General features: G+C 38.6%; 2 protein-coding genes across 4 annotated transcripts; one reads left to right on the top strand and one right to left on the bottom strand.

Moving 5' to 3' along the window:
* Positions 1–2,703: 2,703 nt before the first annotated feature.
* Positions 2,704–21,776, top strand: pip4p2 (phosphatidylinositol-4,5-bisphosphate 4-phosphatase 2). 3 transcript variants are annotated; one of them, XM_035944808.2, is made up of 8 exons: positions 2,704–2,959; positions 10,158–10,282; positions 11,355–11,461; positions 11,674–11,797; positions 12,375–12,449; positions 12,993–13,045; positions 18,782–18,872; positions 20,303–21,776. In XM_035944808.2, exons 1-8 carry the CDS (start codon positions 2,854–2,856, stop codon positions 20,444–20,446), a joined length of 825 nt encoding a protein of 274 aa, XP_035800701.1. In that variant the 5' UTR covers positions 2,704–2,853; the 3' UTR covers positions 20,447–21,776. The 3 variants fall into 3 exon arrangements, with proteins under 3 accessions (XP_035800701.1, XP_035800700.1, XP_023118776.1); XM_035944807.2 differs by having other exon boundaries at positions 2,706–2,959; positions 10,134–10,282; XM_023263008.3 differs by lacking the exon at positions 12,375–12,449 and having other exon boundaries at positions 2,708–2,959; positions 10,134–10,282.
* Positions 21,777–25,872: 4,096 nt separating this feature from the next.
* Positions 25,873–69,381, bottom strand: necab1 (N-terminal EF-hand calcium binding protein 1). Its single transcript, XM_023263021.3, has 13 exons — positions 69,218–69,381; positions 66,888–66,912; positions 62,535–62,643; positions 55,045–55,070; positions 54,322–54,419; positions 45,720–45,856; positions 37,894–38,015; positions 35,043–35,119; positions 33,791–33,838; positions 31,183–31,295; positions 28,321–28,398; positions 27,248–27,339; positions 25,873–26,647 (listed from the first exon to the last, which is right to left on the bottom strand). The coding sequence occupies exons 1-13, from the start codon at positions 69,305–69,307 to the stop codon at positions 26,619–26,621; spliced, it is 1,044 nt and encodes a 347-aa protein (XP_023118789.1). The 5' UTR covers positions 69,308–69,381; the 3' UTR covers positions 25,873–26,618.
* Between the last annotated feature and the right edge of the window lie 2,708 nt (positions 69,382–72,089).

Below are 72,089 nucleotides of genomic sequence, written 5' to 3'. Positions count from 1 at the left end.
CCACAAACATTGTCCAGAGGAAATGATATTAGCTGAACATAAAAACATACACATGTGTAACTCATCAAGACACACAAAAATGTAATTGACACCCATGACCAAAATCCAACAGGAAGTCAGCCATTTTGAATTATATGTCATATGTTTTGACGATTTTGGGTCATTTTTAGACATTTTCAAAAGCAATAAACTCAAACAGGGTAACACCGAGAGAGATGAAATTCGGCCAGGATGTACTACACACATGGGTGATCAAAAGTTATCAAAATGCTCCGCAAAAGTCTGAGGGCGTGGCCATGGCGGCCTCCTGAACTTTGATGCTTCGCCATGAAACATCAACTGCTGTGTAACCGCCCTAAACATGCTCCAATCTGCCTCAAACTTTACATGTATGATCAGAGTCCCGCCCTGATGACATTCACATACTGAAATACAGCCACAGTCATAGCGCCACCTGGTGGATAGAAGGAAAAGCTCTATAACTAGCCTGTACATGGTCCGATCTGCCTGAAATTTTATATGTGGAATCACAGTCTGACCCTGATCACATCCATTGGCCAATATACACTCTTGGTCGCAGCGCCACCTGGTGGATGGACAGGAAGAGCTCTGTAAGTAGCCTGAACATGCTCCAGTCTGCCTGAAATTTTACGGCTGTGATCAGAGTCCAGCCCTCATCGCATCCATAGGCCGACATGCACTTTTGGTCGCAGCGCCACCTGGTGGACATGCGTGGATTCGCCGGCCAGCAAGGATGCGAGGACCCGTCCAACGCTGCTTGCAGCTTTAATTTTACATGTTATTCCAGTTCAATAGTTAGTAAAACTTAATTTTCCTATCCCGATACAATCACTAGAGAGTGTCTGGTAAAGGCCTGTATCAAAAGACAGTAATGAAGTGATGCACAAACATAAAAAACATAGTAAGGATTTTGTAAATAAACATTTATGCATCCACATTTGAAGTATGACACCTTTTTAGTAGCAGAATAAAATGTAATATTCAGTATTTGGTTGTTGTATTTCTGAGTTTAAATCTTTTTTTTTTTTAAAGCTACAAGTGGTGGGTGTTTTAACTGTTTCAGTGGCTTTAGGAAACACTGAGTGAAATTTCTCACCATTTTCTGACATTTTCTAGAGCAAAAAACTAACTGATTCATGGAGAAAATGGTCGATATATTAACTGTCAGTGAAAATAACTGTTATTTGCAGCCCTGATCATCGTCCTGCTGCCTTATAACAGGATTCATCAGTTTATGTACAGTTGTCGATGCTGAGAGTGGAAAATCATCAGTTTGCACTTTGGCCCCTTCGGATAAACTCGGATTAAATACAACTTTATTTATTCATGTGATGGTGCAGGAACTTCCATCCAGATCAATAGATATGGGGACATTACACAAGAAAACAAACCTAAAATCAGTCAAATCCTGGAACCTCAAAGACCCACATGGGAGAGGAGTAATAACTGGAGCTGGACTGTGAATTAACTTCAAATCAAAATTGTAATTTGAGACAATGCAATTGCAAAATAAAAAGCTGCAAATCTACTATTTGTGGTCCGCAGTGCATCTTACTCAGGTGTTTTCATGTCGAAGGTTTTACAAATTCATTGCATTTTCCCTTTGTGACTCCACCTCCGCCTCAGTTTTTACACAGTGAATATTAAACTGAAGCTTGACTTCAGAAAATGATGTTGCAAATCAAATTACAATCAGAACATCTGATATTTCCTCCAGACTATCGAGACTGAGGCCAGAGACATGATGAAGTTCCTCTGCATCTGCTGGATGTGTGACTAATGAACTGTTTTCTGGCAAGTTTGCAACATTATAAGTTGGTTTAATTGAGTGAGAATGTCTAAAAATTGACTGGTATGTGCTGCTATTACACAAATTAGAATAGAATAGAATAGAATAGAATAGAATAGAATAGAATAGAATAGAATAGAATAGAATAGAACAGTTTTATCGTCATCATACATGGGAGCATGGTGAAAATAGCTGCCACTGGACGGTGCATTGAAACAAGCTAAATTAACGACAATAAATAATAAAATTTAATGTACATATAAAACAAAACTATATTAGGAATTCCAACATATGCAAAAGAGGCTAGATATATACAGTACATTGCGGAGGTAATGAGATCAAATAAAAATCAATAAAATAGAATAAAGTTGGAGGTGTTTTCTCCAAATTGATAGATAGATAGATAGATAGATAGATAGATAGATAGATAGATAGATAGATAGATAGATAGATAGATAGATAGATAGATAGATAGATAGATAGATAGATAGATAGATAGATAGATAGATAGATAATGAGGCAGAACAACAAGCATGAAATTGGGAATAAAAACACAACACTCAGTTTTGACTCCACAGGTTCTCAGTAATCCTACAGTGACATCTAGTGGCATCTATTCATTTTCACCATTGATTTTTCATCTTTAAAGACTGAAACTTGATCTTCTTGTTTGGGATCCCTGCTGGATTCTTATGCAGTTACAGCTGATAATTTATGGCTTAAAACCAAATAATGTTGCGCGGGTCTACAGGCTGTAATAAACCCACATTTAATACACTCTCCTGACCTATTTTTCCAGCTAAATTCCCTCACAGCGTGCAGCTCTCAGGCCCATACATGAGCACTGCCCAGGCCCAGGGCCATGTCTGAGGGGGGCGGGGAGCGCTCGGAGCTCCGCCCCCTCCAGGCTGCCGTCGCCGGGCTGCTGCTGCTGCTGCTGCTGGACCGGAGACCCACAACCAGCGGCCGGCTGCTCCTCCGTGCTGAGGGAAGACTCGGTGCAGCCCAAGGAGCCTCCCGTCGTTCTCTCACCGTTTACCGACATGGCCTCCGACGGCATGGACGAGCGCTCTCCGCTGCTGTCGGGCCCCAACTCGGAGAATGTGACCCCCACGGCTCCCCCGTACCTGCAGGACTCCAGCCCCCGAGGTAAACACAGCAGCCGCCCGCATGCTGAATCATTTCTAGGGCGGATCGGGTTGGTGCGTAAATAAAAAAAACTGCGGCGAGGCTAAAGCAAGGGCATCGCTGGGAGATCCGTCCAGGGGAAAGGTGGAGCTTTGCTGTGTGAGAACTGGAGCAGTGGGTTAGACAGAGGGGCCTACAATAACACTAACACCGTGTTTTTAGTGCAGAAATGTCTGCATCACGACTCGCTGCGTGGGGCCTGTGGTGTTTTTGCACAACAAAATGACTCGGTGGAGCCCTCAGTAGATGTGGGCTTTAATGTTGTCGACTGAGTCACTGCAGATGAAGGCAGCCTTTTGTCCCAGATGTGGCCTTTTGTGGATCAATTGCACGACATGATTTAAATGACATTCATGATCAGTTTGCTTGTTTGCATGAGAGTAGAACTGTTGATCTTTTACAGACAGCTGGAACACACTCGCATGTTTTCATACAGCCATTTATAGCAGGAGGGCCGTGTTTATATTTTGCTTAATGTAGGTTACATGCATGCTGAGGGATCCAGGCAATTACAGCCCATAAATCCAGGATCCACTTAGACTAGATGCAGTCATTTAGTCTGACCTTTGCACTGAATTTACTCTCATCAAATTCAGATATTTTAACCCTGTAGACGTACATGATCATACATGCTTTATCCTTTCCGCTTTGATGGCTTTAGATCTTGCTGGAGGTTTTATTTTCAGCCTCAGAAAAGTCCTTTATAAAACATCCAGATCAGATTCTCATGTCAGAGCTTTAGGTTTTGTTTTATATCTTCTGTCAGCAACAGATGATTTCTTTTCAAGAGTTAGTTTCTGACAGTGTGCTTTCCCCCTGATTTTTTCCTTTTTGTAGTTAGCTCCTATGAACAACATTTCCGGTTGTTCTGCAGCAAATGAATGGATTCATTGACCGTGTATTAATCTTTTCGGAGCATTTCAGGACAGACGGCTAATGTCTAACAAACAACGAAGGAAAAGGAACATGTTTGTTGTTTGGAAGTCGTCTAATCGTATAAAATTCATATTTCGCCACCGGATTAATGCATAAAGTCTTTAAGTCTGGGCTGGTGACAGAGTGTTTGGATGTTAGAACAGTGACGGAGCAGAGCTGGACTGAATGTCAGTATGTTTCTCCCTCCTCCCTCGCTGCAGCCTGGATTATTGGCTAATTCCAGTTTGGGTTTGTTGGACAATCAGCCAGTTTGTAAGATGGATTAATTTGAGGAAAAGATGCCAAAAACTGCAATGTTGTCCTAAAGCACCATGACTGTGATGGTGCTTTGACTAATCATTAGCTGCTTTGAGGAAATGAGATAAAGTATCCACGATAAGAGTCATTTAAGAACACGACTGGAGTCTCTGCTGCCTTTACATCCTTTATAGTTCCAGTTTTTATCCACCTTTTTGCTGTATTTGCTCCAGTGAACACAGTGTGGTGCTGGTGAAGGGTGGAGTCCAGTGACCTTGGCTGCATCTGATTTTGATTTTACCACTTGCTTCAGATTTTTGCGCTTGAGCGGCAGAACAAATAGACGCCAACAAAAGCCAGCATCAGGCCCTTTCAAACCTGACAAGGTTCAATGAGCGCCTCATTTTTATTTTCACACAGCAGACCTTCTAAAATGCCCATTTTATCCAGTTTGCAAGCCAGAAATTGCAGCAGATGATTCAAAGGTAAAATCAAGAAGCTGCAACATTTATCCTTCAATACTTAGTGTTGCATTATGACAGGAAACCTAATAATTAAAACATATCTGGTGATGATCTGTATTTTTCTTCTTGCCAACAATTCAAAAACCAGACAAGCATTGTGAATTTATCCAAATGGTGATATCAGAACTTCTTGTTGTCTGAAATCTGCATTAATGAGCCACACTGTAGCCCCAACATTATTCTTTATTATGAAGATGAAATGTAGTTTATTTAGATTTTCCATCCTTCTGATGTACATGCTGACTGTAGCAGGGGCTTTCCAAATTATACTCTACACGGAAACACCAACATAAACACATTTCTGTTGGTTTGCCACAGAATAACTGCATCCAAACAAGGAGCAGCTTCAATAGCGCGGAAGCAGTTTGGCAACAAGAACCTTAACTGTGACATAAAGTAGGAATTATACATTTAATTACATCGGAAATCTTCACTTATATGAACAGATGTAGACATTAACAAGTGTTTGATCACAGTGCTGTGACCGAATAATAATTACAACAGGAAAAAAAAGGGTTTAAACTTGTTACAATGCACTGAATTGATATTCAGTTTTTACTGTCGTCAGGTCATATCAAGTAAAGCTCAGAGACACTTATCAGAGCAGAGAAGAACCAGATTATTGGAATTTAGCTGAACTTTTTCATAGCTGGAAGCCGATGAAATGGTACAAAAAGTCCCCCAAATTATAACCCGCAAAGTAAAATGAAAAGCAGCTCAGTTGGGCATATATGCTAAAAAACCAAGCTGAGAGGAAAAAAAGATCAGACGCTACATCACAGGAAGCCCAGACACGCTGTTATCTAGTGAATGAACTGAGCACGCTCTTTCTTTACTTCATGGTTATTACTCATAATATGTAGTTTGTACAAGCTAAAAAAAATACCAGACTGAAGATAATCTAATTCACAATGATAATCTGAAATGTCATTGCGGCAAAAACGTCTCATTTTAAGACCATTTCTTATACTAGAGCAACAAATGTGCTAATCCGCAGAAGAAAATAGTCCCCAATAAAAACACAATTTCCTCCTCTTTGAGCGATGGTTCATGCAAACTATGTTTAGAAAATTACTGAGTTTTTTCAACTCAAACATAACCTTTAAATATGTTGCTGGTTTTTAAAGCTCTGTGGCTCAAACTAGGAGTTGAAGGCACTGAGAAATCCTCTGACACATTGCCGTGTTTAGTTTTATCCACAATGAGAAAATTAGAGAATAATTATCCCCTCCTGAAGACATTTTTAACACATGTGCGACCGGAATTTACAGAAAAAACAGAAGACACTTCCGAGCAGCTGGTGTCTGGATACCAGCTGTTCACTTGGGCTGAATCTACCCCATAAACCACCCCGACCCGCAGCCAGAGACCGTAAGGCCGGCTGTGATGGAGGCTGGAGGTTGTGGTGCTGCTGGTGGTTGTAGTAAAGCGTCTTCTCGTCTTACCTCTGGCTCTGAGGACGGCCAGTGAAAGCCTATAGCGGCTGTGTTCAGTTTCAGACGTGCATTAGAGCAGCGAGAAAGAAGCAGGAGCAGAAGCGGGCGTCTCCTGAGATTGAACGCTGGTGGCTGATAACAAAGAAGCAAGTGCTGATTTGAATTTAAGGTGTTGATTGGGATTTGATTTAGTCGCTGTAATGTAAGAATTTAAGGTTAAAGACAAGAATACATCCTGCATCTGACTAAACAGCGTTTTAGATTAGAAAAGCAACTAGAGGATGACTCATTAGGTTTTTTTTTTTTGTGCATTAAGAGCCAACTGCTGCCTGCACACAGTGGGAGTGTCCAGTCTTTGGCATGCTCTGGTCAGATTTCCAGCCAGGTTTGTCCCATTGTAGACAGGGTGTCCCATCTGTCCCCGTGGTGTCAACTGGTTGAGAGTCTCTGAATGTCAGAGCCAAACTCGTTTACCTATGACTTGTCCCATTATCTCAGTCAGAGAGGCAAGAGGGAAATTGGTTGATTGTCAGATTAGATGTTCGCTCAGTTGTCCTCAGTCAGGCCAACAAAGACCTGATAAAGCATCACAAGATGCTGAATATACTGATAGGAGACGGTATTGGTCATTATGTAGGCCTGTAGCTAATGGTTATCAATGAATCTGTTAGGCATTGTCCCAATTAACCAATTGACTGTCAGAAAAGTCTTGTTATAATTTCCCAAAACCCAACTTGGTATCTTGAGTTTGCTTCTTCTGTCCAAAAATAAACCTCCAGTTCCCAAAGATATTCCGTTTTCAGTGACTGAGGTCAAAGAAAAGCAGCAGCTTCACATTTAAGAAGATGGAACTTCTGTTTTGTCTGGCTTGCACAACTGAATCATTGTCAAAACTGTTTCCCTGCTTCTGTTGCTGGCAAAATCTGCAGCCAGAATGTTTTCTGGTTGTCCGTCTGTCTCTACATCTGTCTGCTCTTGTGAACATGATATCTCTTAAATACTTGGAGAGAATTTCATTAAATTTGGCACAAACGCTTAGTTTGAATCAAGGTTGGACTGATTAGATTTTGGTGGTCAGTGGTCACAGTGACCACCAATTATGATTCACAGAAATGTCTAAGAGGTTAAAATAATGAAATTATGACATTTTCTAATCCAAAATGTCAAAGGTCAAGTGTGGACGTTCATGGATGAACTGTAACTGAACTGATTTGGTGAAGGCAAATCTAGTTAAATAGACCTCCTCTGATGAAAGGCAAGTTTTTATCTTGTCTTGTCCATGCAATATTTTTTCTATTATGAGCAAAATAAGCAGTTACAACTGTGACTGAGGATTTCCACTTCAGTCAGTAAGCCAATTTTTCTATTATATGAAACAAATGTAATAAACCAGTCCTGTCAGCTTGCAGGGTGAAGTTTTCTGCATCATTCTTCTTCAGATTCAGCTTCCAGTTAGAACAAATGTGGCTTAACTACTCCAATATCACAACTTTGCACAATTTTACAGGGTTTGAGCAGGCTTGTAGGTGAGCTGGTGTGCTTGAGCTGCAGCATCTGTAAATTCTAACAATGTAGAGTTACATCGTAACCAAATTTAAGCACAAGAGAATTATATTCAGGGGAAAAAAGCCTTCTAAATATGTAACTTTGATGCACAGAGATGAATTTTTAGGGATTTATTCGAGAATCGGCAAGCAACTTTTATATTTTTGTGGTTAGCTGAATGATAAACTGAGCATTTTACTGCTACATTCACACCATCACAGCCTAAGCAGCGCGTACATACATGAAGAACGACTAAATGACTTTTGCTTCCTCTCATTTAAATGAAACTAACAGAATGACTGTGTATAAAGTGCCTCTACAAGATACATAGAAGAGGGTGTTTGCACAGTTGAATGAAATAGTAGAGATGCAAGAAAATGGCTCCTATAGTATCCAACAAAATGTCAAGTTTGCTGGAATACTACTGCGGTAGTAAAGGTAGTGATTAGTGCTAAAGAGTCTAAGTGCATTAAAACCCAGAAAAAATGGAATGTAGACTAAATACACGAGGTTAATGTGGGATTTAACAGTACAGTGCTCATTTGAGTGGCTACTGCAGCGAGTTCACAGCAGCTCTTTCAGGTATAAAGTGTATGAATTCCATCCAGTCATTTGATTATGTCGATTGTTACACTTGTATATGGACTAAAATATTGACAAAGACATTATTGGGCTGGCCATCCAACTAATTAAACAACTGGACAGGTCTAAAAACCCGTATTGATTGGTAGGAGCAGTGCAGTGAGTCTGCTAATTTGGATGTTTTTTCTTTATTGGTGGATACTGTTAGACTCAGAGAGTGCTTTAATGCTTCTATAATGTATAAGTTGTCCACTACTGACAACTGAAGCGCAGATGTTAGATTCTAACATGCTGAAGCTCTACTGGCTCATATATATATAAATGTTACACGTTAACTGTCTGCTGCCTGGCTGTGAGTGGATTTTACATCATCCGTTTGGCATCTAAAAGGACCCATTGTTTCTTTCTTAAACATACAGAGTGGAACTCGGCTCCTGACAAAGAGAGAAGAGTCACATGTTGAGAAATCAGAGCCGTACACAGGCTGTCATGGGTTTGCATACATTATGTGCACAGTTAAACTACGAATGGAGCATAAGATTATATAAGATTATTTAGGATATTTTTTGTGTTTCCAGGCTGGGACTAAAGGAATGATGTTGTGTGTTGAAGGCAGTTCAAGAAAAGATGGTGTGAAAAATTACTCATATTGTTAAGAATTCATTTGCTCTCCTCAATAACTGTACTGCAGCAGATGCCTCTTTTTATAATTTATACTGTATTTTGTTCCCTGACTGAAAATTAGGGCAGTAATTTCTGATTGTTTTAACATACACTAATCTACCATGTAGTTTTTTGATGAATCTAAGGTGGCTTTACTTTTTAACATCTTCACAAATTCCCAAAGGTCCTGAAAGTGGCATATTGAAAAGTATTATTCGGTGTTGCCAGTAGTCCAAAATTAATAGATCTCCAGTGGGAAATAACAAAAAAAGCAGAAAATCTTTAAATATTAGGGGTTGGAACCAGCAAATGTTTGACATTTTGCTTGTGTATTTTCTATTTTCCACAAGATTTCAAAGAAGACACTTAATTTTAGATGTTATATTTCTGATCAGATACATGGAAATAAAGCTGCAATGCAATCTTAAGTTCCTAGAGTCTCTGTATAAGATTTTGTTGTTTTCTGTAGATAATCCATGTGATGAATGACTATATTTGAAATGACGCAAGTTGTAGGGCCCTAATCCACGACTACTGACTAATGGAGTAAGTGGATCTTCAGTTAAGCTGAGCTGTTTTGATCAGAAAACTTTAAAGCTTGTCCGATTGCTAATAAATCAATTAAAGTTCTCTTCATCCATCGCTAAATGTACCTTTTATTCAAAAATCAAAGGTAATATTTACCAGGCTACAGTGTTGTATGACAAATTGCAACTATAAACAATGTCCTGTGCTAAAATGAGTTGTGATATGATGCTAATTATTTTAGAAATGTAAACTGATATGATTTAAAGTTACTGAACATGTAGAATAAAGAGCATGGATGCTAGCAAAACCTCTGCCTGCGAATATACAAACCTCCAAGTTACAGTCCAACTTGTCGAGTGCACAATGAATTTTATTCCTACCTCAATTTGAGTTTTACTAGTCCATCTGTCATCTTGTATCCTGAGGAATGAATTCTGGATGTTTATACTTTAAACTGCCTCCTACAGTGTGAAAAATAAATTAATTGCATGGAATCTAGCTGAGCTCCAGAGGAGACATACCCAACTATTCTGGATGCGGTCTGTGTTTACAGAAAACACAAAGGCTCTTTTTCTTTCACTGGATGCAGAGAGCCAGACTGTTGTTCATGAAGCTGCTGTATTCCAGATGCATGCGATTAACAGCTGGCTGTGTGTTGTGTGCTTCGCCCTCCTCTTCTCAAAGCCGAACTACCTCCTCCCTACACAGCCATCGCCAGCCCCGATGCCGGCGGTGTGCCTGTCATCAACTGCCGTGTCTGCCAGTCGCTCATCCACCTGGATGGAAAACTGCATCAGCACGTGGTCAAGTGCACAGTCTGCAATGAAGCTACGGTAAGTGGAGGAAACTGTGGTATGAATGCTGATTGTACAGAGTGGAAATAGAGTAAAAGACATCCAGCCTCTCCTCTCTCATCCAGCTGTTGCCTTTGTGTCCAGATCTGTGTTATTATCCAGCATCAATTTGCAGGAAACAACATGTAGTTCATGATGAATCAAAAGTGTATTTCCATCCTGGCATTGCCCACCTTTATCACCTCGACGTAGACATTCATCCATCAGTCAGTGATAAGTGCTGCGTATGACTTGAATGTGTCGCCAGTGTCTCAGCCTGGATGCATTGATAGAGCTGTCAGTGCAGGGAGGCTGAATGAATGGCTGTCAGCGCTGTCACCCGGGTTGGAAATGCCCTTTACGCAAGTGATATTTGTGGTGCTTGAGCATCCAGACAGCCGTATGATATCCAGTTACTCAGCACCAAAGACATACAGAGTTTAGACCTTCACTTGCTGCATTTTTCTGTTAAACTAAAGCTTAAGAAATACATCTGGCATCCTGTGATCAAGCTTTAAACATGATTTCAGCATTCGCCTTCATGTCATTTTTGTAAAACTTTTATATGTTTGTGTTTAAATTGGGTAAATTAGTATTTATATTTTGCCTTTATTAGAAGGGATAGTAGTGAGGAAGTCAGGTAGAAGGACCTGTAGGAAATAGCCATGGGCTGGATTCGAACCCATGACTGCTGCGTCAGGTGACTATAGCCCCTGTTCATGGATCGCCCACTCAACCAGTTGAGCCACTGGGTTGCCCATGTGTTAATTTTAAGTATTTGAGTTCATTTGTGTCATTTTTCATCCCGATTCCATAAAAATCACATTCAAATGACTAGTAAATGCAGCATGACAGAGAACAAAATGTAGATATTTGAAGCTGATAAGTGAACCAATATATATATTTTAAAATATTTTAGATTTAGACGAAAGACTAAGCTTTTCCCAGCCCTTTTTCAGTGCTGTTAGTGTCTGAAATCAGCTACTCTCCTCTATTTTAGGCTTCGCTTTTCCATTCTTTTGTATCAGACTTGGGTTTTCCTTAAACTGATGTTTGTTTGTTTATTGTGCAGCCTATCAAGAATCCCCCAACGGGAAAAAAGTACGTGAGGTGTCCCTGTAACTGCCTGCTAATCTGTAAAGACACGTCCAGGAGGATAGGATGTCCTCGACCAAACTGGTAGGTAGCAGAGAGATTCAGACTGTTTTGATCCAAATGATGCTTCCAGTTTCTCGTTATCCTTTTCCGAAGGCAAATCTGAGACGGCAAAAGTGAACTTGCTGAAGACAAATGACTCACTTTGCATACTTTCTAGGTCACTATAACTTTTATAATCCCGTCCTGACTGCGCTGTTAAAATAAGCTTATCTTCCCCTTTGTGCCTTCGACAGCAGACGCATAATCAACCTGAGCCCGGTGATGGTGATCCCCGAGGAGCAGCCCGCCCAGCCGGCTCTGCCCATCCAGCCTGAGGGGATGAGGGTGGTCTGCGGTCACTGTGGCAACACCTTCCTAGTACGTAAAACTACAAACACAGCCAACCTCAGCCAATCACAGGCTTATTAATGCAGAATCCTGTTGCTGTGCTGTTGTTGGTACGTGCATATTAATGAGTCTGAGAGCCTCATCCTTTGTTCTTAGTCTGTTTAGTGATAGAAAACCACTGCAGTAAATGGAGGATCGGGTAAAGTATTGTAGCCTAGTTGTATTCTAAGTGTGGTAGCTTGTTTTTATCTGTTGAAATACTGTCCAGAATTACGACTTATGCAGGGTGGCATGAATTTGCTGCATGCTTTATTTCCTTTACTGGCTCAACGACTGTCCATTGCAGCCTGGCAACATTAAGTTTACCTCTTTAATCTACAGCTGCAGCGGCCTTTTGCACGTCAGTTCCTTCTTAGATAAAACTGTCTCCCTGCCACTCAGTGTTGAGGAACTATCAGTTTATTTGACATGTTCACTTTGATTGAGTTCAACACCTCAGAGTTTTAACTAGTGCTGTGCAGAAACTGAGGCATTGAGTCAGTGTGACGCTGACCTGTATCGTTTTGCCCTCTTAACGTCTGCACGTTGTTGCTTGCGGCATCTGTAGGGCAGTGAGGACGCCAGGTCATCCCAGCCAATGTCTGGTCTCCGAAGTGATGGCTCTCCTCCAGCACAACAACAGGTTGAGAAAGCTGGTCGTACTGGTGGACATATTAACAACAGCCTAACCTGCTCCAATTCAATCTGCGGCCTTATTTACACCAGTGATAATGTGACTTTGTGCACATCTGGTTTTGAGCAGAGCTGCAATCGAAAGCGTAAAAAATGTGTTGCATTTCAGAAATGGTAAAAATTTCTCCTTCTCTGCAGCCAGATGTGAAAAGTGACATATTTAACTTGTGTCAGTAGACCCTTTTAATCATTCCGATCTGTGGTTGGTTCAATATTTTCATAACGCTGCTTTTTTAACACCAGATGAAACCACGACTAACACGTCACAAGATTGACTCAAGGTGCTAATTTAGTCTGTGATGACGGAATAATTAATAGCTGCAAGCCATCAAAACTGATCATGTAAAATCATTCCCAATAAGCTCTCTGTTGATTTCAAGACACAGTAGGATTGTAGTGTGTCGTCACGTTTCTGTGTTTGTCTGTGTTTGTTACAAATGCTCAATAATGCCGTAAATTAACTAACAATGTAAACATTCTTGTTTCCTCACAGTGGATGGAGCTTCGATTTAACACGCTAGCCAAGTGTCCCCACTGCAAAAAAATGTGAGTCCATTCAACTGTCACACACAGTCCACTTTTAGACTAAATGTGCAGCTATTTTACTGACCCAAAGAAGAATATACAGTGTACGTATTGTCATGCCAATGCTTGTTTTTCATTTATATAAACATATTCTAAAATTATATCCATGTATATCCACATATGTAAAACAATATGGAGAAATGCATCATGAAAAAACATAACTCCGACCAAGCAGACTCTCTGTCTCTCCTGTCATTTATATAGTACATAGAATGAAACAATTCCTAAATGTAAGTTACAATTCAGGGATTTCTATGTGAAAAATATGATATGAGATAGTTGTGTTGCTAAGTTCACAATTTCCTTAACTTACAAGTTTTGTACAGAAGCTAACCACAACTTTCACTTCATTTCTGAAGGGTAACTTACAAACTCTTGAAGCTCACTTATTGTGTGTGGTAACCCACATAAACATCAGATCAGATTTTTGTTAAAGTTACATTATTGTTGCCTGTTTTTATTTTAAAGTTCAAGTGATTTTTTTCATATGTGTGGTAAGATGGAGCCGTTTAAAATCTTGGGGTGACACACGAAAACTAAGTCATAATTTTATTTCAGGAATTCTTTTATGACGTTGTTTTATAGAGGCTAGTTGCAAACCATGTCAATATGAGAGCTGTTATGACCCGGCTGTCTAGGGTAGCCGGATGGAAACAAAAGAAAGAAAAACCAACACTGAGTTACAGAATGAATGGCTGTCATTTATTTGGGTCAGAGTAGGTTTACAATAAAAAAATGAGGGAGTTAAATTCAGATGGGTGCTACTGAAAAAAAAGAACAAAACATAACCTGAAGCAAACTTTTCTTAGAAGCTGATGCCAACCTTCTGAAAGAAAATAAAAGATGATACAAAGGAAGCTCCTAACCAAAACGCAGGGCAGTAGAACCCCTAACTGAACAATGAATTCTTAATATTTCTGAATATACCAGAGATCTGCTCAACAGCACTTAGTCTCCTACAGACAATAAGCACCACAATCGATGTTCCTAAGTCTCTAGCTGCACAGCTCAACTCCTGAACAGCCGCTGAATGTTGCATGACCGAGCCTTTTGAAATCCACCTGGCACCTGGATTGGCGGAGGTCATTTTCCTGGACCTATACGTCCTCAGCTCCCTGGCCGCCAGGCGGGGCAGAACCACGGAGATGTACGACAGGCTCGAAGCTGTTCACAGTACAAATCACAGCAGAGGAGGAGGAGCGCAGAGGAGCAGGGCTGTAAGAAGAGATAAAAATTAGAATACTCATATAACCAGGTTTCCTAATTTGCCTTTAATGCCCATAGTTATGTGACATGCAAAGAATAATACAGGTGTAATTAGGAATATGTTTACTACGGCAACTACTGTTCAAAATAGTCCAGGAAAATGATGCTCCGGATTGTTTGATGGAAAAAAGTTTACATTTTATTTCGTTTAGCAGACGCTTTTATCCAAAGCGATGTACATCTGAGAGTAGATACAAGATAGGTAGGTAGGCGGGGCAGCGCTAAGGATCTAGCCCAAGGGTCCTCACTGGGCAGCTGCGTTCTGACTGGGATTTGAACCATCGACCTCCCGCTCCAAAGTCAGGGGTGCTAGTCACTGAACCATCCAGCTGAAAGAAGTATCAATATTAAAGCTTCGGTCCATGTGTGATGTTAATCTATCAAACTACAGCCAATGTTGGTACAATAAAATGTGTTTTCATTGTTACTAGTCCACCCGATGTTATGTTTTGGTAGCTATATTAATGATTAAAGAAGTCACATTGTATAATACATCCATACATATGTTATGGATTGATATGAAAAGTTGTGGGGGTTTTTTTCTTGAACAAAAACCAGGTCACAGCTCACCCTGCTCATCAGGTAGATCAGCTACACCTGTGAAGTAGAGCTCAGCTGTGGGCTATTGGTGATCAGCCTGGCTGGGAGAAGATATTAAGAGAGGTTTTTCACTCTCGTCTCAGATGGGAAGGGTGGCTCAGAAGATTCAGCACCATCAGCTGACTTTCTTTGGAAATTGTGGGTTTGAATGTCTGAATGTGAGAATCAAGTTATTCTTGGCCTTTCCCCCCCCAAACAACCCCTAACAAAGCTAGTGACTGCCACATAAGTTGTGTTTTGGGTCCTAATTTTGAGTTACTCTATCCTTTTGATTGATTCGCCTAGAGTGGGAACGTCACCTTTTAGAAAATGAAGACCCCATTTTGAGTGTGCAGTTTTTAGTTTCCCCATTTATGGCCTTAGATATCTTGTGTTGTGTTCTGAGGGGAGGAAACGTAACGCACACAATAATGTCACTGCTGCAAATGTCCTGCTGTGAAATGCACAAATCTTCCTACAAACTAAAACCTTGATATGAAAGTAAAATCTTTAGACTTTAGTAAATGGATCCAACTTTGGCAGCAAAATAATATCCAGTTGTGATGGAGTTCAGGATTCAGCTGCAACAAGTGATTCAACTGCAGTTTGTAAACTGTGACTGTGTGACAACTTGCCTGCCTGAGATGGAGAAACGTGCACAGTGCTGGGGATAGTCTATAATTCTAAGTAATGATGACACTTCATAAACGCGTGCAGCTCTCTAGATCCTGCTGCTGTTTGATGCTGTAGGTATTTAATAAACTCAGAGGAAAAACTCCTGTAAAAACAGCTGGAAGCAGCGAAATAACCTTCACCTCATGTTAATGTTTGTGTAGCTCTGTCATATTTAGCTACAAACTGTGTCTTTGGCGCTCTGTGATGTTCATGGACAGCCGATCATCAATTCTGCTTTCACTTGCACTTCAACAGCTTTTATTGTGACTTGGACATTGCAGTTTCAGTGAATGAAGTGGATCTATCATATCTGGGGTGGTCAATGAGATTTCAGGAGTGGCCATAGAGGCACCTCTGGAGCTTCGCTATTGATTGTACATAAATAAATGGAAGCTAACGGCTGCCTGAAATCATAGAGAATACATCTAAATGTCTAAAGCACAATAAATATGGTTAATAAAATGGTTAGTTGTGATGTTAGTAAAGCTGATATGTGATAAATGGCATTCAAAACCACATACATGGTCCTTGAAGCTCTGAGATAGAAGTGGATAAACACACTTGTTCTGTCTGAGCTTTTGAAAGTCTTACTTTGAGCTGCAGGGTGGAGCTGCAGGGTGAAGCTGAGGTTGGGTGAACACCACACAGCGTTGAATCTTACACTAACAGACTCGTCAAGTTAAGGCAAGCAGATCCTCACATACTAATTGTAAGCCATGGTCTCAGTTTTACTGGAACTGTAATTTACAATCCCATGAACTGAACATTAGAGGAAGCAGAGCACTTTGAAACTTCTGGTACGGAAAAATCTCTCACTTCTCCTCTACTGCAGTGGCTTCAGCTCTCAGCCATGTAGGTTTGTGGTTTTTATGACTCATCTGGCCATAGGTGTAGATACTCGGAAATCCATTAGTCCAGGTTTTTATTTATTTATTTTTTGAAGTGAGCTCTTACTTTATGGTTCAATCCACTGCAGTCAGATGCTGAGCTTTAGCAGGTCTGGATTTGCTGTACTTGGAAGGGGAGGGGAGTGAATGGAGGCTAATCTAGACGTGTGACAGGAATTAAAGCTTGGCCTCACCAGTAATGTTAATGTGGTAGGAGGGTTACTGGGTTGAGGAGCAGCGGGAGGCCACTGAATGTGGTGATGTGGACTTTATCTACAGCAGGAGGCAGAGATACTGAGACATCAGACGAACTGCGTCTGAATAACAAACTGCAGCCCAAAAAAAACGTCTTTACCTCCACCTCTGTTGCCTGTGGTCAGTCTCAGTTTATTTTATATTTCGGCATAGTTTCTGTGTCTACCCATGTTCTCTGTGTGTCTTTTGAGTGTTTATATCTACTTATGGCTCATTATATTTGAACTGAACAACTTTTTCACCTGTTCAAAGCTTTGCAAATTAAATTAGCCAGTAAAAGATCTGTTTTCTTATATCATGTAATCCAACATTAAAAAGTGATTAAGAGAATTTCACTAAAATGGCTCTTCAGTCATTGTGGAGCAAGAAAGCATAACAAACCTCCCTGTTTATTAACTTGTGGCCTGTCATCCTTTAGATTTTTTCTGTAACTGTTTCTATATCTTAGATCACCTGTCTGGTCCCATTTCCTTCTCCATATTGTCAAACATTTCTCATCCCTTTCTGTAACTCCTCAAAGCCTCCTTCCTTACTCTGTGACAGAAGTCCAGTGGTGAAAGTTGAGGTACCTTGTTGTTGTCATGTCACAGGATTGTACCTTAGTGCTCATAAGGAACAGAAACTACTGGTGTAGTAGCACCTTTTTAATCTGGTAAACTTGCTGTATTTTCCCTCTTTTGTCTACATTTTCCTGTCAGACTGAATGAGCAGAGATTGTGCGCCACTAATCCCAGTTTGCCTGATAAATTCCTGATTTTTTTAAACTGTACATTGGTAGATGTACAGAGCAGCCGAGACTTAATTCTGTCGTCACTGGTCAAATGATTGACCACGTAAACACCGACAGGAACAAAGAGGAAATGTGAACGCAGGGGAGCAGAATGTTTAAAAGGGAGTAGAAGGCAAATAAAATCATGTGATCAGGCACCCCTAAGCCATCTGAATACCAGCGATCCCTGAAGAATGCCTGAGTCCCGTCACATGAGGGCCATGTGAGAGCTGAGAGGGGGAGGAAAGTAAAGTTATAGGGAAGCACAAAAAAAAGTGATGATGGCAGTGTGGTGCTTCGGGGCAGCTGGACTGTATTTCTGTTGATCACATTTACAGCTCTTCATGGTCTGACACCAAGCTTTATTGCAGACATGCTGACCTCATATGAGCCACTTCTCAGCCTTAGAGCCTCAGGTGGTGGAGCTCTTTTCACAGTTCTAAGATCAAGACTTAAATCTGATGGTGCTCAACTTTGGAATGACCTACTGGAAGAAAACCGGCTGCAGAATTAGGGTTTTCTTTTGAAATCACCTCGTAAAACCCATTTTTATTGACCTGCTTTTATGCAGAGTTGCCTCTTTTACTGTCTTTTACTCTGTGCTGTGGCATTTTTGGTGCAATTTTATTATTTTTTTTTTGCATCATTTCTGTTTGTTCTATTAATTTATTTACACTGAAATTCTGCATTTTGTGTCTTATACCGGATTAACTGTATTTTTTAGTGTCTCTTTTTCTGACTTGTCTGTCAAATCACCCTCTAAACTCAGTGTTTTTTAAAGGTGCTATATTAACAAACTCATCAGTTATTATTATTATTATTATTATTATTATTATTATTATTATTATTATTATTATTATTATTATTATTGTTATTATGTTTGTATGGAGTCCAGATGGAGATAAAGTTGTTGGGAGCTTCATGAGTAATTTGGAAAGAGGAAGCGAGAGAATTTTGGCTCACAGCATTGTGAGATCACTGGGACGATGGAACAAAGAAAATGTCAGTCACTGTGAAAATCACTCTTAATTGCAAAATGAGAACCATCCACATACAGTACTTTTAGCCAGTTTGTTTCAGGACTCATTCAGAGTCACTCTAACCATATATATCCATGTAAATATACACACAAAACACAATGAGATGATGTTTCTCTCAAGACCAACATCTAAAGGATGTTTTGTGTATTTGTGCATTACAGAAATGAAACACTAACAGTCCCTGATCACACACTGACCTTTTTCTCTTCTCATTCTCTCCCTGCAGATCTTCTGTCGGCAGTGCTCTTCCTAGGAGGCGCTGCTGTGCTTATATAACCATTGGAATGATCTGCATTTTCATTGGAGTGGGTTTAACAGTGAGTACAGTCCGCTTCGTTTGTGTTGGTTGTGTTTTTGATAATAATAACTTTATTTATATAGCTCTTTCAAGTCAAAGTGCTTTACAGTAAAAAGAGAACTGATAAAAACAATGGCTGAGAAGACACAATAAGAACGATAAAACCGATAAAGACAACAATTTGGTTTTTAGCTTGGCTTTGAACACCACGACTGAGCAAGCTTGCCTAATGTCAGGCAGAAGAGCGTTCCATAAAGACGGTTCACCGACTGTCTTCTTTTTAACTCCAGGAACAGTCAGCAGATCCGTCCCCTGGTAGCACAAGGACCTTCATATGGGACTACCAGCTCCTTTAAATATGATGGCCCAGTGCCATTTACAGCTTTATATGTGAATAGAAGTATCTTAAAATCAGCTCTAACATGAACTGGGAGCAAAGGAGTGAGATTAACACTGGTGAGACGTGGTCATATTTCTTTGTTCCAGTCAGAATGCAGGCTGCCACATTCTGAACCATCTGTAGGCTATGAAAGCTCCTCTTAGGCAAACCGGACAGGAGAGCATTACAATAATCCAATCTAGAAATCACCAAAGAATGGATAAGAACCTCAGCATCCTTAAAAGACAAAAAGAGAATCTTAGCAATCTTCCTGAGGTGGAAGAAAGCTATTTTTGTCACCTCTCATATGTGGGAGACAAATGTAAGAGATTGATCAAAGGTCACGCCAAGGTTTTTAACACCATCCTTGCACTGAATGATGCCGTCATCTAAGGTCCAGACAGCACTATTATTTAGATGATTTAGTCTTTCTGAGCCGATCACAATCGTCTCAGTCTTGCCTGAATTTAATAATGAGAAATTTGCTAATAAGAAATTTGCTGGCAGCCAGCTCTTCACAGCAGCCAGACATGCCTTCAGCTTCAGTATAATAGACGAGTAAGTAGGTAGAAGTTACTACAATAATAGCGAATAGAATCAATAGAATCATGAAGTTTGATAGAAACTTTTCATTTCAGTTGAAGTGGAAACATTCAGGTTTTTATTTGTCTGCTTTTGAAGGTTTATTCTGTGAGCAGAGTACATGTAGTGTGGATGATCAGGACATTTATTAGTCAAGAGAGGCTGAATACTTTGAGATTACACATCATAAACTGCATACAAATATCACAGTTTTAATCTATTGCATAATAACAATGGATTTATTTAATCTGGGGGGTATTTAGCAACACCGGATAGATAGATAAAATAGAAAGATTAGCTGCATTCACATAGCTGTAGCTCTTAACATGCCAGACCCATAGTGATTTTCAGCTCTTTTAACACTTTTCCAGACCTGTAGGTGAAATATGTCAAGCTAATGGTTATATTTGCATTATGTGTGTGATACTTTGTTGTCAGCTTTACCTGCGTTTTCAGCCATTCTCTCCTGCTCTTCTGTTCATTATCAGGTTGGTACTCGGGACTTTGCCAGTCGTTACAACGCCACCTACGTGTCCTGGGCGTTCGCCTACCTGCTGGGCCTCATCTGTCTGATACGAGCCTGCTACTGGGGGGCCATCAAAGTCAGCTACCCAGAGAACAGCTTCGCCTAGAGTGGGAACGTCTCGGCAAAGCCCCACACGGCTAGAACGACAAACTCCTCCACTATTAGTTTTTTTTTTTTTTTCCATCTCGTTCAGATTTCAAACCGGTCATGTTCAGCGAAGTGCAACGTCTGCAGAGTGTCTGGGCAGGAGCGTGTTGAAGAGGTGTTGTTTGAAGAAGTGTATGCAGGAGCTGTATCATGTCGTGTTTGTGTCTGTAATGTTTGTAACTCGCTGAACACACCTAACTGCCTGTCAATCAACCCCGTACCGGTCCACAGAGACGCAAATCCTGCCCAGGGTTTTGCCAAAATTCTTCAAAATACAAAATCAAGAACTTAAAAACACTGATTTTTCTTGATGAATGCCAAAATTAATTGATTTTTTTAAAAAATGATTGCTTAGCAAACTGGCTGGATTTGGTGTTTTTGGACCAGGTTTTCAGATTTTCAGCAGCTTGACTGACATCACGGCACCCTCTTGATTTGTCTTGCTACCGACCAGACCAAAATAAGACGACCTCCTATGAACAGTTTGCCCTTTGCACTACGATTATATGCAATTGTAAGTGTTGTTTTGCTGCTAGTTAAACTCCAGCTACACAAAGCTGCATATTCATACTGTATTGTAACCATTTACCTTGCCTGTGTACACTGACATAGTATTATATGATTTTAACTCTCAAAAATGATCAACTTTTAAAAGAAATTGTTCTTAAATGCCCATGCGTGCCAACTTTGCTGCCCAGTGTTAGTCAAGAAGATCCACAGGAGTTTGTTGTTGTTGTTATTTTTTAAATCATTAATTTAATTTGTGCCATGCAGCTTTTATCTCACTACAGCAATAACCTTCGTCCATCCTCACTGTTCTTCAAATGATCCAAAAAAAAAGCGGTTTCTCCCGTTTGCATGTTGACTTGTTTCTGTTTCCATCACTGAGGTGGTGTTTTTTTGTTTCCGTATCAGAGAGATAGCTGAAGGGTACGATGTTTCCCGTCTTTGCTCCTTCTGCCTGTTGAACTAGAATGTAAACCCTCCTCTCCTTCGCTTATCTGATCGCTGCTCTCTGACCTCCAGTGAACTCCGTGCTAGCTAGCATCGCTATACGCTGACTCCTGTCTCTTGACCTTGACCAGTGGGCACAGCTCAAACTTCTAACCTTGTTTTGAATGTGATGATGATGACAACGATGATGAAGCAGAAAATAATATGAAAAAAAATACTTTGTACATAGTTCAAATTCAGTACTTGGAAAGGTAATTAGTGTGAGGTGGAAGAAAAAAGATGGCTCATGGGTCTTTTTAAAAATAATAATTTATCAATAAAATGCAAAAACTACCTGTATTGGTCTGTTTATTTGTTGACTGAGATCGGATTTTAAGGCTCAAGTAATAGAGAAACAACACTGCTGTGTACTATAAAGTGTATTTGAGCTGTAGTTCTGGCTAAAAAATGGTAATTGACCTTTCTGGATTCTATCAATTTAAAATAACAGTTTATTTCTAAATTCAGTTAAAGTGCAGAAATTTGATTATGTCTTTAGCATTGTGCATCCAATGTTCATATTGTCCTGCTGCAACTCAACAGCCGTTTTCTCTGACTAGAAGATTACAGAGTAAATAAAAGGACAGAACGGTAGATGTGTTAAGTTGGACAAATTCGAAACTTAAAGTTAACTTTCCTTAAAATTAGGTTGCAGCAAAGCAGAGAGTTTTATAGAAATCAAATGATTCAAGTAAATCTTACTTTCTAACTTGATTTGCATTGACTTCATTCAATTATGTTTCACTTATTGAAGCAATGTATTGAATTTGGACCAGGAATTCTCCTTTTTTTGAGGGGATAAGTCTTCTCCCACACAATAATAATAATACTGACTTTATTTATATAGCACCCTTAAGAACAGTGTTCACAAATGCTTTGACAGTTAAAACATGCAAACACAGACAAACACGATATAGGAGACAAGTCAGGGCAGTCAATTAAGATAAATAGTAAAAATAATAAATGAATAACTAGCTAGATTAGCAATCATAACAAAGGAACTAGGCAGTTTCAAAATTAAAGAGTAAGATTGAGGGTTAAAGTTAGAAATTAAAAATCAAAAGGTCACAGAATTAAAAAAATTCGAGATAACATCACACCAAACAACCATGCAGCTAAAGATGAAATAAAACAAGAGAGAACATCTAAAATAAACAGGACACAATGCAAAATAGAAGAAGACACAATACAAAATAGAAGACTAAAACTAAGTAAAACTAAACATAAACCTCACATAAAAGCAAGTCAATAAAAATGGGTTTTCAGAAGTGATTTAAAGCCTTATCTCCTCACTCAAATTTCTCTATTTTTTGTTTCTGTTATAGTTTTAGTTTTATACATCATCTCTACAAAGCAAGAGGCTGAACACATGAAACATACAACTAAGTGTGTTTGTATCTGAATCTCAGTGCCTGTCATGCAGACACACACATCAAATGCAATGTAGAAAAAGCTCTAAAACAGGCATGGGCAAACTCCGGCCCCCGGGCCACATACGGCCCTTTGGGCTTTTCAATCCCGCGAAATAATTTGGTCAATATTAGAATTGACGAAATTACAGCAAAGACCACATTCATTTGGCCTTCTCCTGCAGAACCTGGCGTTTCTGTTGACCCCACTAGATGGCGCACTCCAGACACAAGTGACTTTTGTTGGTTAATTCTCTCTTCTTCTTCCACTCTGCAACTGCATTGAGCTGCTGCAACAAGGAGTGTATCAAAGAAAAGAAAAGTCGACAGAGTGTCGAGTGTTTGAGAAGGAGTGGAATACTAAATATTTTTTCGCTAAAGTCTGTTCAAAGGCTGTATGTCTTATTTGCAATGAAACCGTTTTTAAAGAATACAGTATCAGCCGACACTTTTCCACGAAGCATGCTAACTACGCTAGCAACCAGTTAGCACAAGAACGGACAGCTACGGCTCAGAGGTTGGCAGCCAGTTTACAGATTCAGCAAAGTACTTTCTTCAACAAACTACGATTCAAGAGTCCAGCACGAAGGCAAGTTATTTGCTAGCATTCAGAATAGCAAAGGCTGTTGTTGTTCAGTAAGTGGGACAGTTGTCAGTAGCATTAGTTACACACCTGCTGTTCTTGTAAGTTATTTTGTGAAAAAGATCCATTAGAAACACACTCATTGATACTTTCCAGTACAGTGGTTCTGTCGATATATCCTCATTGTTGTTTTTGCTTCTGTTCTGGAGTACAAAACCGTATTTGTGACTGCACTGTCAAATTTCTGTCTACACTTTCTTGATATTTGCATTTAAACAAGCAAATTCGGTTGCAAGTACAGTAGATAAATTCGTCATTATAGCTCCTAAAATCTTAAAATATATCTGTTGTGACGTTGATCTGTTTGTCCTCAATTGACCTACTTTTGGGTGTGGGCGGGGCTACACACCGGTGCGCAATTGTCAATAAATGGCTGCAGCTCATTCACAAAGTCGGAGCATGCAGGCCGAAAGTAATGTCGGCTGAGTGAGATGTTTTTCCTCCGTTTTACCGGCTAGTCCAGCTCTTACACAAGGCATGGCTGCGCCAACAATATCCCTTTATCTAGCGAAAACCAAAAATATATGATATTACAGCTGTCTCTGTCTATTTGAAGTGCATACATGCTGTATATACACACAGTAGATGAAGGTGAATGTCACATCAGCACCATTGTTTGCCATTAAAGCACCACCAGCCTTGACTCTCTTCAGGTGAACTCAGATGGTGCCTTTGGCTTCAGTACATCCTTGTAAATTACCGTGACGTGAATCTTTCTCTCGCCGTGACCTCGATGTGTTCATGAATGTTGATGTGACAGCGGTGAAGGACTTTTTCTTCCCCTCTGTTCACACCTCGCTGTGTTTTTATACCAGCCTGAAGAGACAAATAGGAGACACTGCTGGCCTTTGTGTGGCTCAAGCTAAGATTTTTTTTTTCTATTTTTATTACAAAACTTGCAGACAAAGAAATATTATAGCATCAACTTAACCCTTGTGTTGACTTAGGGTCAAAAATGAGCCGGTCACTATGTTTAATGGCAGATAAAAAGCCATAAATTGCCCTTTTTCAAGTTGAAATTGGATGACTTTTGCTAAAGTGACCCCAGCATTAGAAAAAGTGAAACACATTATCTTTGTTAATATTTTCGTCACAGCTGTACACCACTGGGGTACCAAGATTGTCTTAGGGTCATTTTTAACCTGGCAATTAAAATCACAGTCACAGTGGACTAAACACACTCATATCAAACACACCTCTAAAACCACAAAGACACACACACACACACACCCACACACACACACACACTGACAAATTGAGATTATGTGTACTACTGATTGATCTCAAAAAATGCATATAAAGCTACTTTCTGCACATTTCTGGTACCTTCTTAGGATATACAAGTACTATCTTTAGCAAAGCAAATCATGTTTAGACCTACACAGCACCTTTAGCAACAATAATAGTGATTAAAAAAACCCTCAACTTTAGTAAAGAAAGCAGTTATAACATGTAAAATGTCATAAAAATGAGTGATGTCCACTGATTAAACAGTCTATCTGCCCTCTAAAGTACAAAAACCCAGACATTCACAACGTCTGTGATGCATGCCCAGTTGTTTCTTCATGTAAAATAGATTTTGGGTTGAAAATTCAATGAAACCGTTCTATTTTAGAGGGTCATTTTACACCTTTAGGACAAGAGAAATCCACGGGATGTTAAAACAACACAAGGGTTAAAAGATTTAAAAACTGGTTGAGCTTCTTTCATCATTTATTATCTTTATTGCTTCAAGTTGATCATCATGTTTTAATAAAAATCTGAAGCACGTAAACCACAAACTAGGATATATTTCACACCATATGATCAGATATTATCTTAAACCATTTTAATAAACCCATTTTTTTCATCCAGTTGTTGTCTTACAGATGTACTGATGAATTGTGATGGATAATTAACTGCTAGTTAAAAACTAATTTGCAGCTACTAAATCTTTTAATTGCAGTGCTGCTTTGTGTCCACATGGAGGCACAATTTGCAAACAGATACAGTATGTATCACATGCGCAGGTCACACAGGAGCACTTTAGATAGTTTATCAGACTTCAAGGACAAACTGTACATCAAATAACTTTTTTCTGTAGCTTTAAAAACAGAAAATCAATGTACTATATATCTTGGCATTATATTTCCTTTATAATATTTAGGTAAATCATCATCTCCACTCTGTTAACTAAATACAGAATCATCCCTGATACTGTTTTGTCAAATTTACATTTACGTCACTATAAAACATGCCACTTTCAATATCCTGCTGGCAGACAGATGCACAAACCGTAAATCAAAGATCACAATGTGGTGATAATTTCCACATAAAGACTCAGAGAAAGATGCGCACAACTTACACAACAATATCATCTTTATTTATCTATTTATCTGACACATTAAATACAGAAACAACTGAATTATGGTCTAATGAGCTCCCCAGAGCTGCTACAGTTGAAACAATTATACATCTCTCTCTGTGCCTCGACCCCTCTTTTTCACGCACACACACATTTGATTGGCTATTTTTGTGAGGACAGTAATAGACATAATAGATTTCCAGTCCCCTAAACCATGATATATAAACGCCCAAACCCAACTCGAACCCTGATGTGAACCTAATTCTCACCTAAAGCCAGAAAGTGAAGCCAAACACTGATCCTCACAAACATAGTTATATAAGCACACACACACACACACACACACACACACACTCTCACACGCTTCAGCTCTCATGGACCCCCCCACCCTCCCACCCCGGGCTGCAGATGATGTCACGTCAAACACAGTGATGATGTCAGATCATCAGATGGGTCACCGTCTGATGAGGTCATTGCTTTAAGGATGTCAGACCGTGGTCGAGGGGTGTGAACAAACACGTGTGGGGCTATTTCAGCTACCAGCTAACTATGAAGGAACATGGAGGTCTTAAAACCAATACTAATCACCATGACTTCACAAGTTGTATCGAGTTAGTGTGTGTGTCTGTATTTGTGCGTGTGTGTGTGTGTGCGTGTGAGTGCTGCTGCTGTGGACGTCCTGATGTGTTGACAAGCGACCGCTCTTTGCACCCACCGGTGTCGATCGATGAAGGGTCCACTTTCAGTTGTTGTTCAGGACCCACCACGAGGCTGCAAAAAGGAAGACACGGAAGATTCACAGAAACACTGAGCTCACATTTTTAAACGCTGTGCATAGATTTGTGGGCCGTTATGACAGATTTATTCAGCACTGCCTTCTGCTCTGAGTGATGCAGGGAATGAAACTTCTGCTGGAGAATTAACACAGTGCAGGAACTAGGACACACATGTTTGATATCTAGTGACAAAACCAGACAAAGAAAATCTACAATCTTTATTTTGATGCGGCACAAATGGAAGAACTACTTCTCTGAGAGTTTTCATGCGATTACTCTCAAAGCTACATATGATATTTATCCCGAAGACCAACCAAAACACAAAATATGAAGCCGGTGAACATATTCCAGTGTTATATTGATGCTGTTTCCCATTTGCAGAGTAAAATACTCAAATCAAAGAGCTCTCAGCATGACATCTCAGTATCTTAGAAGACTGCGGCGTCCTGATTTGAATGTTAAAAAGGTGCATTGTTTGTTTGCACAGCATGCTGTTGCCAGTGATGAGGCCTCACCAAAGGCCACCTGAAGCCGAGGAGCAACATCAGTCTGACTCTTATTAACTGCTGATGCTGGATGCCGTGTGTGATCTTACCGGGAACCAGCATGGTGGTGATGTTCTCAGGGGTCTCCAGAAAGTCCACGTTTCCCCTCTGGAAGGTTTTACTGTAGTTGGTCTGTAGGTGACTGGACGGCAGAAAAGAGAAGATTCATGGACAAAAAATGTCAGAAACTAAAATACCAGAAATTCTCTTCAATTTGACTAACCTTCGGAGCAATTTTTGCGTTTCTGATTAAATCTGTCTTTAGTTGAAGCACATTCTCCATCCGTGTAAAATCACAAAGTGCTGCCTAGACTTTAAAAAAATGTTTGTTCTCAACAAAAACTGAACGCTACACTTTGCCTCTATCTTTCTGAGTTACGAGCAGAAGTGAAAACCTCTCATGAAATTCTGTTCAACCAACAGACTACAATAAATTACCTTTTTCTGTTACATCAAATGTATTTAGAAGCATGTACCTCCTTTTTTAAGTTAATTACTGATTTTTTTGAGTACTCACGTTATTTTAAAGATTTTTTTTGGTGTTTTTACATAATTATCAGAATTTTGAACACAAATTTTTAAGTTGAATGACTTTTGTGTCACATTTCTGGGTCTTCCATTACAATACATGTAATATTTAGATTCCATTATAATACATGTAATATTTAGATTATGTTGTTAGTTACAGGACGCCACCTTGAGATCTGAGATTGAGTTTTCTTATGTTCTATTGACCAAATGAAGTTGTGGTGAGGGTGCTTCTGAAGAACCATTTAAATTATTTTTCTGAGAGTATATCAAACTTAGAAAATTAAACAAAAAGAATCGCTCACTGTTAAAGATCAAAAAACACATGATGTGATACAACCATGGATGCCAAAGACATGAATTTAAGTTATAAATCTAAAAATACTAGAAAGTAACAGTGACTGTAATATTTGAGTTTTCACCATTGACTCCTCTGGTATTTGTTCCCGCTCAGTTCCAGTTTTTCTCATGAATTCCATAAAAGCTTCACAGAGAACACACTGTCTCTGAACACCAAAGATAATTTGTGATTGATGTCAACGAGCACACATGGTGCATTAATCACGATGCATATGGGGGGCAGGCGGATACTTACTTCTTCCACACGTTGTTGTGCTCCCAGAATTCATAGAGAATGAAGCGTGATTCATTTGCCAGCCGCTGAACTGCAATGCTGCCAAATGCAAAACAAGAGAGAGAGCACAAGTCATGCAATTACTAATTAGTGAGCTGCATCATGCCCCCCAAACACAGCCTTCACGTCTCCACTGTTTCCTGAGCAGGAATTATGGATCAGTCAAGAACAGCCATGTGGCTTCAACCTCAGATTGCAGCAGTGTTTTGTTGGAAGCTTTACTTAGACTTTAAGTTAATTTAATTCCAACTTAACTGAAGGAAACATGACAGTGTATTCAGAGAAACGATCATGACAAAGCATGTAAACGTCACACGGCCCTTCAGGCTGCAGAATAGTCTGAGACCAAAGCGACAGTTGATACGAGAGTGATCCACTTTGTTCTGCTAAAGAGGAATTTAACCGCAGAGCAACGGGTTGACAGCGCTCAGTGGAGACATTTATAGTCTTTGGCTGGAGAAAATGAAAATGCAAATGTTCTTTCATCCACTGACACAAACTGTGGTGCTTGAATGCAACACCGAAGCCAGAGCAAGTCTCGACTCGTGACAGGCACGACACCGAGGCCCAGTTTTTGAACCCCAAGCAGTTTCTGAGCGTTTCTGGCTTTTGTCACATTTTTACTCACTGTAGGATCAATTTTCACTGCAATATAAAGTCCTGCACCTTTATGGAAACCACACAACCGTGCCATAATTCATAAAAAAAAAAATAAAAAATTAAGTTGGAAAAAAAAAACCATAGAATCAGTATGTAAACACTTCAAGATACCAATAGGTGTACTATAAGAAATACTGTAAAAATCGTGGCTCTTTATAGAGTATTTAACAGATATTTTACTGCTTTTATTTTTAAGTTGCTGCCATACTTATCTACTATCTGCTCTGGAGAAACACAGCCTGCAGTTCAGCCCAGTTCACTCCAAAAAGTCCATGAATTTTTGGTGCATAACTGTTGGTCACATCTGAGTCAGTAATGATAATTTCCTGGATCCGTTTAATGCTAATTCTTTATTTATGATAAATGTTTAAATGAAGCTTAATTTTGATAAAATATCATGATTTTAAGCTTAGGTGAGGTTTTCTTTCCCAAAGGAACCAAATGTCTCAAATGATCAGTTCAGGGACTGTGGGAAAGTTGAAAATCTTTTTCTGTTTTCACAGAAAGGGGAGAAAAAAAAAATAACGTGCCTTTCAAACGCACAGACAGATTTAGGGGTTCAAAAGTTTCATTCAATTTTATTCACAATCTCATGATGATTTCCCAGCGAGATGTAAACCATTTATGGGTCTTGGATCTGAATTCACACTGAGAAGAAAAGCACTGCTTTAAACTACTGTAGCAGGCACATAGGGGATGGTTTATTTTGATTCCATTTACTATAATAGAGCACAAACTGATGTAACATTTGCAAGACTGAAATGTTTTCTACAGACCCACAGTCTGAACATATATTTGACAAGTGGCCATTACTATCTGGAATTCATTCATTTTAAACTCAAATCGCCTCTCAGCTGCATCCCACTGTGTTCCTTCGTGGCTCTGTGCGGAGGTGTGATTAGAAGTGTGGACCTTGCTACACTGAAAGACATGACAGCTCCAGTCTCTGTTCGCAGAAATGATATGTTACGTATATTGGCCTTGGGTGTGCAAGGCCACCTTCATTTTTCTCCAGGCGACTACTCACAGAGGCTGTGACAGCTCAGAAAAAAAAACCAATCAGTGGGTCTTGAGCAGAGATTATTTGGTGACACGTTTCACCGAAGGTCAGGGATAATATTTTTTTATTCAGGACTGAATAGGAATTTGCTTCCTCCTCTGCTAGATGATAAAAACTCTTGAAAAGAGACTGTAAATTTTCACACTGTGATCATCACAGTGGCACAGTAAACCTCCTGTTGTCCTCATATTGTTTCCTTGTCTGAAAAAAATTAAAAAATTCCACAAAAAAATCCCCAAATTTCTGAAAATTTACAAAACCTTCAGGAAGAAAATTCCAATAATTCCTTAAAAGTTTCCCTTAAAAATTTTATTAAAAAAAACAAAAAAAAACAAAAAAAACCCCTCAAATTTGGCAAGAAAATTCTTGTAAATATTTTCAAAAAAATATTAAAAACCTTCCAAAAAATCCTAAAAATATCTAAAGTGATTACATATATCAGTAAAACTTCTAATATTTTCATGAAGAAAATTCAGAAAATTTCACTGGATTTTGGTTGATTTTTTTTGGGAAGGTTCAAGAAAATTTTTTAACATTTCTTTTTTTCCACCAAAAAATATTCAAAAATTTTCCAAAAATGTTGAAAATGTGGACATCAGAAGTTTCACTGTGAAAATGTTTTTTTTCTCCACAGTTTCAAACATTAAAACGGGTCAATTTGACCCGCAGAACAACACGAGGGTTAAAACATGAATCTTATATTTCATATGTATGAAAAGCTGCATAATTTCCTGATAATGTTAGCAACATATTCAAACATGTTTCACTTCCAATAATACCAGAAAAAACGGTGAACTATTTTCATAATATTGATCTTACAGTCCTGTTTGTCAAGTGTGCAGCCCAGCATCAGACATTATCTATAATCCTTTGGTCCCGATGAGTATCTTTAGCTAAAGAAAAAACCTCAAGAAGATCAATGAAGGACGCATCTCTCCTCCAGAACAAACAGATCCGTGTAGCTGTGTTTAGTTCTGCTTTTTTTAGGCTTTGTCACCTTTCTCTTTTGTTTTTTCACTGTTTTTGAAGTCCTTTAGCAAGAAATGTGGGAAAAAATAGCACAAGCAGATTAAAAAAAGCAAACAAAGAGAATGTGAACTGACTGTAGACATCCAGTCTGAGCACAGGCACAGTCCATGTACTGTCTGAGAGCCAAACGAAACTCCTCCAGCTCCTCCTCCAGCACCGACAGCTGCCTCTGGACTATTAGGATGTGCTGTGAAGACAAAACGCACATGTGAAGGCACACAAAGTCAGAAGGTCAGAACTGGCTTCTGGTGTGTAGAGAGTCAGTTGGAGCTGGTGGGGTGCTCAGAAACCTGCTGGTGGGGTTCCACATCAGCTCCTTTACACAGACTCTGCAAGGCAGGACTGCTGTGACCTGATTTTGCCTCGCTGTTGAATGCAGGAGGGGCATCGCTGTGGCACCTTAATGCCAACAGCAAAGTATTCACAGAGCAAACTGATGTCTGTGTTAACGTTTAATGGCTGGTCTGGATATGTATCGGATATAATCACAATAATTCAATTTCTAACAGACAAAAAGAACATTTCAGATAAGCACAATGACTTCCTTCTAATCCATAATAGTCATTTCAGATATCTATATTCATGTCACTTTTACTATTCATGTATATAGGGTTTCTCATTAGAGATATATTACAATAAATTTGAAGATTTCCACAATGTGATAAAAAGAAGTTTCATTATGGGTGACTTTAATTACAGTTTCTGATCTGTCTTTTTTCTATTTGTTCTATTTTCGCATATCTTGGCATGAATTTGTGAAGCAATTTGTCTAAATATGTGCTCAGGGGTCCGAATATGATCTTTAAGACAAACATTAAAGTAAATCTTGCCGTCCTTTACTTGTGAAGGAGAAAATGTTCCTGTTCAAAGGTGTGAACGGCAGGGGGAAAAAAAACACTATAATCATCCCAATAGACAAGCTGCTAATCATTTCTTGGCTGATGAGGAAGTGTTGACAGGCAGGAGCATGATGGGAACAGGAAGTGAATGTGCTGCCTGCTGGCTACAAGGTGCACCGTGTTAATGAGGGCGAGTCTCCAGGAAATGAACGCAAGTCAATATAACGTCCTCTGAAGTGATGGAAACATGATTCTGTGCATGTTTGTGTGTGTCTCGGTGGCTAATTTGAGAAAACACACACACACACACACACACACACCATCAACACACATCAGTCTTGTGTTGTGGGTCATTACTGGTTGATTCGGCAGCCCATTTATTCCCAGTGACACGCCGCATTAAACCAATTACATATTGATTAATTCACACACACAGACGTCTACATCAAATTATTGATGAGGCGTGACGGTGACGTCTAATATTTATGTGCACTGTTTCATTTGTGCTGCAGTGTTGTGATGCTACTCGTGTACAGACTGTGAAACCAGTCATTCCTGAAGGAAAATGCAATTTGTGATCAAGGCGTTCACGTGTAAAATACGTAAACCTGCAACCACCTGCGACTGGTTAGCAAAGCAAATATTAGCAACCATTTTGACAGCAGATTAATTGTTCAAGTCGTTTTGCTGCAGCAAATATTCCAGACATGCTCTGGTTCCTGCTTAGGGATGTGCTGCTTCTCAGAGTTTTAAATCTCTCTGTTCTACCCTGGAAACGGAATCTTTTTTTTTGGACTAGTGGTTTATTTCATTATTTATTTGATTTCATTTCATTACCTGGGGCTCTGGGAATTTGTGATTAACATTTTTCTGGCATTTTATAAACCAAACAAGTAAATGAAATAATGAAAATAATCTGCAATATTTACACTATTTGTGCAAGAACATGTAGCTGTTGAAAAAAGAAAAATAAGCATACACTAGCAGATAGGTTGGAGGGTTGCTCTGTTAGATGTTCGATGCTACAGTCATTTATTGTCACGAGTTTTGTATTTACAATGTTATCTGCAGTAGAATTGTTAAAAACGGAATATTTGTGTCAAAGTAGCACGTTTTTGTATGATTCGGCAGTTCACTGTCATATATTTTTATCTAAATCAATGTCAGATCAATATAAATGAATGTTTTATGCATTACTGTTGGTTTTAAATATCTCATTTTGTGCAAAAAAAATGTAAATAAGGGTTAACAAAATACCAAACTCCTTGTTTCAGTGTCTGTAGCTTTAAATTCAGTCGCGCTGCTGCTGTCCACGCCCCCTTCAGGAAGAAAACTTTCTCTGTATCTGTGATTGACAGCAGAGAGCAAAACTGTTGATCGCATGGCAGCTGACAGAGACATAAGTGACTATAATGCATTAAAAAAACTAAAATCTTTTATCCATGTGATGATGATAATAATATTTGTAATACTTTGGTAATAGTTATAGTGGTTAGATCTTGTTCTACTTATGGGAAGCACCCAGCACATGATAATGTCACTACTGCAGATATCCTGCTGTGAGACTGTGAAACTGAAAAATGCTTTTAATAACTGTGTCTCCACCTCACACACCCTGCTCCATTACCGCTGCTTTATAACTGAATACTGGGCCTTAAACAGAAAGATTAAGGATAAAGACAGGAGTAGGGAAGAGGAGGAAAACGCTTGTGGCGACTGCTGTTGCCATGGCAACCGGCTGCTTATTATCAGCGTGGCCTCCCCGTCTGAGTGAGAGCGGAGTGACACAAAGTGGTCACCGCAGCACAACAAGTGAGTCGCAGATAAAAGTCAATCAACAAACCGATTTGCTCTCCAAGACCTCTTCTTCGACGGGCTCCAGACGAACCTCCTGCAGAGCGAGAAGAAATGGGAAATGACAGACGCACTTTAATAGCGGCACATTTTCAGTCGCACATCATCCACAATCTCTATCTGAGTCGGACAAACTGTTCTTTGTTGCCGCTGGCAGCACATACAAGCCGTAAACACAACACAGATATATTATAATATGGTGAAGCCAAAACCAAAATAATGTGATCCGTATATTTAGGCAAAAATCCCTTTCCTCTCATCAACATACATCAAAGTGGTTCTAAACACTTCTTGTTAGGCTTTTGACTGCCACTAATTTAAAAGAAAAAAAATTAGTAGAAATTAAATACAACTTTACCTTTTAAAGGTTTTTTTTGTCTACTTTCCTCTGTTGTGAATTATCTCACAAGTGCTCATTTTACCTTGTGACTCCTTTTGGGGTCAACTGATCTACCATTTATTACTACCATAACTAATTAAATGCTAAGATAAAAAGATAAATTGAATGATCGTCAAAGAAAAACTAAAATTGACATAACAAGCAATATTGAAATAAAAGAAACTGGACATAAAAGAATAGCAATAAAAACAATAAAAAGATAAACAAAAATGCAATATAATTGGAAATTAAACAATAAAATAACACAATTACATCTCCTTCTGCTACCTTTGAAAATAAAACTTGAGGAAAAGGTAATACAGCATTCAGGCAGGGATAAGGTCATTATATCAGATTTTCACGGGGCCAAAAGGTAATATTATCCAGATGTCTATTAGAAAATCGGAAAGAAAAAATGCAATTCGTCAAATTCATCTTTGTTTATTGCATGTTTTGTCTCTGTGTTGGCAAATGAAACACTAAAAATAGAGAGTACAGAGGTGTAACCATAACTGTACAAAAGCATGCATAAAGATCAGTTATCGTTAATGGATAATAAAAATGAATTTGTTTTTTTTACTGTATTTTAAATGAAAGAAAACGCATAATAAAACATAAGCAGATAGCAGGTGTGTGAGTTTGGATATTTCATATACATGTGCACATGTGTGTTTGTATGTGGGCAGGTGTTATTTTGTTGATATTGTTGTGAATCCACTTGCTATAATTTGAATTGAAATGGCTGGTTTGGTGAGCGGAGACAGGAAAAGACAAAAATAGGGGAAGCTGGAGAGAAAATACTAAGAAGAAGGTAGGAAGGAGAAGGGAGAATGGAAAGGTTGAAAAAATAAGGTCAAGTAACCTTTTGTTCTAGACGGTCGATAAGCTTCTGGAGTCTGTTGACCTGAATCATCCACTGGCTGTCTTCGTCATAAACACCTGGAGGAAAGAAAAAGGCAGAGAGGACAGATTTCAGACAGAAAGAGTCGACAACAAAGCCGAAGGGATGAAAGGTGCTGCATACATCGACTGTATTTTAACCATTTTCCTCCATCGATCGGTTGAACCAGATGCTGTCATAAATAGTGGCGGTGGTGCTGGAAGACATTTTAAGGTTTCCTTTCATGTTGTGCAACACTCGAGCATGATAATCAATAGAAAAGGCTTTGAGCCGTGTAATCGTAGTTTATAGCGGCTCTGCGGTTTGTTTCACAGATCTCCCGGCAACCGCAGCTGGTGGTGCCCCAGTGGAGATCTAACGGAAGACTGACTGTGTGCAAACAATGGTTAAATACATTCCAGGATGGAAAGAGACACTACTGGAGAAATTTATGGGGTGTAAATAAAACCCAAATTATCAGGATCCAAAGTAGAACGAAAGGAATGAGCAAAACTAGCAAAGTTAAGTGTAACATAGATTAAAAAGTCAGGGTGCATACTAAAAGATGTTTCAAAGCTAAGTTACTCAGAGCTGGAAGTTAAGAAAAGCAGGTGGTAGTGAAACAGCACCAGGGACAAAAACTGATAAATATTTGCAGCATTTCTGTTATTTTTCTGCAATTTTGCAGCCGTGGGTCTCAGAGGGTTAATCGCTCACAATGAATTTTCAACAATTCTCGTACAACCGCTCCCATTTCCCACCAGAGCTCCCTCAAAGCTTTTTCTATTACTGCTGTTGCATGAATACATATTCTTTAATGATAATTATACAATTTTAGACTACTAAACAGAAAAAAATAATTATATATGTCGTAATACCATTGGGTGCTAAAGTTGCATTTGATCCGTCGGCCATGTTCTTACGTCCATTGCCAAGGGCAACTTAGGCAAAATTTAGCTTGGCATATTTCTGAAATCAGTTAAACACACCACAAAAATGCAATATGCCATAAGCTGAAGAGAAATGCCTTGGGATGTCCACTTTCTAGAAAATGAAATCAGTCTATGTCTCTGTAACCCTGATTTCTTGGTGGGTAATGTTCTCCAGATTCTCTAGGCTTTTTGCAGTATATACAGTTATACAGTTGTGAACAAAAGTTCACATACTCTTGTAAAGACCATGTGTATCATGGAAGTTTTGAGTTTCCAGCGACTCGTTTAACTCTGAATTTTCTATGATGGGATCACTGAAACACATGCATCTTTGTCACAGTAAAACAGTATTTGTTTTGGTTCTTCCATAGATTTATTCTAGGTCTTTTGGAAATATAACAAAATCTGCTGGGTCAAAAACATACATTTAGTCACTTGAATTATCAGTTTTGGTGTTGTAAAAAGTTGTGTTACTCAAATTTTCTTAGTGGCATGGCCTCCTTACTTCTCGTGAGTGATCATGATTGACTACAGTTGCAGACTCCTAATGAACTTTAAATGGGACCCACTTGATACACTCATTAGACTCTGCCACAAACGTTATGGTAGGTGAGTCTGAGGAAAGATATGAAAAAGCAAATCATTGATTGAACAAGTGGAAAAGTCACTTGGAGCAAATTAAAAGATGCTTCAGATCCCAAATTCATCCAGGAAAACAATTGTTTCTAAGTATAAAGGGCGTAGTACAGTTTCTGGAGTACAGGTGTCAGTGTTTCACATCACCATGAGCTGAGATGTTGCCATGCTACGTCTAAGAAGCCCTTCCTTTAGAAACGACACCTTAAGGCTCGACTGAAGTTTGCTGATGATCACATGGACAAAGACAAGGCCTTCTGGGGTAAAGTTCTGTAGTCAGAGGAAACAAAAATTGCTTCATCTATTTGGCCACAACGATAAGAAGTGTGTTTGGAGGAGAGAAGGTGAGGCCTTTAACTCCAAGAACACCAAACATACCGTCAAGCATGGTGGTGGCAATGTTATGGAGTGGGGCTGAAAAATGTATGTGTTTGGGTGTTCCAACAAGACAATGACCGCAAACAGACATGAAAAATGGCAAAAAAAAAGGCTAGATCAGGCTTAAAGTCCTGACTGAAACCCATTAAGAACCCATGGATTTTGATGAAGAAACAAGTCTGCCAGAAAGCCAACAAGTTTAGTTTAAATCTTCCAATTCTGTCAAGAGGAGTGGTCAAAGATACAACCAGAGGCTTGTAGATGGCTACCAAAAGTACCTAGTTGTGTATGTGTATTTTTGACCCATGATTTTGTTATATTTCCAGAAGACCTGTAATCAATCCGTGAAAGAACCAAAACGCTTGATTGTTGTTTTGAGATGAAAATGCATGGGCTTCAATGATTGCATCGTAGAAAATTCTGAGTTACTGGAGTCATTGTAAACTCAAGACTGCCATGATACAGATGGTCTTTACTACTGTATGGCAACTTTCCTTCATGACTGTGGTGGATAATGCACAGCATCAGTATATAGCACTGAACAGGGACACAGCTGGTGAGACGACATCAACAGCACCAGAAAAGCAGGAGCACACGGTGACTTTGAGACCTATACATAGAAATGCATGTGGACACAACCTGCCTCCTCCTCCAGCTCTGTCTCTCTTTTTCTGTCTCACACCTACACGACCTTCGCTCTCCTCCTGTGCTCTGTTCACTGGTCTGTGGAGAAACATTCACTCCGGTCCAGCGGCTTTTTTGCTGCCAGCAGCAGCAACACACTCACATAACTCAAGGTTGGAAGCAAACATACAATAGAACACAACAGCGCACGATGCTGGTGAGATATTCAACCCAGCATTAGACAGCAGAACGTATAAACCCACCTGAATTGACGAGGCTGAGGAGAGGGTTGTTGGGAGAGAGACTGCTGTTCCTCTGAAGCCTCCGATTAGAGCGACGGCCCGACCACTGGATGGACAAACCTTCTGGCTTCAGAGGGCCCTGTCTGGAGACAAAAGAGGCCAAAAATGATTCTGACGTCATGATAGTTTGCATATTTTCCCCTTTAATTCCACAGTGAAGGAGATGCTGCCTGAGTTTTAAAATCCTCCGGGTCATTCCATCACTAATCATCAAATATTAAGAACAGTTTCTGCTCAACCATCCCTGATTTGCCGGGGGCAATTTCATAGCATATAATATGATATTTAAAAAGATATTTGTGAAATTTTAGATTGATAAATCAAATACTTTTTGAGATGATTTTTTTTTTTTAAAGGCAAACCGAACTTTTTTTTCCACATTGAATTTAAATATGTTTGAATGACAACATTTCAAAAACTATTTAAGTTAAAAGGCTGAAATTTTCACTGTGATTCCTAAAGATGTCATTTATTCAGAATCTCCAATACTGGACAAGTAGTTTAAATAGCCTCTGATTACGAGTGAGTTGAAATTTGAAAACAATGAAGATGTCATGGACAGTGTAATCTTTGAGTGCACAAATGCAGACATCAGCTAGTGACGTTCTCTAAACCATATATAGTTGGGTATCAAAATGACCCAAAATAAAGCATACAGAATACTTATCATGGAATATATGTCACAAAAATAAAAAAGAAAGTTACTTTCATTAAACTTTCACAACTGTTTGTACGTATGAGTTCTATCACAAAGATACGGATAGGAAGCCTGAGTTTCACGAATGGTTTTCAAAATATAACTATGATATTCTTTTTTCTTGAATGAGCAACAGTTTTAATTTTTGAGCGCCACCTAGTGGGCATAGTCTTTGGTTTGGAAGAGAATTGTCATGTAGTTTTGTGTCATTTCTTGTTGAATTGTATTTTCTTCCTTTGCATTCCATTGGCAACAAATTTGGTTTTCAAGACCAATTTAGAGTTATAGTGGGAGTACATGTATATTTATAGGAACTGCTTAAGAGTTTACCTTTAAATAACTATATGAATTCATTAAATATAATAAGGTAACAGTTCACTGTCTCCATCTCTGTTTCTGTCAGGACCTAATGCAGCGCTAATTCCCAAATAAATGACATTCTTTAATAGTTCTAGAGATATTGTTGTTCCAACAAAGCTTCAATTTCCATGTCAAAAAAACATGCTGAAAATAGACTAAAGGGCAATTAAAAAAAATAAAAACCTCAGAAAGCATTTGACATATCAATGTTAAATTTCACAGATACCATTTTGAATATCCATAGTTTACAATTTAAAAAACAAATCCAAACAAATCTGAGCTGATGGAGGAACCCCTCTGTAACACTCACATTAATTTACCTTTAATTCCACACATGCTAACCAACAGATGGATGAGAAGTTGTCGGTCACTTTAAAACTTTGGGGTTGTTCTATAATTTAGATATTGCATGTTTTGTCAAAAACCTCCTGTTGTTCATTTTACTATTTAAGACGGCACCCACAGTTGAGCCAGCTGAAAATAAATTTAGCAAACCTGAAGTTATCTGGACTTTGTGTTATATTTGTACGTCGTGTTGGGCTGACAGTGATGCTAATGCCAGTGACAAGGTACACGCACCCACAGGCCGACATCACCTAAGATTTATCTTACTGCTGTCAAGTTGTCTGGTCCCATACTTTGAGGAGTCCTCGGGGTGTCTGTGGGACAGTGTGGATGTGTGTGAACATGCACACACATGCTGGTAGTGTATGTGTGAGGATTATTTTTTGGATAACAAAAGCTCTGTGAAAAAGGATTTCTTCCAATCGCCTTGGAATTTTCTGACTTCACACCATTATTTCTTGTTCAGTTCCAGATCAGTTATTGTTCGCATGCATTGCCAGATACTAGCAACATATACAATAAAAAATTAACAGCTTTTACAATCAACAGCTTTTACAAGCCTGGTTTTATTTAGCTGGGGCTCTGGCTCCAACCAACGACTATAAGTGACTATTTAAAGGAACAGTTTGCAACATACCCTATTAAGCTTTTTGGCTGAGAGTTAGATAACAGGAACAATGTGACTCAGTAGCGTGCACACTAAATATGAAGCTTCAGCCAAAAAGAAAAATAGTCAAGCTTTCCAGAAAATGGAATAGAAAATGATTAGATTGGCTGGATCTAAAGATAGCAAAGTCCACCCTTCACCACCTTTAAAGTTCAACACTGAACAAGTTAAGTGTATTTTTTTCCCAAATATGTCCACAAACATTCAAAGTTTCAAATCAATCAGCACACTGGAGTAGTGCTGATCCTCTTATCAAAGTCTTGGGAAATAATACAAATAAATATATTTCTCAAAATGCAACAAGTCTTTACACTTAATGCACTTATTTACAGTCATGTAAAAAAAATAGTACAGTTGTTGACTTTTTCAACATATTTGAACAAGGAACAGTGCCATATGCAGACACATGATGTAAAATTCCAGTCACATGGGGAAAAGTGAGGATTTATTACACCTTCAGGTACATACAATTAAAATTAGGGGATCCAGATTGGGCTAAAATGATTAGGATCTCTTTAGGGAGCGGAAATTCCCTCATTTGAAATGCTGACATCTTGGGCCTGATGCTATATTTGCTATTTAAGTGTTTGGCGTCATCCTGCCGAGATCTCAAGAGCTCTTTCAGGCCTTCAGGTAAAAAAGACTGTGGATGCTTCAGAGTCTGACAAAAGATCTATAAAGTTCTCTAAATATTTTCAAATAAATCATTCCGATATAAGAAAAGACATCTAGCGGCACAGACTTAAAATGACTCCCAGTCCCAGCCAATGAAGCCAAAGAGCAGACTGCCTGATGCAAAAAGAAGCTTCCCACAACTCGAAAAGAATTGAAAATGCAGTTTTTGTGAGAAAACTATCAGATATCTTGCAACTAAAGGAATGTTGCAGTGAAGAATGGTGAAAATGTCATGCGAGCTGATATGTTGGACAATTATGCAAAACGCCTACAAGAAGTTATTTCCGGCAAAAGGAGGGTGGCTTCCGAGGCCAAGAATATCACAGCTATTGATATTTTTGTTTGTTTATGGTGTTGTTTACCTTAATCTGTGTGTCAAAGAGGATCAAATGTTTCTTTGTTCCAATATTTCAAAAGAACATCTCCATGGGACTGTACATTTGGTATTTTCTATCCTAACTTGACAGTACATCTCATTCTGAATGTGAAAACGTGAATTTATATATATTTTTCCTCTATCAGAATGATTTGTTGTTAAGAAGAGTATGCTAGTCGTATATGACACCATTTCTAGGAGATCGTGTTTTAAATGCTCCCTTCCATCCCTGGGAGAATCGCAGTATAATTAACTCACAAGCTGCAGTGTAATACGTCTATACCCTTGATGCATGGAGGAGGGACTCGTGGTGGGTCCCTCTCAACCACAGCTTTAATTGCTGAAACCCTCTGAGATAACTAATAGAGCAAAGCCCAGCAGCCTTCCAATCCTCATCTTCCTCCCACAGCTTTTATGTCAGTCGAGAGGGAGGAAAGGAAGAACGGCAGTTGAAGAGAAAGAGGGAATAAGAGCCTCAGAATCAGTGTTGTCCACGTTCCAAATCAAAAAAGCCATCACAATTCCTTGAGAAATAATGACTGAGCCATTATCGCAGATCAGCAGCCTGAGAAAACCTCTGCAGAAGTGTTCAACTTAATGAAAATGAGAATGCAAAGCAAAAGAAACAGAAAAACATATTGATCGCTATGTTTGAAAGCATTTGTTGGGCAAATAGTAACAAAAAAAAAAAAACTGCCAGGAGAAAACTTTTAAAATGACAAGTTCAGAATACAAAGCTGAAGTGAAAGCATGCATCCGTTTGTTCACAGCCTCTTCACATGTAGAAAACTGACCACAAAAACCTATTTAAAGCCACCAGAGAAACAACCAGATCTCTAGATGTCTGGATGGACAGAGTGATTGCTTTCCGATGCACGGGGGAGTTCCTCGAGTGAGAAGGATGTTGGAGGAGAAGAAGCTGCTGAGGGAATGAGGGATGGTCACACTTAGAAATAACATGGAGGGGAATAGAGGGAGTGAGAGGCACTTAGAGGAGGTGAGGAGAAGGAAGGGGAGAAAGAAAGAGTTTGTATTTGAATGGTTGGACATTTAAAAAACCTTTACAATCATCATTCTGTCCTTGAGAATAACTGCAAACATGTTATTGATGAGAAAAGACTGATAGATAAGGATAGAAATAGAAATCATGATAGAAACCAAAAGAAAGGGCCCTAATAAACTGAACTAACGCAAAAAAAGAAGTGTCAAACTCCAGGAATGAAAAATTATATCCAATGTGGAAGTGCCAAAAACTGCAGTTCCTCAAATGACCACTTGAGGCTGAGTCAATCCCCATAGACCCCAATACTAAAATGTCCAACTTTACAGCAGAAGTATGTTTACAGCCCGGTACAATCCTCTGTTTTGGTCTTTATAACTTTATTCCCTGTTCATGACGACTGTGCAGGGTTGAATTTTTATATAACACACTTAAAATGTAATGAGGCTTAAAAGAAACATAATTAAGGGTGACAGGTTTGTGCTTTCACACAGCTAGAGTCATTCACTCAACTGCTTTGCCTGTTTTTTTTTTTTTTTTTGCCTGTTTTTGATTACAGAAGTTAATACGAGTCAAACACTGGGCGATGGCCGGAGCCACCACACTGAGCTTCAGAACCACTGCTCCAAAAATGAAAAAAGTCAAACCATTATAACTATTATTACTACTGCAAGCTGTAAAATTATGCAGCTAATGATAAATGTTGAAATACTTTGTCCTGGCTTGTCAGCGGTGGACATACTGTAGACAAATATGAGATATTAAGGCCACAGTATGTTTGAAATCAACTCAGAGGACTGGGATTCATTATGTTGAACACAATTGTAGACTTTAAAATTGAATGAAATGTTTGGAAAATGGAAAATGAGACCTTGAGTTAGAGGTTAAAGCGTTGCCTTCTTTCCTACCTCTGCACCTCTGGCCAGACATTCTGTAAAGTGGATGAACTTGTTAGTTTGTTGGATTTGTAAGATAAATGATCGGTCTGCTTTAAACAAACTGCTTTCTTACACTTTTGCCTGCCAGTAAACGGCTGCTCAGTTGTTGAACACAGATAGATGACAAGATGTGCATCATGACCTGTCCTTTTAATACACCATCCTTTAAAGCAATGGACATTACCTGCAGGGGCGCACACACACCACACACACTACACACACCACACACACCACACACTCACACACAATATGAAATCTTGTGCCGCTTTTGCTGTGGTGAGTCATCATCGCTAATGAACTGAGCACAGCAGGGGCATGCATGAGCGATTTCTGAATACAGACTGATCAAGTGCTGCATGCAAACACATACGCTTTCCTTAACTTTTCCCCTTAATTTTTTCCTCAACTTTTCCCTTAATTTTTCAATCAGAAGCTAAATTCAGTCTCACCATTGTGTTCATTATCAGACAGTACATTTATAAACATGCTAATAATAAACTCGTAACCACATTAGGGCCATATTCTAATTGCAAACTTGGCTCACATTCACAAACAGGGCTAGTAGTAGTAATAACAAAATCCCTGCTCACTTTGATAATGGCAATGTTAAACCTGCGTCCGTTCTCTTTAGGATTCTTGGATGACGCCTTTCTATGTTTACAGTTTACAGTACAGTAAGCTTTAATGCTGCTATGGGAGCACTGAGGTTGAACTGAAACTATAAAATTGTGGACAATAAAACTGAAACAGTGGCTGATGATCATCTGTATCCACTAATCAGCCAGAACATTAAAACCACTGACAAGTGAAGTGAATAACATTGATCATCTTGTTAGAATGCAATGTTCTGCTGAGAAACCTTTGGCCCTGACATTCATGTAGATGTTGCTTTGACACATACTACCTACCTATTCATTTTTGCATTTTTCCATGGCAACAGCTTTCTCAGACAGTACTGGCCTCCTCCTGCAGGACAGTGTGCCCTGCCACATTATTATGATTATGATTATGATTATGATTATGATTATGATTATTATGATTATGATTATGATTATGATTATGATGATTATGATTATTATTATTATTATTATTATTATTATTATTATTATTATTATTATTATTATTATTATTATTATTATTATTATTAATAATAATAATAATAATAGTAATAATAATAATAATAATAATAATAATAATAATAATAATAATAATAATAATAATAATAATCAGTTTATTTACAAATAAATCATGTACAATATTAAACATAAATGTTTCCATTTGATGTATTGCACCAGAGTTAGCTTTAAGCTAATTTCCATCTGCAATCCTTTGGCGGGTCACAGTGAAAACATCACAATATTAAAATGTCACACAAAAGGTGGGCTATAAAATGCATGACAGTGAAGCAAAACATCACACACACTCTTAAAAGCACACACGGACACACACTCACGCACAAATGCAAGTTAAAAAGACATTAGTGGTTGCAGTTCTGAGTGTCCTGAAGCAGGTTTTTCAGTTTGTTTTTAAACCTGCCGATAGAAACACAGTTCTTAACGTCATCAGGCAGAGCGTTCCATGCAGTCGTAGCTTTTAGAGAAAAAACTGGCTGCCCAAAGGTAGTGCATGGAAAAGGTATTGAACAGTCACTGGTGGACGATATCCTTGTGGATTTTATGGACTGTACTGAGCGATACCGAATGAACTAGCACTGCGGAGGAGGGGACAAACCATTTCAAATTTTAAAAACAAGACACGTATTCGAAAATAAGTTAAAATTTTCAAAGCTCAGAAGATGATGCTTATCTAAAATCCTGCAATGGTGGTATTGCACAGATTTTTTTTGTCCAGGATTTTCGAAGTTCGTTTGTAAAGAGACTTTGATGACTGCCTGCCCAGCTTGTCTCCAACATGTGATACAGTACGACATGAGGGACAGGATCATAGCATGCATGAAGGTCTCTGCAGCATCCCCAGACAGACAGCCTCTAATGTGCTGAAAGTTTACCAGATTATATTTTATAGTTTTTACCAGGTTTGTCATGCGTCACTTAAAATTTTGATTATAAATCCAGCATTGCGCCGAGATATTTAAACTCACTCACAATTTCTATTTTTTCAGTCTTAATTAAAATGTCAGCACTGACAGATTGCAAAAAAAATCTCTCAAGGAACATGGCCATGAACCTAAGAACTGACTGCAAACTCCCCAGATCTCCACAACACCCAAAGGATCTGCTGCCGACATGCCACAGGTGGTTTTAATGTTGTGGCTGGTGTGTTTATGTCAGCTTATGCAAAACACCTCACTTTGATTTCTGTTCCCAAACTTTTAAGACCATCTTTCTTGTCTTCAGTTGTCTTATCCCACCCTCTATGCTTCATTACTTTCAGGTCTTAATTAGCCTCCTTTAATTTGCTCCACTTCGCCTACATGTCCCAAAAGGAAGAGGCTTTACATATTAATCAGATAAATAATGAATCATAGATGTCTGGTGGATTACAGCAAAGAGGCAGGTGTTCTTAACAAACCTGTGCTGGCATCTTGGATGAAAGCAGCCTTCAAGCCTAAAATGTGGGACGTAAATTAACGTGTGTGGTTTGGATAAAATTGTGTGACTGGCTGTGAGAGATGTAATTATGGGTGCTATTGTTCGTTGCATTTTTGTTCAGGCTTTAAAGACTAATTGTGCGTGTGAGTATGAAGGGCCAGGGAGATTTGTTCTTACTTCTCCTGGCGAGTCTGCTCGGCTGTGGTTTCCATGGCGCACTCGAGCGAGCTTTGAAGCGAGTGAAGCTGATTGGTCGTCTCCTTCAGGAGGAAGCGGGTCACAAACTGCTCCAGGTGGGTGGACTCCTGGTAATCCTGCCAGTCAAGACGAGGAGGAGGACAAGTCAGAGTGGGAGAAACTACGAAGGAGGGCTGAGCGAGGAGACGCATTTTAGATGCCAATCGAGAGTCACTCACTGTCCAGCCCTCTACTGCTAATTAAAATATGCCAACATTCATTTAGAGGAGATTACACAACACCGCTGCTGGAAAAGAGAAGAGAAGGACAGGAAGAGGAAGAAGATGTCAAACATTTGGTCTTCACATTCTGCTCAGATCCACCCTCTTAGCTGTGTTTGATCAGTCAGGCCTGTCTAATGTCAGCAGTCTGTCCAATGACTTGTGTAAACCTAGGAGGACGTCATTACAAGTTAAATGAAAGAGGATGGAGAGTTTTAATGGATACAAGTCATTGACAAACTGCGATGGAGTGGAAGTTTCTATGAAGGAAAGCTTACGACTAATGTGTCTGACTGTGTCTGTGCATCAAACTTTGTGAAGTTTAAAAATAACCTCATGGAGCAAAAACATTGGTATACTATGAAAAGGGGAAAATGTAAACAAGGCATCTTCGAAAAAACACAAATGTTTCATAATATTTAATATTATAATACATTTTCTAACTGTAATTTTCTCTCATCTTAAAAGAACAATTTCAAAAGACACTACTGCATGCTTTGTGATAGCTCAGACTGTTAACCAGCCATGCCAAAGTGAAATATGACGCACTGAGAGGCAGTTGCTGCAGCAATCAATTGGAATTCCCTCCAAAAATCTCTGAAACTGTCATCACTTCCATCACTTTACATGTTTAAGCAGAAGCTGCAGCAGACCCTAGCTGACCGCTGCACATGCTGACTGTTTTCAATGAATTTCTAGCATTAATCTAGGCTGTTTTTAATCTCTATTTAAGCACTTGTTCGGGCTTTTTTGCATGTGTGTTATTTGTTATCTTCCTTCCTGTTGGCGCCTCTTGCCAGGTCATCACTGTAAATGAGAAATTGTTCTCAGCTGATCTTATCTTACCTGGTAAAATAAAGAATTTTTAAAAAAACAACTACAAACACAACACTGATTTAGCCAAAAATTATTGTGGCTAATGAGTTAAGTAACATCTGCCAATTAACTATCAGTCGATGTGGAACAACATTAGCATTCATTTGAATATTAATCCAATTTTCTGCCATTTTTGGTCCATTTTAGTCTCCACCAACTCACAAATAACTAAAAAAATATATCTGGTTCTTGAGCTGCTGAGAGTTCAACCACCAGATATAATTCGTCTATTGTCTGAGCAGTTCATCGCAGCTTCTTCATTAAAAACAGCTGTCTGGAAACAAAGAGATCACAAAGAATGAACCCAAACAGTAAAAGCTCTAAAGCTGTAAATGCACCTTTCTGACACTTTTCACACACATGTAGTCATTTGCCCTATGATTACTGTAGAAATACTGAGTGGTGTAGCGTTGAAGAATGAATCATTGCACTTTATGGCTTTTTTAGATGTGAAAAAAAAAACAGTAACTGCCCTAATCATCACCCCTTGTTGACTCTTTATGATGCATCTTATTTCTGATTGCTGCACCAGGAGTCTGCACAGTTTGTGGAAGTCGACCTGTTTCCATTTCCATAATGTGTGTTAAAAATAACCCTAAATATGAAGGATTCTTTAGCACCTTGTCCGTCGCTTTGTGACTCAGGGATGCATTTGTTTTTAGCAGCCTGTGTTTACCGGAAAAGCTGAAGGCCAAAAAAAAAAGAGAGCGAGAGAGAGAGAAAAAGAAAACCAAACTCAATGACATTTTGGAAGGATGTCATTTGCTCTGCCTGAAACAGAGCAGGAGGCCGAATGTTGTTTTGGATCTAATCAAAGGGGAATGAAGGATGCTTGGCACGGCAGAGTTTTGCTGTTTGCACACTGCACCTGCTCCCACAGTCCTGAGCACCGTGACTGTTTGTACATTCGACTAACAATGAGGCGTTTGAAGGCAAACGCTAATGCAGGCGAGATTAGACGATGACTAATGCATGAACGTGTGACAGAAAAAGAACAGAAAGAAATACATTTCAGTGTTGCTGCCCGTTTCAAAAGCACAGTGGTGGTGTGATTTTAAAAGCTGGAATTGTTTATCAGAAGATCAGGAAGCACGCACACACACACACACACACACACACACACACACACACACACACACACACACACTAATTACAGTATATTGAGCTGGAGTCCTCCTGTGAGCGACATGAACTCTGAGCAGCTCCTCCTGAATACAGAGCAAATCATTAAAGTCGCTCCCATCAGGCCTTTCAATAAAATATCTGACAAAAGTTTGAGCAGCTTTGCTCTCACAACTATTTAACAACAAGAAATCTGTTGGCAGCACTGCATTTTGAAAAGTCACGGCTATTGTTTGATCCTCTGACATTCAGTCGGAAACACACCTTTACCTGCACGCACATTCACCCAGCGAGAGCGAGTCACGACAAAACTGGTAAAGGTCAGACTCCTGCCATCTGAGCATAGATTGCCTCCTGTGATTTGTACCTTTGTGTGTGTCTTTCTCAACAATCTGCAGTCATTTTCAACAGTTTAAGGTCTGCCTGATTTTTTCCTTTTTCCTGATCTCTTGATCTTTTATTGTTAGTTGTACAAAAGGTCAAACGAGTGCTTTGTTGGAGGCAAGAGCTTGTAGTTTTCAGTTGTGTCCTGCTTCAGCCTTTGACCAACCATTTATGTCTAGACTGAACCTTCACAATCCTAAACCTGCCCTGCAATCACTCGTCACGCTGCTTCTGTCATACAAATTTAATATAAATTATTATCAAATGATGTCAGAAATAAATTGGTCGAAATGTGAAATGCATTGTAGGAAGTGACTTGTCATAACTAGACTATTCACAACCCATTGAATATTTAGTAGCAACTAGTTAAACTCTGCATTCAGACTAGTTTGTGCGTCGCAACTTGTTTGTATATCCATCCATTATCTATACACCGCTTAATCCTCACGAGGATTGCAGGGGAGCTGGAGTCTATCCCAGCTGACTTAAGGTGAAGGCAGGGGACACCCTGGACAGGTCACCAGTCTATCACACAGCTGCATAGAGAGACAAACAAGCACTATCACTCAGATTACAAATAGGCTAGCTGAATCTACCACCACTGTGCACTACAGTATCCCCTTGAATATACACAGCGAACATTATGCAAAATAGAGAAGCACAAACATGAATATTACAGAAAATAAACATGAAATATTTGCACCCCTGTTCTCTCCATGAAGTACTTCTACTTTAAATCAGCATTGCAGCACTATAATCACTGTTATAATTGTGATTCCTTGATGTAATTGAACTGCTATTAGGCCAAATGCACATTTTGAATACACATTTTTATTTAACTGGAAATTAGAAGAGTATAAACTTTATCTTGGATTATGTAACTGTAGCAGCTGACTGCAGTGTGGCCAGTACAGGTTTATTTCCTCAGTCACATTAAATGTTCCACTCACAGCCTACACAAAACATCTACAGCAAAAACTATCTGTAGCCATGTCTGTACTAAAATATTTTGTTATAGAGGTGTTTTGGTCTGAGCTGCATTTTCAATAGAGACAGATAACTGCCCTCCCTGAGTCTAGTTCCTCCTTTTAAAGGGACGTTTTTTTCTTCCCACTGTTGCCAAAGTGCTGCTCAAGGGGAATATTTCAATTTGCTGAGCTTCTCTCTGTTATATAACACTGAAAGGTCTTCACCTCACTATGTAACCCTACGGTCAATTATGTTGGGGTTCAGGCTCTATAAATAACTGAAATCACATTGTCAGTGGTACAGATGCAACTGAATGATGACCACAGAAACATTTAAGGAATACTAGGGCAATATACAGGTGGCATGAGGCTATGATTCTTTTTCTCGACTGCATTTTGCTGTGTTATAGTGTATTTTATAGTTTAGAGAATATTATAGATCCAAGCTGAAGCTAATAGAGGGGCAGGATTCAGAGAAATAGGCCCAACCACAAATCTATGTGCAACTTCAGCACCACGGACAGCGTCACTGATTTATCAGTTCAGTTACTGATCATTTCAGAGCTTCTGGCAGCAAAGGTACCAGAAAAACATGTTCAAAATGGTGGAAAACTGTCACATTCAAAACTGGCATAAGTGTGAAAATAACAGCAAATATCTGTAAAATCTTGACATCGTTAGCAGGTTTAAATACAGTAAACCAGTGCTGGCCGATTGTTGACAAAACAACAAAACAAAAAAAGAGAAAAATTTGACCAAAAAGTTACAACAAGACAAAAAAATTACACAAATGACACAAAGGAGACAAAAAATGACAAAAGCAAGAAACAAAACGACAAAAAATAGACAACACAAGCGGGACAAAAAAAAAACACAAAACGACAAAAACAATACACAAAACAACGTATAAAGCGAAACACAAAATGACAAAAATAAGACAAAAAACCCAAGCGAAACAAAAAGGAAGCACAAAAACAAGAAACTAAATGACAAAAACATGAGACGAATGATGAAGTCAAACAAAATAAACAACAAAAAAAGAGAAAATATTACAAAAATGAGACACAAAATGACAAAACAACCATGAACAGTATAGTATTTTACTCTATGATCAAAACAACTTGTCATGGTCTAGGAATTATTTTAAATTTACAGTTTTACAAATTTACAATCTGCAGTTTACAAAATTGTCTGCATGTTTGAGACCTCTGTTCTAGAGTTATTTGAGACAGTAGAGCTAATGGATGCATGGGTATTTCAGAACTATGGATTGTGCCATAGATTGGAACTTATGTGAATGCTATGTCAGATAAAGGATCAGTAAACTGGGCACAGAAGGCCATTATATTCTGTCCTCGTACTCTCTCTCCTACTTAGGATTGGAGAGATGGGATGGCAGGTCAACAAGGAGGAAGCATTTTGGTCATTCTGCTAACATAGAGGATGGCATCCCTCCTGATCTCCCCCTTATACCGACTAGAGCCTGAATGTATGAGATACTAATTTGGATGCATGGTCTTGATCCAGCTCCCCCGCACATGTGCACATACAAATTAGTGCACACTTTTCATCTTCCAATGCAAAAAAAAAGAAAAAAAAACACCTTGCAAATGCGCGCACATGCACCCAGCCCCCTCACATACATGCACAGCCAGAGACCACCCACTCAGACACGTATACAGTTCAACAGAGATGACTGAGCTTTAGTCTGTGACTAATGCAACATCTGTTCTCGTCCTCGCTCAGCCTGTACGTGGTAACAGTCAGAGAAATACAGTGTCACGCACTTTTGCATATTTTTTGGTATTTTTAGGCTCCAAAAAAATCTTTAGTGTCATCACATAGAGGGAAAATCTATGATTTTGTGTAAAAAACAAAACAAAACAAAAAAAAAACAGCAGTGTCACCCTGTCTGACTTTTACAGCCCAGTGTAGTGAGTTAATCTGGAAGTTATTGCCAATTCTGTCCAATTTGTGCAGAGTAATTTGTTTTCATTTGAGCTCAAATATCCATTTTGAGTGTCTGCCGAGGGAACAGTGGAGTTTCGTGAGACTGGCTGCTGGATCTGGAGTCTTGTTTTTCCTTTGAGAAATGACTAAACGCTTTTATAAAGTCCAGTTCAAGGTGAATAATCCTCAAGATACACGTCCAGTCCAGATTGCTTCTGCTGTTCCTCATTTTTCTCCCCCGCTGTCTCATTTCTCAACTACTCTCTTGGAGAACCGAAAATGATTTGAGATGCAATTTGATTTTCGCACCTCAGCTCGGCAACATGTTGAAGCCGATGAAAGACTGCAAAAAGGGTTGCAAAAGTATCTGTATATTTCATTTCCTTGGCAGAAATGAAGGCGAGATTTCAGACACATGCAATTCTCTGATGCGCTCCTTCAATTCCATCTTGTTTTTTTTTTTTTTTAAGAACAATTTCACAAAAAATACCTTTTCTCAAAAAGACTGTCAAGGTTGGCATTTTTCACTGTTTTATATCATTATTCTCAAACTGTCCCCACATTTACTAAACCAAAAGCTTTATTTGTGGCTGTCATTTATCTTTGTCACCACAGTTTGTATTTGGTGAAGCTGAGTGTCATCATTTGTCACCTCTGTGTGTGATAATAAACAACTACAACAGACAAATGAATGGTTGGACGCCCACACAACGGCCACGATGAAATGCGCCTGCTGCAGCGCAGATCTGAGGGGCGATTAGAGCCTCGCAGCATGTGTCATATGTGCCAGATGAGATACTACAGAGACAGCGAGAAAGAATAAGAAGCTCTCCCTGCAGATCTAATAAGCCACCTCTCTCCCATCTCCTCGCATCCTTTCCCCATTCCTCCTCATCATTTCTCCTCCGTTTATTCTTCTGTCATCTCAGGTCATTTTTCCTCATCTCTGTGCGTCTGGTTTTATCTCCCTTTACCACCATCCTCTCCTCCTTCTCTCCTCTGATTCTGTAAAAGGCACTCAGCTTCAGACAGTAAGATCAAGAGGACACAATGCATAATGATCAAAAGCCTGATTTGTTGGGTACCACAGTTACAATCCATTTAATCTGTCCTCTGTGTTGGCTGCAAGTCCAGTAAGAATTCTAATATGTTCTGTGGGTTAATTACCAGCACAGATGAGCTCTGGTTTGTGCTTTTTGGCTCTATGATGGAAATCTGTCTAATGGGAGATCTGAGGGGGCCAGCTGGGCAGCAGAGGAACATGCTAGGAGAGAGAACACTCGGCGTCTTTTAGTTTTATCACTATGCCGTCCAAATTAAAGCAGACTTTCAAGATGATCACCCACCTGACACAATCTGCCACAAATATCACACCACTTGAATGATAACTGAGGCAAATTGTAACACACACACACTATCAGGATATCCAAAGATTATATATAATCATGTTGTCTGTATGGATTTTGTGGTGAATGTAAACCAAAAAAGCAGTGGTTGCTCAGTTTGAACGGGAACTACAAGCAGCTAAATGTTTATTTAATCATGTACAGTGGTGGAAAAAAAGCTTTTGGACACCCCATACATTTGCATGTATATTGCATTAACAATCACTCTTAAGTCTTCAAATGCAATTTCTTTTAGTACAATCACAGCCATAATAATAAATAAATCCTTAAAAAGCCATTAAAAACTTAAAATTGATTGGTTCCATAAAGAGAAATGAGAAATAAGAAATGTTGAGTATTGGGTCATTTTGGTAGAATTTAGTTTTGTTAGTTTTTCTTGTAAACAATAAACAAAAAAATGATGTAATTTGTATTTGCTTGTGTTGAACGTTGCCTCACTTCCTGAAACACAAAAAAGATTTTTCCATAAATATTTCATGATAATATTTGAGATTGTGTAAAATTTTAAGAGTGTCCGAAAAGTTTTTTCCACTACTGTAAAACCAAAAAAGCAGTGGTTCCTCCGTTTGAACAGGAACTACAAGCAGCTATGCCTCGTTATGTAGATAAAAATGTCTGTTTAAACATGTATGTGTAAATAGTTTGATCCTCAAAACCTGAAGGAACAATTCAAAGTCATGTGACGGGATTGCGCAATTCATTAGAGCCAGAAACTGAAAAAAAAACAGAAAAATTGTTGGATTTTCAACTGTCTGACAGCCTTTGAACTGAGCATGTGTGGTTCTTTTGGGAAAATTGACCAAATCTAAGCTTAATGTTTTATTGACATCTCTTAATGGTACAAGTTGAATTTAAAGATTCTGATAGAACCTCCTCAGACCCAGCCCATTCAGTCTTTATTTATTTTTTGTTTTGTTTTGTTTTGTTTTTTTATTGTAAATTCATTCTGTTAAATCTAAAATATTTTTTATAAAATTCTTAACTATAAGTTGTTGTTTTAGCTCCAAAAAGCCAGGAAAAACCAAAAAAGTTACATTTTGAAAGATGTTTTTTTCCTCAGTTCTCAGGAGGACAATAAACTATTTGCACCAGATCCTGTAAAAACAAACAAATTCTGCACTTCTGTGACAAAAACTCGGTGACTTTTCAGCTGAACTGCAGGCTGTGTAGAGAGAATGGAGATGACAGGAGAGATGAAGAGGAAACTGAAACATTCTTGGTGAACTAAATAAAAGCAGCACGGCACAAAAATGGTACACAAGTTGTCAGCAAGTTGTTGGAGGATACACTCAACATGGTGAAACATCTTTGTGGAGTTGATGTGCACAGTAGTGTGAAGTGGAAAGGTGGGATTCAGTGTGGCGATTGTAAGAATATTTGTCTCTCCTGTCAAGATTCAAAACCTGCTCTGGCTTTAATGTTGCATCCAACTGCTACAGTTTGAGTCAGTGGATGAAAGAACATTTGCACCAGATGTGTTGTGCAGAGTTAGATGAAGCCCGACAGGTGAACATTTAGCTCATATCAGCAGCAGTACAGTGATTCCCCATGTTAAAGCTTTGTTTGACATGTGTTGCGTATATTTCTCCAACGACGTTGATTTCTATCATCTCACCTTCTTTGTTTTGTCCATCGCCTTCAGTATGGACATATTCAGATCTTCTAAGGCAGCAAGAACATTCTCATATTCTCCAAGGTGCTGGGAGAAGTACTCTTCACAGTAGAACAACCCAAAAAAAAGAAGAGAGAAATCAAATCAACATTTTGTGAGCCATTTGAGCTATTTTTCTTTATTTTGTCCCCCAAATTTACTCAGTAACAGCTGCAAAATGGGCTCAATGGATAAAAGACACTTGGGAGACTTTTGAACTACAACAAATAGACTCGTCCTAATCACCAGGCCGGAGTGGGATCTGAAAAACGTCTGCCAAGTCAAAGCCGTAAACAACTACATACCATCCTTGCAAAAATGAGTCAGAGACAGTGATTTTGATAAACCTGTTTGAAAAATTCTCAAGCGTGACAGAAATGAATCACAACAACGCTGCGTCCATTCGGTGACTGTGCCACGTTTTCATAAGAGATCCGTCCTGGTGCAGGGACCTCCAGGGTAAAGGGGGTTAAGTAACTAGGACAGGGCTGTGGGTGTTCATTTGAAGCAGCACTGGTGCGACACCTCAGTCATACAGCCTGCAGGGCCTTCGGTCACAGAGCATGTGACCTCATCTAACATGCTTCTTTCCTTATGCTGCGAAAACGTCAAATAGCATTAACAGTGTCTGGAAACACTGCAGCTTCTTATTCCGGATATTCTGAGTTATTTTTGGTGAAAACTTACCACAGAGTTCATCCGTGTCCAAATTGCTGCAAAACACACACAAAAAGAAAGATTTAAATCATTTAAATTCCTCACAAACAGAGCAAATCTTTCATCTCTGCAAAAACTTCTCCTGGACGATGATGAATCAGTGTGATGACAAATGGAAGAGAGTAAAATATGTGTAGAATAACTGAATAATTTAGCTGTTTTTTCCCCTGCAGAGGGATAAGAGAGAGAGACGAGTGGGTCAGTTTTAGCTGCTTGTGATTAATGTTCATGCATGAGTGTGTTTTGTCTGAGGGTGCATATGTGAAGAGAATATTTCAAAGTGGACAATTGTTGTGGCTGTACAGCTTGAATTGAGAGACAAAAAACATCAGTCTGATTTCTTGTTGCAGTAACGGCGGCTGGGGAATTTCCACACAAGCTGTTGTTCACGAGGGTAAAGTGCTGCAGCAATCAATTAGTCCAAAACAGGAGAAAACACTTAGAGCCACAGAGGACGGCGAAGAACAGAGGAAGAAACTAAACTGAGCAACTGCCCTCAAAGCTCTTTCTCATGAGGCTTGAAACTTGGCATTTAATGTGCATCATCCACTAATGGACGGTGCACAGCGGAAGCGCTATATTTTTATTTTTTATACATACATATATATATATATATATATATATATATATATATATATATATATATATAAAGTGGATTCTTAAGGCTCTCACTGTCTGTAATAAATGTAATTAATGTCAAGTCATTCATCTACAAAATACACTATCTAGATCTACAGAATACATGAACTATATTGTATGCGTATCGTAAAATCTGGAGTAATCTGTGTGTTCTCCAGGCAGAAAGTGCAGCTCGGTGACTCATTCTTTAATCAATACAGGATTGAGTTTGAGACTTCTAAATTGCTTCCCTACTACTTTGCCATCTGCCTCCCCCTGCGTTCATTTCACACCGAGGCACACGTTTGGTTTAAAAGATTCAGCCCAGTGATGATGGTGAAGATGACAATGTGTGTGTGTTTGTTTAAAAGTAAGGCGACATTAGGGACAAATCATATACATCTGTTTGTGCGTCTACTTGTGTTTTTAATGTTCTTTATGGCTCGGTCTCTCTTGACAAAGCTCTAATGGCAGGAACATTACATATCTTAGGATGTGCTCATAATTAGTTTAACAAATTATATTATCATTTAAGATCATAATGTTGTGCATGATGATCAGCGGGATTAAAGTCGCATTTTTCTCTTGTTTTCTCTCGGCAGTGATACTAAATAGTGGAATTAAATGCAATGACTACAACATGTTGTGAACAAATCTTATAAAAGGGGCTGCAAATATGTGGCATTGTTCTTGATCATATTTCTGCTGTGTTTGGCTTTTTATAGATGTTTTATTAAATCTGTTTTAACCTTTTGTATTACTGCTTGGTTTGGAAAATTAAAATTGTCCAGCAAGAAAAGACTTATAAGTCTTGTTGGAATGATGTTTGGGAGGAGTTAGGCCAAGCTTTTGGTCATTTTTAACAGTCGGGTCTTTCAGATTGCTAGGTTCATCCTCTCGTTTGCATCCTGTCGATATGTAAATTCTTGCTGCAGATTAAATGCTCCCCGGTGGCACAATAAAGATAACCTTGAAACCATTAATCCTTAAATTAATCAAAACACAAAAGAACCCGAAGGTGAGCCCTGTGGAACACCGAAACAAGAGGAAATCATATGTTTGATGACTTTAATCATCAGTGCATAAATAGTTAATCTGTATTTATTGAAATTCTACTGAGTGAAGAAAAAACATGTTTCCATGGCAACAACCGAGAGTAATTAAGGAAAAAGGTCAGCGTGACGCTCGAAGTCTCAGATAAATAAATGTCAGAATTAATGCAGCTTTGCCTGGAACTGTGGAAACATATTTATGTAGATTTCAAACAAGCTGGTGTAGTAAATGTGAGTGCAGTCGTACCTTCGCTGTGACCTGATGAGGCCGCTTGGGAAGCAATTACTTATGGAAACAAATTCTTCATAAAGCCTCTTCAGCTGCTGAGGCTCAACATGTTTCATTCTCAGGCTGCTGTCTAATTATACCGATAACACGAGCGACACACAGCCTTGGGTAAACAATTTAATCAGCATCATAATAAGGATACGCATTAAACAGGGTTCATCAAATTAACTACACTGTTTGCCTCAGGTAACACAGACAACAACCATCATCTCGTTACTCATCACCACAAGCCAGGACTGGATGGTAAATATGAAGATTTGACAAAAATTGGGCTTGACTCAATAACTAAGTCTTCATCTCAGGCTAAAAACCATAATATCAGCACTATGTCCCTCGGACGATATCCCCTCAATTAGAAATGTCCATGGTAAAACTCTAGAGCTGGTCACCAGTTACAAATACCTGGGACTAACTATTGATGGGGACCTTTCTCTCAAAGTTCATGTTAAAAATCTGATCTCTAAATTAAAGGTGAAGCTTGGTTTCTACTATAGAAACAAGTCATGTTTCTCCCTCAGAGCTCGGAAGCTTCTGATGTCTGCCACTTTTTTGCCTATACTTGACGACATGATGATGTTGCGTATGTGTGTGCTTCAACCAGCTGCCTACAGTCCTTGACTTAAGGCTTTAAAATCTCTGACAAAACAGTAACCCCCCAAAAAAGTAAACATATTATATTCTATAGTGCGAAACAGTCAAATGAATCCTCAGGTCTTTTTCATCCTTTTCTATCAGATGATGGAAAATATGAGCCAGTAAGGTTCACTGACCATCTCACAAGTGGATCTTAAAAACTCAAAGAAACTGCCTTGAAAAATAAATGAAGTCTTCACTTTAGTGTACATTTAATTTAGTTTACTTGCATCATATACATTAGGTTACTATTAAATTTGGTCAGTTCTGGACATAAATACAAAATATTTCAAATGCAACATCTTAGATTACTGTACAAACCTACAGATGTGTCGTGTCTTAATCTTTTTCAAACTTACTCACTACCTCTGTTAAAAGTCAGTTTATGTCATCACGTATTATTTTGGCAACAATAATTGGTTAGACTGTCTATGTCCTAATTTTAGGCTGGCAGCTTGTAAACCATCTATTATTTATTTGAAGGTTAAAGGTGGAAACAAGTTGCAAAATGATCAGTCGAGTGTTTTACAGAGATACAGTGGTATAACTGACAATAAGGTCATTTCAGTGTCACCTCATTTGATACCATGGTTTCCTTTTTGTCCTGGCTTGACCGTGATTTTCCTGCATTCTCCGTTAGAGTGTTTGCAGGATTTATCTACTATAAATGAAGCTCAAGCATCAACATGACGAGGTGTCCCCTAGTGCCACTGAAGGAGTCTTTAATTAGAGTCTTGCACATGGTGATTATGAATTCTGATTCAGGTTTTAATCATATTTAGGATATGAAGTAGAACATAACCTGATTATTCATAACCCTGTTTGCTCCTGACATTAGCAGGTCACTGTTCATCTGTGCTGTTGACACGTTTGATCACTTTAAGCCAACACCGAGAGTGTCAGTGTGGAAGTTTTGTAGCAGGAAGTTACCCTCAGAATTACCAAAACTCCAAACTAATAGGTGGGTTTACCTGCTGGGTGTCATTAAAAACAAAAGCAACACGACTCTGCTGCTGCACCGCCGTTATATAACTGGAACTTGTGGCTATTTTTATACATTTTGTGGCTCAGTGGGTCACTCTCTCACGAACAACTGGGGGGGTTTTAATGGAGCACAATGGAGTGATTGTGGCAGCTGTCATTCCAGGTGCAAACATCTGGATCTGCAGCGACACCAGTGACATGAATCTAATCTCAGCGTATAATTCATTGTTTCTCAGTACGGGCGTTCTGTTGTTAAACCAACCAGACGAGTAGATCTGGGGACACACCTGCACACATACAGCACTATCCTGGTGATGATTTATGCAGATGGTGGATCACAGAACATAACCTGGTTACTCGTATGGGAATCCTGCACAGTTGCATGAATAAATGAACCGCAGGATCAGAAAAGTGGAAAAAACCAGCAGGTCATGTGAGAGTCGACCTCCAACAGAGAGTCTGTCTGCGGTGTCCTCTCAGTGGGTGTTTAGCGCACTGCAAGTCTTTTTTTACAGTATAAATGGCACATCATGACAGACTTCAAAAGGTTGATCAGTCATAGCTGGAAATTTTCTTCCTCCTTTTTGGTGCCCATCAAGCTGGTGGCCAAAAACAGGCCCTGAGTATGAAAGAGTCTTGCAAGTTGCCAACAGAACAAAGCTGAACAGTCGATGCTCTTCAATAAGCGACTGGCTGGTTCAAGTTGAGCACCAGATTTAGTAAGACCTAGTTTTCAAGTTGCACCAAATAAAAATGTCTGATCACGTCAGTAGAAACAGTGATGCTGTGATTTTGGACGCTTTGAGGCTTTGGAAGAGAACAACATTATAAACCCAAAAGCAATAAAGTCCTTAAAGAGGTCAAATAGAAATACAGTGGTTAGATTTTAATAGCCAGTCACATACAAGATGCAATAAGCTTTTTTAAACCTTTAAGTAGTTGATGTGAAATGGTTTGGTCGTGTATAAGTGATTTATTTTTTTTTTAAATTATATATGACAGTTGACAGAATGAGACAAGAAACATGGGGGTAGGACCTGCAGGAAAGGGCCATGGGCTGCATTCGAACCCATGACCACTGCATCTGGAACCATAGCCCCTGTTTATGGGTCAACCAGTAGAGCTACTGGGACACTCGTATAAGAGATTTTTCAGCTCATTCTTATTTAGCAGCCCAGCCTGCAACTTTATGGTTCTTTGTCCACTCTTTCCTCTCTATTAGCATAATTTGCAGGCAAAAAAAAAAAAACTCTCAATATCCTACTCAGAACCAAATAGCAGCTCCAGGCAGTTAGGAATTAGCTGGTAAACATTGTTAAGGATTTAACACCTCAATAAAAGTTTCCCACAAGAGCTGGTAGAGACCAAAAACAGAGCTGAAAGAGAGTAACTGTTGGACTTTCATCCACCTGGTAGACAGAGACATGGCTCCAGATTAGTGAATCCCAAGTAGCAACACGCTGCTGACACGTTTTCTCTTGTTTCATCTCTTTAAAAATTGCCTTTGTACAGTATTTTACAGTAAGCACACAGGACAGAGCAATACAGCATTCATAGTCCTATACTGTCCTGGCTCTTAATGCTTTAATAAGCAATATAATATGAGTATATGAATATATAGTTGTAAATTTAAGCCTGGATATCTTATTATTTGATGCACGTTATTGAAGTGACTGATTCCAGGAGGTTTCTACAGGTTGTTTTTTATGAACGTGAACACATCATTCTAGTTTTAGCTTCTTTACACTGGCTTTCAATATGTTTTAGGATAGATTTTAAGATTTTACTGATGACTGTAAAGTGCTTAATAGCCTCTCTTGCAGCTATATTTCTGAACTTTTAGTATCTTATGCACTGGCGCACACTTTAAGATCGTCAAGGAGATGTTTTTATATTTGTTCCAGTGTCCCAGCTAAAAACTAAATGGGACAGTGTTTGCAGTCAGGGTCGTGAGGCTCTGACATGATCTGTCTTCTTAGAGTGCTTCCTGATTTAATATGAGACTATATTTCCTTTGTATTTTATTTTGTTCAGTTATGTTTCTACATCTTTAATACTGTGTTGGCTTTATAAACCAGGATGTGTTATTTTATGTCTTTTAATTTTTGATGATTTTATGACTTGTCTGGGGTTTTTTTTGCAGCCTTGTGAAGCCCTTTGCTACCTGGATTTGTGCTCTATAAATAATTATTATTATTGTTCTTCAGGTACACTGGGTCAGTAGGTAACTTGTAACTTCCACAATGTTCCAGTCGGTTACTATGGCGTTCAAGTGGCTGCCAGACTACTGCTAGGTGTTTGCTAGGGTGTAAAAGATGGTTGTTATGGTAATTCTGAGTGGTTGCTACGATACCGTGGGGTAGTTAGAGTAGTTAATCTAGGGATACGTTTGAAATAATGAGAGGGCAGAGATGTGGAGGAGAAGATGTAAAAAAAACGAAACAAAAAGAGTTTTAAAATGATGTTCTATTGTACTATTGAAACTTTAATCCTTTAATATAAACAATGAGAATGTGAGACCGGCTGATGGACGAACAGAGAGCTTCATTTGACGTGAGTCTTTGGTGTCCTGCGGAGAAAATAGACTCACAGCCTGGAGTTCTTCTTTTCACATCTTGTTCTGCTTGTCTTTATTTGAACTAATGAATAAACAGACAACTGCAATCAAAGTATGGCCCAATTTCTAAAAATATGTCACTCTACACTGTAAAATACAACAGTAAAAATAGACATTTGCAGTTGTCACAGCTTTATGGTTCCAGTTCCCGTGGATTTTTTTTATATTTACAATAGAAGATAGCACCATAAATACAGTTTAATGCACATGAGTAAATAAGTTTAGCAACAGCGCTGTACATTAATTATCTAGACGTTCGCAAAACTTTGCATCTAGAGCAGCTTTTAGAGTGTAACGTTGTATAAACAGAATGTGAGCATAAGTCTGTAACTGAGCAGAGAAAATGAAGCCTTCGCAGAAGATTTAACACATTTGTCAGTTTATTTGGCACAGCTATCTAAAGCTAATGTAGTCTAACACAGGGCCTCATCTATTCAATGTGATGAGTGTAAAGCTCCATTTAAATGTTTCTCTAGTTCTGGCATGTGTGAGTAAACTCAAGTTCCAAAATATAGTTGGATGTAATTTAATGGACAACAAGCCAAAATAGTACTTAAAACTTGGACTGCAGCGAAGCAACCACTACAGCTGAGGACTGCGTTTGGACTGGGATCTCACCAATGCAGATGTCATGAGATCAGGCGGTTTTAACTTTGCTGAAAGTCGAAGTGTGACATCAAAAAATACAAGGATGGAGTCAACAAATGAAGTTAAAATTGAGAAAAACTGAAGAAAAACTAAATTTTTCAAGACACAAATCAATCACCTCTGTGTTGAGGCGAAACCTGCTCTGTTCTCCCAGGTCAAAGTAAGATCTCCTTCAGACATGAAGCACTTGTCCTGCACATATTAACCCTTTGATGCACAGTGTGGGTCAGGAGATACCCATTTTCCATTGGATTTGGGTCACTTTTGACCCATGTTGTGCATCAAAGGGTCAAACAGGATGCTATTGAGAAACGTACACTTACCTCCCTAGAAAAGCACATTTTTATGAATGTTTGCAATTCTACTGCATATTTACCACAATTAAAGCATACATATTAACATACATATTTTAATACTACACAGTAGAACGATGTATTTTTTCTGCATGGTGGGAGAAAACACAAAACCAGTGGAGGAAGGATTAAGAAAAGTACAGAGCTCTACGTCTCAGGGTTAATATTTCCATTAAGCACATGTTTGTGTCACCACTTACCTCTCATCCATCACACGTCTCAGTTCTGTCTCGCGTCGAATAAAGTAAAGCAAATCATTGACTTACTCTGTGTTGTGGGTGTCGATTGTGTGGAAGAGCTCCTTCAGCTCCTCAGCTGTCAGGACTCCATCAGAGAAGTAGGATCTGAATTCATCAAAAGACAGCTTCCCATCATCTGGAAACAAAACACAAATCCTGTCAGGACAGTGTCCAGACAACCATTTCTTTAACAGTCTTTGAAAAATTCACAGGCGTGCTTAAGATAAAATTTATTAGACCCACACTTGGGAAATTTGCAGTACTTCAGCAAACATAGTGTAAACATGTAGGGAACATCAGTAGAAATAAAAAAAAATGAACAAAAAATGTCCATAAGTAATGTGAATATTGTAGAGATTCTTACGTATGAGGAAATTCAAAAATAGGTTAACAATTTAAAGCTGTTCTGCAGCAATGGAGGTTGATCAAGCCTTGAAAGTTGGTGCTACCAAATCCTACAAGTGACCCAACTTTTCTTGATTACTTCCAAATCCCTCTGTCTGCATAAAAGTAGTGTTGGAACACACCATGGCATCATACCCTTGAGAGCATTATTTGAACAGTATTGTACTGCAGAAAGTAGCGTGTTGCTATAAAAATGACGAGGAAAAGGCAATTAACAATAGAAGAGAGAGAGACCATCATAAGGCCTAAAAATGTAGGACTTTCTTATAGAGAAACTGCAAAAAAAGTCAAGGTGTCAGTGAGTCCAGTTTTCTTCACCATCAAAGGCACACAGAAACAGGAGGAAACGCTGACAGGAAGAGGTCTGGAAGACACAAAGCCACAACAGAATCAGAAGACAAGTTTCTGAGAGTCAGCAGCTTGGTGATAGGCGACTCACAAGCTTCAAGCACAGCTTAATAGTGGTCGTAGTAAAAAGTCTCAGTTTCAACTGTGAAGAGAAGACTTGGAGTTGCAGGTTTGACAGGTGGAGCTGCAACACGAAAGTCATTGCTGAGACATCAGAATAAGAAAAAGAGGCTTGCCTGGGCCGAGAAACACCGTCAATAGAGTACTGAAGACTGGAAGAAGGTGTTATGGACTGATGAATCAAAATTTGAAATCTTTGGTTCATCATGTAGGATTTTTGGACGCCGTTGAGTAGGAGAAAGGATGGTTCCTCAGAGTGTGACATCAACTGTCAAATATGGAGGAAGAAGTGTGATGGTCTGGGGATGTTTTAATGGATCGTTGGTTGGTGACTTGTACAGAGTGAGAGGAACCCTGAACCAAAATGGTGACCACGGCATTCTGCAGAGCCATGCAGTACCCTCTGGTATCCTACAGCAAGATAATGACCCAAAACATAAGTCCAAGTTATGCCAGAACTACCGTAGGAAAAAAGAACAAGATGGTAATCTTGAAAACATGGAGTGTCCAGCACAGTCTCCAGTCTTAAACCCCATGGAGCTGGTTTTGGATGAATGGGACAGAAGAGTGAAAGCAAAGCAACCTACAAGTGTCACACATTAATGGGAACTTCTGCAATAGAGTTGGGAAGAACTTTCTGAAGAATTTTTGATTTCCATTGTGGAAAGAATGCCACGAGTGTGTTCAGCTGTTGTATCTGCCAAAGGTGGCTACTTTGATGAGTCAAAAGTTTAGAATACATTTTGGATTCTACATAGATTTTTTTAAAATTTAATTTGTTCTATGCTTTTCACTTCAGTTTCACAAAGTTGTGGTGTTCTAAAACTTTTGACCGATTGTATATCTTGAAAGCAAAAAGATTAGGAAGACAGCTTTTAATCCTTGTCATTCTGTAATTAAACTGTTAAAATAACAATAAGGATTTTAGATTTGAGCTCATAAAACTTAAGGCAACTTGTAGTGCGGATGAGATACAACATGTTTGGGCTGATTTTTCAAAAGATGGCATCAAGTGGATACATCAAGTTCCTGTCCATGAAGAAAAAGCAGCAATAAAACTGCAGTGAAACATTTTCCTTGATTTTAATATTCCAGTAAAGAACACTGTGAATGTGCAGGGTCATCACATTATTTCCATTGGACTAACCTGATAATAATCTCAATCAGCCATTTTTATGCTTGGAGGCTGTGTGATTATGAACAGAATAAAAGCAGTTTGAAAGATTCATGAGGTGAAAATAAACAGAATTTTAAAATGAGGACCTCCAAACTGAATATTCTTGGGTAAAATGAAGACAGCAAACCACCGACCGCTTCTTTTTCATGCCTCCAGCAGCATCGGCCTGTTTGTGTGGCCGATCTTCACCTTCTCACTGCTGACCTGCTCCTATGTCCAGAATAACTGTCATGTTGCTACAGATGCTATGAGCTGGAGCCACTTTGCACGCAAACCGAGCATAAAGTGACTCACTGTCGATGAGCTTGTAAATCTGCTTGCAGCGGCTTTGACATGTTAGCGCTGCTGTTTGTACAGAGCTAAAAACAAACGTGGGATGACTTCTACTCCCACTGCATGACAAGGCCTCAAGTTAGTCAATGCGTGGGATGGATATTAAATAGATAATTGAGCGTGCCATGCCATGTGAATAATGAATTATGATTTGCTATTTTTGGGTCATTAAAAGTGGCTGGAGACAACTTTTCAGCTCATTTTTTCTCAGTCTGAAAACTACCAACAACACAAACTAAGAAATTCTAAATCAAGAAACAACTTTAAGAATCCCAAATTTGAAACAGAAACCCCAATTTCAGTGCTATGATAAAAGCAGAGTAAATATCATTATCGTATTCACAAGTTATTCTGCCCTGTCAAAGGTTCGCTGAGAAGTTACAAAAAGCTGCCAGAGGACACAAAAGCTTTATGTTCCTCTTTTGCTTTCACGAATGCAGACACAATTCCTTTGTGTTGTAAACTGAGATGTAATTTAATGGAGATTTTGGGCTTGCAGACAGAATTAAATATTAAAAACAAAGCTGAAAGGGAGGCATTCTAAACACTGACACTGCTGTTCTATAGCCCTCATATTGTACAATCAATATTTACTTCAAAATGACAAGCTAAAAACTTATCTGTTGCCACATTAAGTTCAAAATCAAAATACAGCACACTCAGCTACAAGAGAAACAACTGGGTCTCTGTTAATATTTTAATGTTATGAAAGTCGATTCCGTGTTTTCCTTGTTCTCCACAGAACTTTCTGAAATATTTAAAATCATATAAACAAGTCTGGTTTCACAATTCAGTCACACTAGCAATGAAAACAGGCATGAAATATTTACTACAATGTGAGAAAGTGGGTTACAGTTTTTGACACAATTCAAAACAAAAAGATCCACGAATAGAAACATGGATTTGTTGGAATGAACTGAAATAGCATTAGATCAAGTTAAATATTGGTTTTCAGTTTTAAATATGCCAGTATGCTGGGGTCAGAGAAAAGGGTCAGCAATTACAGGGCTAAGGACCAATTAGCTACTTATCACCGAAGCCTTTGGGCTCATACAGGATCAAACCTGCAACCTCAGTGTAATCAGCACCACATTCTAACCACCTGAGCTAAGCGGTGTTATTTACGTTACAATGCTGGCATCTCAGGTACCATTTAAGTGTATTTTAAACGTGTTTGCATTGTTTTTCGTGTTAATATCCTTGTTTTCGGTCTTTATGCTAAGCTAAGCTAACTGACATACCAAGCACCATAGTAAATAAGCATATATCCTGCACAGAAATTGACTAGTTTCTGTGCAGCATATCTGCTCATTAGTCCTAGTGGTGTGTATACAATATGGGCACATACGTCCTAAACAACAGATCCATGATTTGATTCCTGGCTGGCTGGTATAATTTGTGTGCCACTGCTTTCACTCCTGCACACCCTGTCTCTCTACATTGTCCTATTGAATAAAGGCAAAAAGCTCCAAAATATATCTTTAAAAAAAAAAAAAGAAGTGCAAGAAAAACAGGACATTTCTTCAGTCTGAGAAGAAAAAAAGAGGCCGGTGTGCTATGAAGACTCACATTGTTATTTTTTTTTGTATTGTCTGTGTCTTGTTGTCTGCTGTCCGAAGTTAATAAGACAACAAACTGTGTTTTGTCTGCTCATTAGATAATCATATTGCACCACAGTTGAGGTTAAATAACAATAGAATTTGCCTTGAACATCCATTTAGGCTCCTGGAAGTCAATTAGTGTGGACCACCATTCTAAAAGTGTCCACCCGCAGTAGTACAAATTCTGTCTTCATTAATGCTCTGATTCTGAACCTCAGTGGGCATGGTCAGTTTCCTGTTTCCATGGAAACTGAAAGAGTATCAGCAGAGAGTCATGATCAGAATTTCATTGAGAAAGTATATCTGTTTTCACACATGAGAGAGGAGGCTTGGAGTAATACTCGAGACAGACGAGAGTGTGTTTGCGTAAATGGAGCCGGATGGTGCAACACTCACCGTTTTTATCAGCCCTCCGTAAAATCTGCAAGAAAAAGGGGGAAAATGAGGGACATCAACAAATGCTAGACATCAGTGTGTGCGTGTGTGTGTGCATGTGTGTGTGTGTGAGTGTGACAATCATTGATCACACTTACAAAAAGCAGAGTGTCATTAAATTATTGATAGTGCTGTCCCAGAGTCCAGAGGAGATGAAAGACAGAGTTGCAATGACCACATCAGCTTTAAAAGGCTCGAACCGCCAACCTCAAAATAGCATCACCCACTTTTCCTGCTTGTGTCATTTACTTACTTATGAAGATGACTCTGAACAGACAGAACCATACTATACATCTATCTATAAGAACAAGATGTAAATTTCTCATTAAAAGCAAACCTTTGTAAAAATCCATTGCATTTGTGGATTTTCCCAGCTACAAACAGGTAGAAATAGAAATAATAAAAATAACAATAAAACATCCACCCACCATCTTTTAACTCTTGGCAGTCAGCTCTTTGTTCTGACTTACATTTTTCCTGATAATCAATCTTTCTTTCTTCTCCTGCTGTCCTAAACTCATACTTAAATCCCACTCATCTCTGTCTCTAATTTCTATTATTAGTCGATTAGCTCATTAAAAATAAAAAGAGTGTTGATGACTAAGCTGAAACAATCTGTCAGGACTTGGGTATTCACCTCATACTGTCAAGCAAAAACACCAAATGCTTAATGGTTCCACAATTGTCATTTTTGTGGATTTATTCTTTGTGTTGTCCTAAATGACAATAGATAGATTATTGGTTGGTTTTACCACATTTCTGGTGTTTCATCGATGATGTTGAATTATTTAGATTTTAATGTATTCATTATTCAAATCAGAATTTTAATCAATAATGAAAATAATCATTATTTGCAGTTCTAATTGCAATTAAATCTATAGTGCTCCTTCAAGTCATATGTAAATGACAATTATGATAGCCCCTCTTCATATTACATTATTCAAAATACTTTTTGGATTTCTGATAGCACTACTTCTGCCCTCACAGCATTTAACCCTGTAATTAGATCAGCAACTGGGTCTTATCTCATTTCGTACCTCAGCTCATCCTAATTAATCTCTTATGTGTAGTTAATGAAATAAATTAATGAAACTGAGAAATAGAAGTCTGATAGTGGAGAGTCCTCTCCTCTAAAGGAATTAATAATACGATGGGAGCCACAGCATAAAAAGGATAAAAAAAACACAAACATTTGAACTCTTCCAGGGTGAAATGACTGTTTGAAGCCACAATATGTGTTTTTGTGACTCACAGCACATTGAGGCCGAAGCGTGTGCAGGATCTGTCAAGAAACAATGAAAGCAGCACTGTCGACAAGCTCGCCTCTGAAAACAAGCAGTGGTTCGTTTGGTGTCTGAGCGTCAGGAGATAGAGCAGCTGGCTGACATCAAGTGAGACATTTGATATGGTGGATGCAACTCTCCAGCTGTATTAACTCCTGTTTGCGTTGGCTCCTGCCTTCCTTCAAACACTGAAGGCAGCCAGCGGATTTATGGTTAAGACTTCAGAAGGGATTGACAGCAAGGGGGACTGAGGGGAATATAATTAGGTGGAAGGTAGAAGCATCAGAGGTAAAGCTCCTGAGAGATGCACATGTGAGGAACATCATTAGCTGCACATATATATGATGTGAGTTTATATTTAAATCCTCATCATGTGTGGGAGATCTACAGAATTCTAGCATCCTAGTGTCATTATGTGGTATTTTGAGGGGGGGAAATCCTGTGATAAGTCAGTGTGTAGCTGTATTTTTGCATTCAAAAGTTATGAATGTAAGTGGTTAATTTTCCATAATTGAGCTGGATTTGCTCATCGAAGTCCTCAAGAAAAACACACTTGACTTCAATTAACTTGGTGTTTGGTCTTGACATTTTAATGGATAGCTAGCCATTCAAATCCTCACACCACATAGCTTAAGTAAAGGTCAGCCTCATCAATTAATTGATTCTATAAAACAAGGAACCCTCTGTACCATGCATACATTACTGGGATCCAAAATAACTCAGGTGAGCCACAGTCACTGACAGCTTGCAACTGAGGGAATCATTTGAAGCTAATAGATAAAAAATGTTTTTTCTGGAGAGAATAAGAGTTTTTTTTTCTGTTTCTTTAGGCTATAAGAAACCCCCTCTTCAAGGATTAAAGCAACAGCTGTTCTATACATTGTTACCCAAGTAATTAAAACATTATATTACATTACAGTGTGCTTAAGTTTTTGCAGGTTTGCAAAAGAGTGCTAATACTTATGTTCAAGCATTGCTCTTAATAAGGATTTAAAAATATATACTTACATCAATAAAAACTGACATTCCCTTTTTAAGCTCCATTTGAGTGCTGGGCTCCTCAGAAACAGACTGAACCTCCTCTGAACAATCCATCATCCACAATGTAGCCTTGATTCAGTTGCGAACTGCAGAGGAATGTGTCCGCTTGAACCTCTTATCTGATCGCAGTCACTGTGGTCCGAGAAAAAGAATTGCATCTGTGAAGTTAGACGTAATGAGACACGATTTCTGGGCAAAAGCGTCATAATTTAATCCTTGCTTTAAAGTGTGCTGTAATAAAAGTACCTAAAATTTTCTGCAATCCTTTAAGTACATGTATTAATACCCAAATATGTATTGTATTGATCATTTTGAGACTGTTTTCAAGTCTATATACGCAGATATACCGACTGCATGCTTTTATTTTGAAAGGACATCCCCACACTTTCAGTCATGTACTCTCTGTCTTGACAGCGTTTACTCAGTTGAAGCAAAGCATGCACGTATTCAAATTTTGTGCACTGTAAACTCATGGTACCCAAAGAAGCTTCCACTGACAGATCGCTAAGAAAACATGTTTATATGTAAAAAAATACTGCATTATATAAAAAGTCATTAGATGCAGCTGGTATGTCCACATGACTAACGTCAAATGAGCAGCACAAATCTGAGCCAGGAGAGGAAATCTATATTTAGTGCAACTTTTTGTAAAAGGTACAAAGGCCAGACAAAAAGGTCAATTCATCTTTAATGAAACCAATGGTTCGTGATGTCCTCTTTATGTTCCAAGACATTTCCTTCCCCTTAGGATTTTTAAAAATCCGGGGCATTTTTTAGGGGAAAGATACAATGATTACTCTCAAAAGAATTGCAATTTTATATTTGTTTACTAGCTTTTCTTTACTTAAAAAAATGTCTCAGTAATAATTCTTTTCTTTTAAGTGGACAAAAATGATCAGGATTTTAGTTTTGTTGCGGACTTATTCCAAAATTCAGATCTACGCTCTTAACTTCACATCAGTCTTTTTGAGTTACAATAACTTCTACTGAAATCAAGTTTAATCAACCAGCTACACTGAATTAGGCGAATTAGCTTTCCTCAACAATCAGAAGTATTTTTAATTACCAGTCTTTACCATCTGAAACTATTCAGGCATGTTCTAGATTAGCTTATAGTTAGATGAATAAATTAAGTTATCAAGCCAGTTCTATTGAGTTACCTCAACTTTAATTTAGTTTTAAATCAACCAACTCAGAAATCTAGGGTTAAATTACATATATAAAGTATGTTTCATGCAGCTATATCAGTTTTGATATTGATATTGTCTTTACAAGTATTAAATAAGTTTTATTATTTGGCAACATATGTGTGACGTGTAATTTTCATTTACACTCAATTTAATCTGACAATGGACTTGAGCTTCAAATGCTAGAACTTTCCAAATGAGTAAAGAATAATCCATCACTTGACTTGATTTTGTCCATAAAACCTAGAAACCTTTCAAGTGTTTTGAACTTGTTGGAAAACTGTGCAATGGTTCCATCTAGTGGAATGCTTTTGAAGCACACAAATATACAGGAGTTTAATACAACAGAAAGCAAACAGCAATTTAGATGAAAAAGGTCATAAGTGGTCCAGGACATTGATTACCAAAAAGTTTATAGCAGAAAGGACACTAAGTTTAATGAAGATCTCACATAATGATCACCTAATGGGCTTCCTTCACTGGGAGAGCCAGGCACAGAGTGGCAACTGATGCATGAATGCACACATTGTCTGCTTCACTCACCTCATTATGAATTTATGTTAAGCATGCCAAGCAGGGGGATTCCCTTCAGGCTACTATGTTACACAGTATGCTCTCAGTAATACAGGACAATACTAATACAAACTATGTTACACACCGTCCTGTACAAGGTAAGTTCTACAGTGTGGCACATTTTATTTTTTTAAGAACTGAGTTTTTTTGAAAGCCATATGATGTCCCTATAAATGATTTGGATACAGTTTAGTTTCAGTGTTGGCATTTTACTAACTATATTCACTCAAGTATTGTATTTTATTATTTTTCTGCAATATTAAGGTCCTTACTTACTTTAGTTATATCTGTAGACTTATACTTTATTTTTGTGTGTCACTACATTTTATTAGGGATATTTTTTTCATTAACTAACATGAGACATCTTTTTAGTAGATTAAATTTTGACACTAACACTTCAGCATACTATAAATTATGATGCAATAAATGAAAAGAAAGCCTAGATAATGCAGGAATCATGATTTCCAATTCAGTCACCAACAACATTCTTATGCTGGTAATTTGTTAGATTAATAGTACAGAAACAACAATTAAACTTAATATAAAAAACAATAACAACAAGGATAAATAATAATGTAACACCCAGAATTGAAACATTAAATTATATTACATATTATATTATATATTTTTAGTACATGTTATGTGCATTCCCTTATCCTAAGTAAAAATTTGACATTTAAGACTTTTACTTGCACTGGTGTATTTTGGATATTGTGGTATTGCTTTTATTTGGGTGAATGATATACTTTCTTTACCAGCAATAATAGTTTACAAACATATATTATTTCTAATTGTGGTGGAATGTAACTAAGTACATTTACTAAAAACTTACATGTGTACTCTACTAAAATTTGAAAATGTATTTTTGACTCCACTACATCAATTTTTACCACTGCTAGTTTGGTTGCAAGTTAAATTCATTTAAAGAATACATTTAATCTTATTTAATCTATATCTTATTTTCATGATGCATGTCTGTCAAACCAAACAAGTATAAATTGTCCTTAAGATGAGCTTCACCTCTACAAATTGATTTTAATACAAATATAATAATAATGATAATAATCCAATTACATAAC

Source organism: Amphiprion ocellaris, chromosome 15 (assembly GCF_022539595.1).
Source record: "Amphiprion ocellaris isolate individual 3 ecotype Okinawa chromosome 15, ASM2253959v1, whole genome shotgun sequence".
Lineage (NCBI taxonomy): Eukaryota > Metazoa > Chordata > Actinopteri > Pomacentridae > Amphiprion > Amphiprion ocellaris.
Note: the sequence above shows the minus strand (reverse complement) of the source record. Positions and strands in the feature narration are given on the sequence as shown.

Excerpts from the sequence above, each read along its gene's own strand:
- pip4p2 (XM_035944807.2), top strand. The coding sequence starts at position 2,854 with ATGGCCTCCGACGGCATGGACGAGCGCTCTCCGCTGCTGTCGGGCCCC. Across the intron at positions 2,960-10,133 it reads GCAGGACTCCAGCCCCCGAG|CCGAACTACCTCCTCCCTAC; the intron begins GTAAACACAGCA and ends CTCTTCTCAAAG. Across the intron at positions 11,798-12,374 it reads ACTGTGGCAACACCTTCCTA|GGCAGTGAGGACGCCAGGTC; the intron begins GTACGTAAAACT and ends CGGCATCTGTAG.
- necab1 (XM_023263021.3), bottom strand. The coding sequence starts at position 69,307 with ATGATGGATTGTTCAGAGGAGGTTCAGTCTGTTTCTGAGGAGCCCAGC. Across the intron at positions 45,857-54,321 it reads CGATGGACAAAACAAAGAAG|GATTACCAGGAGTCCACCCA; the intron begins GTGAGATGATAG and ends CTTGACTGGCAG. Across the intron at positions 33,839-35,042 it reads TCGACCGTCTAGAACAAAAG|GAGGTTCGTCTGGAGCCCGT; the intron begins GTTACTTGACCT and ends CTCGCTCTGCAG.